The sequence below is a fragment of the Diospyros lotus genome, chromosome 10 (assembly GCF_014633365.1).
Source record: "Diospyros lotus cultivar Yz01 chromosome 10, ASM1463336v1, whole genome shotgun sequence".
Taxonomy (NCBI): domain Eukaryota; kingdom Viridiplantae; phylum Streptophyta; class Magnoliopsida; order Ericales; family Ebenaceae; genus Diospyros; species Diospyros lotus.
The window spans coordinates 5733715-5805803 of record NC_068347.1 but is presented as its reverse complement, the minus strand read 5'-3'; the positions used below and the strand labels follow the sequence as shown (position 1 = coordinate 5805803).

At 34.4% G+C, this 72089-nt stretch overlaps 2 protein-coding genes across 5 annotated transcripts; one reads left to right on the top strand and one right to left on the bottom strand.

Annotated features, from left to right (window-relative positions):
- The first annotated feature begins 41727 nt into the window (after nt 1-41727).
- On the top strand, nt 41728-52542 carry LOC127811879 (protein DETOXIFICATION 40-like). Its single transcript, XM_052352072.1, has 7 exons — nt 41728-42123; nt 47544-47995; nt 48742-48921; nt 49603-49659; nt 49748-49986; nt 51112-51317; nt 52377-52542. Exons 1-7 carry the CDS (start codon nt 41809-41811, stop codon nt 52419-52421), a joined length of 1494 nt encoding a protein of 497 aa, XP_052208032.1. The 5' UTR covers nt 41728-41808; the 3' UTR covers nt 52422-52542.
- A 1853-nt stretch (nt 52543-54395) lies between these two features.
- Nucleotides 54396-59981, bottom strand: LOC127812310 (GPN-loop GTPase QQT2-like). Of its 4 annotated transcripts, XM_052352735.1 has the most exons (8): nt 59798-59981; nt 58861-58943; nt 57819-57886; nt 57232-57355; nt 56861-57087; nt 56186-56476; nt 55037-55242; nt 54396-54900 (listed from the first exon to the last, which is right to left on the bottom strand). In XM_052352735.1, exons 3-8 carry the CDS (start codon nt 57870-57872, stop codon nt 54621-54623), a joined length of 1182 nt encoding a protein of 393 aa, XP_052208695.1. In that variant the 5' UTR covers nt 57873-57886; nt 58861-58943; nt 59798-59981; the 3' UTR covers nt 54396-54620. The 4 variants fall into 4 exon arrangements, with proteins under 4 accessions (XP_052208695.1, XP_052208692.1, XP_052208694.1 ...); XM_052352732.1 differs by lacking the exon at nt 58861-58943; XM_052352734.1 differs by lacking the exon at nt 58861-58943 and having other exon boundaries at nt 55043-55242.
- Between the last annotated feature and the right edge of the window lie 12108 nt (nt 59982-72089).

The following is a 72089-nucleotide window of genomic DNA, read 5'->3' as shown; positions in this document are numbered from 1 at the left end:
TTGGTGAATAAAATTTTGGATGATATTAAAAATATTTTCAAGATAATAAGCAAGATATGATTTTATCCTAAAAGAGTTTTTCAATGGAAGTGTTATGCAATGCTTGAAAAGAGTAAATGCATAAGAAACACAAAAGATTTATAGTTGTTTGGACCTTCATAGCCTATATCCATTACTCTAGCACCCAACTAGAGATTTTCAAATCCACTAAATAAAAAATGGAACTGCAAGCCATAGTTCAATACAATAGCTAGTTATCCTGCTAGATTGCTAACATTTCCTGCTAGGAAACTCTTACAAAGAAGAATAAGAAATACAATAGTAAACACAAAAATTTCAACATGAGATCTTGTTACAACAAGGCTAAAATAATTTTTCAGAATAAGAAACATCCTTGAATTATAAAAGATTCAAATTGTAACATCTGAGATTTTTAGATTCAGATACTTGATGAAATGTGACATTTCAAGGGATTGTGAAAGTTTGGAGACAAAAGTTCAGTTTATGAACTAGGGATAAAATCGTAATTATTGAGGTTCAGATAAAAGTATAATTTATCTAAAAATTAGGGGTATTAACGTAATTAATCATTTCTCTAGGGATTAAAATGCAATTAAAAATTAACCTGGGACCAAGTTGAACAGGGTCTAAGTGCAATTACCTGAAAAGTTGGGCTAAAGTGTAATTATTAGAACTTCATGACTGGGTCGTTAGGGTAACGAACTAGGCCAGCTAACCATTAGAAGTCATGATGAGACACAAATTAAAGCATGAGATGGCAGGGCAAAGGTGTAAATAGCTGAGAATGTGCATATATGAGTTTACATTTTAATTCAGCTTTGGATTTTAAACAACATTAAATCCACCTTTGAATCACTTTGGAATCCAAAATTTAGCCTCCAAGTTTTCTTAGTCTCCAAGTTTGGGACATGTGGCAAGCACTCATGATGACTTTAGAGATAGGATAAAAGCTCATGATAACGTCGCAAGGGGGTAACGCGTGATTGTCTATAGAAGTTTGCTTAGCCTCCAAGTCTCCAAACTCTTATCCTTAAGGACGTGTGGCAAGCAACCATTGGATTTCTTGGAAGCACAGATAAAGCCTCATGATGATGCATAATGACTCCCTTGAGGTAGCAGATAAGACTCATGATGACCCTTAAGGTGACAACATGTGATTGGTCAGAAAAGTTTATAAATAGGCCATGGGTGGATTTGAACTAAAGTATTCCAATTTGGTTTAGTTTAGAATTTCAAATCCATGGCTTTAAATACCCTTCTGCCTTCCATTTACTATTCCAACTTTCTTATTTTCTATAACCTAGACAACAAGGTGCGAGGGTTTTGTTATGAGAGAAAGCATTAAGATTTACTTTCTTATCCAATCAATTTTGAAGGTAAGTACACTATGAACTATCTACGATGTTAAAGCACGCTCATGAATCATGTTTATGTGGTCCTACATGTTATATTTCAAGCAGGTTTCATGTTCTCAAGCAAGTTAATGACTGGGGTTTAGTAGTGCTACGTACGGAGGTTCTTACCCCTACAAGTTGGTAGAACATTTTGTGTCCCCTTATATTATATGTTCATGTTTTAAGTTCATGTCATATCATGTCTAAATACGCCTTATGGTACTCTTGTACTTACTGAGATTCATGTAATCTCACCCCTTAAGTTCCCTCCCCCCCCCCCAGGTGATTATGAATGAGAAGATTGGGTCGTGAACGTGGAGCGTGGTGGCTTGATAAAAGGAATTTTCAAGAATTTAGAATATTGTTTTCTCTCTTTTGTTTTAGAAAGATTCTCAGTATTGAACTCTTATGTTATATATACACTATTGCTTTATTGTATGTCTTTAAAGCTTATACAAGTTTATGAAAATGCTAAGTCTTGTTTTAAGTTCCAGATTTATCTATATGGATGCTATTGCTACAAAGCATATTTGCTAAGTTTTTCTTTATATTGAAACTGTAACATTTCGCATCGAGTGATAGGAATGATCGGAACAACTTACCTTGATGGGCATACGCGAACTTCCCAGGGGGTCACCCATCCTTGAGCTTCCCTAGCTCAAGCACGCTTAACCTCGGAGTTCTTTGGCTACATTCAGCTCAAAAGATATCCAGCTGGTGTTGTTTCATTCCTTACACTATCTTCAATATACCGCGCTCAGAGGCTCGGGGGTTGGCTCTGATACCACCTGTAACATCCTGCATCGAGCGATAGGAAGGATCGGAACAACTTACCTTGATGAGCCTACGTGAACTTCCTAGGGGGTCACACATCCTTGAGCTTCCCTAGCTCAAGTACGCTTAACCCCGGAGTTCTTTGCCTACATTCAGTCCAAAAAGTATCAAGCTAGTGTTGTTTTATTCCTTACACTATCTTTGATATATACTAACTTCTCTGGGCTCTCGGGGTATTATAGAAACCATGGCTTCAGTGTTAACCTTTATATTGACATGAAACATGCTTTGACTTTTATTATGTTTGAAACTTTACTTAAGTTTATAAAAGTCTTGTTTTTCTCCTCTAAACCTTGAAGTTCATATGAATATTATTAATATTAAGCATGTTCGTAAGTTCTGGGTGTCACACAAACAATGAACTGCCAAAGTAATTTAAAGTTCTAATCTATAAAATATGCAAGTCCACTCTTTTAACAACTATTTTGATCTTCAAAATGGTTGAATTTATAGCCTTGAATGTCCCTTGTAGATTTCTAGTCATTGGAGATAAAAATGGAAATAAGATAGTCTACAAAAAAACTAGCCTTTAGTAATTTCTTGAACAATTCAAATAGGTAGTCAATATTTTATTTTAAAATTTGAAAAAACAGTTGACAATTTTTCCAAGTTTGAAAAGCAATTGACTATTTAATCTTGAAACATTGATCTAGAAAGTGTGAGTTAAAATTGGTCAATTTTCTTTGAGAAGCAACAGTTTATTTTAACTTTGAATCAACAAGTCGACAGTCTTAGAAAGTGTAGAATCTTTTCATCCATGCATGCCATTAGGTCTTCTAGTTGAGAGGCATTTAGTGAATAATTCTCATAAGGAATTGGGCCATGGTCTTTTCCCTTAAGTTTGTGGCTACTTAGCTTGAAGTGGCAAGCTAAGTAAAGGAATCAGGTGGATTGGAGGAAGCCTGTGAGGGACTTGCTTCTTCATTCTTGTCTTCCTAATCCTTTTTTTGAGGGATTTTCCAAATTCAATCAGTACATCTAAATTTCATTCTTGTGAGGGTTTGTTTGGAGAAAGTGTCAAAAAGAGAATAAGGTACAGATCTTCGACTTTAAAATGTACCTTCAGTTTTGCTAAGAATTTTGCAAATTGTCATGCCAAAGACAATTTTCCTTTTGACTTGTTGATAATTGATTGGTACATTCTATCAAAGATAAATGAAAAAGATTGAAATGAATGTTTTTTACTGCACACCACATGATGATGAGATCATCTGATGTGACAAAGTGAAAGGAACCACTCTTGATATTAACAGAGATGAAAATGAAATGATGGAGAATTTTGTGTTTAGGATCTTAGAATTCATGTGAACCAGGGTCATTTGTAGGTAAAAATGGTTCAGATTCACCAGTGAAATAGGTCCAAATTTCATCGAGGTCATAGTCAACATCATCTAATAAAGTTTCACATTTAGATAAGGAAAGTAGATAATAGAAGCTCGATGATGTATAGATGATGTATAGAGGTAGTTTTCTCCTTGAAATCTAAACCTAATATCATTTATTGAATATTCTTCTTGCTTATTTTTTGTAGGATTCTTAGGTAAACTATAATAGAATTCTACAATGAATTTAGATAACAAGATGTGCTTACATTTGATAGGGCAACCCATATATGTAATCCATTTCTTTAGGTTTGCACCAAAATTAATGGATTCCAATTCAGGCCAGTTAAAGTTTATTCCTGGAATGTATCCTCAAGATACAATAGGATATAGGTTTTGTGTCTTTCAACCCTAAATTTTTCGGGCTTAGATGTAGGAGGTGTAGAAGGTGTAGATTGATTTTCAGCTCTTTTCATTCTAGGTTTTGAGTTAGGAGGTTTAGAAGAAGAATGCTTTGAAGGTGAGGCAAGAACCTTAAGTTTAGGAGACATTTTAAATCTATGAGAAAGAATATGCAGAGTACCATACTCAAGTTTTTTTCTTTTTCGAGAAAAAAAAAAAAAACAAAAGAAGAAGGAGAATCTAAGTTCACAAACTAAAGTAGAAAATTGAAAGAAATACCTGAAGGAGATCGAGTTTTGAGTTTTAGACACTAGCGAAAACTCTAGTCAAGTAGATTCAAAGTAATTTTTTTTTTTTTATAACTATTGAACTACGTATTTATAGACAATCCCTAGCTAGTCAATTTATTCTAATATTGTTTTCTCACTTAAGTTTTTAAAGTAGTCGAGTAATAGCTATACTACTCAATTAATGAATAGATTACACATGGTTTTATGGATTAGTCAATTACTTTAGCTTGTTTTTTCGAGTAACAATTATAGATTACTTACGAAATGTTTATAAATTAGTTGATTACCTTAGTTCATTATGGGTTATCCACTATAGGGCCTTAAGGCAGGCCTAACCTTTTGGACCCTCTCTATCTAGAGGCCCAATTCTCAAATTTGGGCTTTCCTCGGGTTTTCAATAGTGCCCATCACCAAAACCTCTATAGAAATAGTAATGTTTTAGAGAATTTTTATCTTTTTTTTTTTTTTTTTGGCTACCAATGAGATTTAATTTTTGTTTAAAAAGAATGAAAATAAAATTGTGTCAAGTGAAATAAGAGCCAGGGTGGTAGGCAAGTTAGCTTATTAGAGTATTGAATGTTGGAGCTCACATAAGCGTCATTGCTGATCATCACCCATATGTTGCTGTTATACACTGTCTTTATCAGTTAATATTTAAGTGATGAGTTCCTTTCGTGCACATACATCAAATAGTACTTTTCAAAGGTGGTTTTAATTAAGTTAGTCAAATCAATATAAATAAATAGGAGTTAGAGTCTGATCTGATTAACCCATAAAAAAATTTTAATACCAAGTTACGATCTATTAAGAGAGAAAAAAACTTTTGAAATGGCATGTATTCTTTCGAGAATGGCTAATGAGTTTAAAGACCAAAGAGTTCATCACGTTATCCCAAAAGATTAAAAAAAATTGTTCAATCCCTTGAATAATCTCATTGAAGTCATGAAGAGTAGAGTTGGCAAATGAGTCGGGTGGCCCATGGACTAGCCCAACCAGCTCGCCCCAAGAATGCAGGGCCGTACCGAGCCAGTGCTTCATGGCCCATGCCCACCAAAAATAGGGGTGGTGATCAAAATAGGGGTAGCCCACCAAAATGGCCCGTTCTGCCTTGGTTCATTTATTAAGGGCCACAGGGTCGTGTTAGGCCCCCATTTTTCATTGCCCGACCTAACTCGCCTCCCTCGCAAGTCAAGCAGCTAGCTCGCCCATTTTCCAACTCTAATGAAGAGTAAGACAGACCCATATTAGGACACGAGGGGCCATCGCCCTTCCTAAATTTTTTTTTATTGTTAAAATATAGTAATAAATTTATTTATAGCGAGAAAGTGTATCAAGTGTAATCTTTAACACTGACCCTCTGATACTTAAATTAGATTCATGCTCGAAGTACGAAATACATAAATCAAGTAGAATTATAGTTTCAATTGAATTGTGAACTTACCATTACTAAATGAAGAATCCCATATTTATAGAAGAAGATGAGACTAATAGGTAGAAGATGATTCACAATCTTTGATGAGCATCTTAGGCTCTCTCCTGAATTTATGGGTGAGCCTCTCGAAGGAATGATTGATTCCGTCTTTCACAATCTCACATGACTAATGTCTAGAGATTAAGTTTCTTGGGGTTTGTAATCTCTCAAAAGAATCTCTCGTGCAATTGGGAAAGAGGCTTCCGAGTCTAAGTAGCCCCTGAGAATTTTTTAAATAGTAGTTATGCAGTTATTTATGAATTTTCAAGAGAATCTCTCCAAGACATCAAGTGAGGCTCTCGAATAAGATCACTCAAATCTCAGTCTTGATCATTCAATGATTTCACGCACTCGTAACTTATTTTTGTGAATTTCTTCATCTGACATGCCTTCGAATCTTTTTCTTTGACTTCGAACCTATGACACAACATTTTAAAAAACCCTTTTCAATAATTTTACCATTATTGAGTCCTCAATCTTCGAAAAGTTCCTTAACTAGGAACGATATTATTATTCATCTTCAAATAAAATCAAAATTCTATAAATTTAAGAAATGTATATATACTTAAAACATAAATAATTATCCTAATATTAAAATTTTAGTCCCTTAACCTTTCGTCCATCTCACTCCATATATGAAACTTCCTAAATAATGGTAAGTCGTTGCCGTGGCTTAATTGACAGGTTCTTTCGACCATCTATAAATAAATAAATAGATTAAGACAAAATGCCGGGTAGATCGAACCGACCTGTGAGGCGTATCTTGGCAGCACATGCACGGATTAGATAACAAGGGACAGTGCATATTTAAACATATATTACAGTCTTATTTATCTTATTATATAATTAGATATCATATCTTATTGTTACAAAGACTTCCCATTAAAGTATTTTTTTTTTTAAATTATTCTTCATGTATCTTATTTTAAAAAATAAAAATTAATAACTTATAAGCGGCCGAATTTATATTCTTGCCCCTATACTTTTACATTCTTTTCATGTGGTTATTCGAACTTTTCATTGTTTGAATTACACTTATGAACCTATATTTTTGAGTAAATTTAATTTTTGTATTTTTTATCACATGAAAATAATAAAAAATTTGGATTATTATACAAAAAAAAAGTCAAAATATAGTGATTAAATTGATTTGAAAATGTAAGTTTAAAAGTATAATTAAAATAACAAAAAAATTCGATTGGTCGGGACAAATATATGTGTTTGACCATATATGTATATAAAATATATGCTGTCATGTGTGGGCGTCTAGAAGATGACTTCCTTTAAGACATAGCACTTTCTCCTTAATGAATCTTAAATTCAATTTCTTATCTAAATTCAATTTTTAAGTTGATGTTAGTGTCAAGCAAATGCATCTTAAATTCAACTTTTTCATCCAAGCCGGCGGCGTAATAAACGGGCCTTCATGTGCTCTCTCCATCCCTTTCTCTTTATATTTCGGGTCCTTTTCCTCACCTTCTCATAGTTCACACAAACAATATTAATTCATCAGTTTCTTCGGTGATCTGGAAATGGGGAACTGTTTGGCAAGCAAGAAAATGTCCGAGAAAAACGAGGAACCATTAGTAGCAGAAGGAATTCCGAGGGGAGGGCCAATTGTCGGGTCGAAACCGGAACCGCGGAACCATGTCAATGGAGGCAAGAAGAAGACTGTGAGATTCAGAATACATGAAGGAGAGGATTATGGGTATTCAAATGCAAAATGTGGAGCTGTGAGGATTAGGGTTTTGGTGACACAAAGAGAGCTGATTCAGATTTTGACTAATGAGTCCAAGGATTCATCTATGGAGAAACTGTTAAGTGTTGTGAAGATGGAAAGGAGAAAGATTTGTGGGGTTGGACCAAGCGATGGGGGCTGGAGGCCAGGGCTTGAGAGCATCCTAGAAGAATAATATTGACTCATCTCCTTTTGTTATTTTTCATTGTCCCTAACTCTCTTAATCTCTTCTATAAAATCAATTGTTGATCACCATATATGGCTTATTCTTGTTAATTACTTTGAAGGCCAATTAATCACTCTCTTTAGTGTTTAAAATACCCTTCATTCTGTGTTTCGACTATAGTGAAACTATATTAGACAAATTGTTATATATATATCTCAATTTCCGACAATTAATTGCACCAAAAACTCAAGTTTCATTTGAATTTCCTTCGTGATTAATGACAACATTTGTATTGTCGTCATATTGTACATGTTATCATATCATTATCACATTTGAGTTGTTTACGGTATGATTCATGTTGTAAAAAAAGCATTAATTCTCGTGCTTGCATTAAGTAATTTCTAGGTAACTGTTTACAGAGATTGGTGCCAGCTCATTTGCGAAGCATACATTAGATTAAGAACTACAACAAAATAGGTTTTTCGACACAATTTTTTTGTCACAAGAGCATCATTGCTAGCTAAAGTCCAATAGATGATGATATGTATGTGGCCATGAGAGACAAATTTGTCGCTCATAAAGTATTGGCCACAAAATGAATGTTGACAAAAAAATAAAATTTGTCTATCAATAACTTGAACTAAGTAGATATAGGGATAGAGTCAATCCATTGGTAATGTAACTGATTGTCTATAAATAGTGGTAGCTTAGTAGAGTTAGATATAATTGGTAGGTGTCACACCTAGATAACAATCTTCAAGGTGTGAGTGACTAGTTATTCCAAGTCATGAGAATACGAAGGGTTATTCTATTGTCCCTACAAAAACTATTTCATGTTCTTTTGTTTGATTTAGTTTAGTGGATTTGTGACATAGAAATTGAAATCAAATCATGTTAAATTTTCCATTATTTCTCTCTTGATTTTTGTGTTTAATTTTTACAATTCAATCCTAATTACAAGTGATATCAAAATTTGGTTTTTGAGATCACGATATAGAAATTCACTTGATGTTTGATAGAAATTTTACACAAATTTACAAGAAAAAGAAAAAAAAAACAAATTAAAACTCTAAGGTCCTATTGAATGATTAAAACTTTCAATAGAAATTATAATTTTTCAATTTTATACTATAAATTAGGAACATCTTTTTTTATGTCTCCTAAATTCTCTAAAAATGAATGCTATGACTTTTTAAAACATAAAATGTCAAGACATATTTAGTCGTGAAACTAAAATTAAAACTAGAAAATGTTTTATGATACTGAAGGAGTTAATGTTCTAGAAAACTAAATTCTCTAAAAACATTCTAGTTTGTTTTGCATTTGTTGTCACAACCAAAGGAAGGAGTTAATGTTGCCAACACAAACCACTAACCAAAGAGGAAATTCACCATTGACCCAATTCCATAGAGATAGAGTTGAACGTGTATTGAAGAAACAATGTAATGCCCCTCCTTCCTAGCACATAATAATACACCAAGACTAGGGAAGGTTTAATTTTTCTTCCCAACATACCAATTCAATAAACCAAAACAATTGAATTTGACTCAATTAAATTTTCTCGTTTGCGCTCATCTAAAGGTTATCTACTTCATGGTTGGGTTATAGCCTCTAGTGAGGTTTATTCCTAATCTTTTTGAAAAGAATGTTAACTTAAGGGGGAAGGGGATCAAGATCATCCAAAGATTTTAAGTGTTAAACAGTGAGTAACTAAATGAAATGCAAGAGAGTGAAGAAGAGAGTACACAGGGATTTTAGAGTGATTGGGCACTAACTGCCTATATCCACTACCTTGACTTTCCTTCAAGAATTTGAACAATTACCATTGGGTGTCTGTTTACAGAGGTGAACACTATCCTCCATTACATGGTAGCTTTTACTAGGCTCAACTATAAACATAGATGGCTTTTTCTAAGGCCCAAGCTCTAACCCTTATAGTAAACAATTGGAGAATAAGAATGGTTTGGAGGCTAAGCTCACTATACAATCACTCTTCTCAAAGATATTAATGATAATATAATGTAACTTCGAACTTTTAGGATAACATAGAAAATAGTGAGGAAGATGAAGACAACCACTCTGTATGTTCTTTTCTTGCAGGAAATGTTTTGAACAAATAAGTTCTTCCCTTTTTGTGTTCACTCGGGATTTATTCTCTCTTTTTCTTATTCTCTTCTATGTATTTCGAGCCCCATACATTATATATAGGACTTGCCTTATGATGGAGACAATTAGCACTCAGTCCTTTTTCTGCACTTGCCAAACAGAGACATTCTATTTCTGCAATACATATTAGGTTAGAGCAAGTAATCACAGGTAAACATGTATATTTCCATGTAATGCCATGTATAAAGATGTTTTGTAGCATTTATTGTTGTTCATGTGCACTTTCAAATAGTATTAGTGGCAGAACAATGGCTAAAAATTTTGAATTTTAAGTTTTGTAGGCCGTCTTACTTGAGTATTGTGAGAGGGTAACTCAAGTAATGCATAAAACAAATTTGAATTTCTCATTTAGGGCCAAAATTACTCGAGTAGTATGTTGGAGTTATTAGAGTAAGATTTTAAGCATATTTTGGAAATTATACCTCTAGGAGCCAAGAAGGTTTCCTGGGGGTAATCAAGAAAGGCCCCCATAAGGGTCTCTTAGGGGTACCCAAGAGAGGATTCTAAGAGGGTTTCCTAGGGGTACTTGAGAAAGGCTTTCAAGAAGGTCTCCCAGGGACTACTCTATTGGGAAGGTATCTGTGGCCTTTCTCTTTGGACTTCTTCTTCTTGGGCTGATCTTGAGCTTAGGCCCACTTTCTTAGGCACATTATTGCTCCCCACTCTTTCCTCTATGTTTCCCAAAAGGAAAAGTAATTGTCAACTTGCCTTCTCCATAAGGCTTTCTCGAGGAATCTTTCTTGATGTACATCTTTTTTGTCCCATAGGTTTTCTATTTCTTATCTAATTGAAGTTCCATATTTTAGTGTTTTAGGTTCGTGGTATTATGATTTGAATTTTTAAGAGTCTAGAAGCTTATTGCCATCCTAGTTAATGACTTGGAGAACCTCCCTAGTCCTTTTGAAGCCTTGTTCAAGTGGGTGAGGGAACCCTAAGATGATTGATGAATTTGGATGTTGAGGATTTGGGTCAATTAATGAGAACTTGACCCCAATTACCTTTTGAGAGACGAAGCCATAATACTGATACAGTAATCTTGCTTTTATGTGGAGGTTGCTCCATCTTGTCTGAATAGACTTTAGGTCTTTTTGTTTTTTCTTTACTATATTTGTGTATTGTTTGTTTTGAATGCAATATAATGATTTTCTCTTTCAATGATTTTTGTGTTATTCCCTTCCTAAGCTTGGTTTGCTCCCTAATCTTTTGAGAGGACTTCACTCTGTTAAAAGATTCTTATACTTTGTAGTTTTGGTGGGCCATTGTTTTCTATATCTCATTGGTTTTCATGACCCTTGTTTGTCTTGGATGATGGTCCCTAGATCGTGTTCATATATTTTTTCACTTTTGATGTTAGGTTTGCCCTAGATCAATCTTTCACTTTTGTATTTTGTTTTTTTGTGTCATTATTATGCTTTTTGTGCTTTTGATTCTATGTTTGTGTTTGTTCTCTACATAACATGTTAGTAAATCACATAGCATATAAAATTTCACAAATTAGCTCTCGAATCATAAATCATTCAAAAATTTTAAGGTTTACATACCTAGACAGTTACACTTCACTTTTTCTTAGAAGAGGGGTAGTATGCTTGCTCCCAATCCTTTGTGGATGATGGACCCTAAATCATTCTTGTGCTTTTGCATTTTCAATTTTTAATCTAGTCTCATGCATTTTGTGCTTCTAATGTCAGGTTTTCCCTTTATCATTCTCATGATTTTTGTGTTTCTAATTCTAGTTTTATGATGGATAATGACTCCTTAATCAATTTGGTGCATTTTACGCTTCCATGCTACGTTTTAGATAACAAACCCTAGATCATTCTCGTGTACTCCACGTTTTAATGCTAGTGTAACACCCCAAGTTTAGAAGTCTTAAACTTAGATGTGTTAACGTTCACCTTACTTTAAATGCAGAAATTATTTTATTTTTAGGACTTTTTTTTAATAAAATTCTATAAAAGTTTTGACAGAATGTCCCCTGTAAATTAAACTTAGCCAACCTATAAAGGGATAACGCACCCACAACAATAGAAATATTAACCAACTAAACCCAAAACTATCTTATTCGAAACTTCAAGATTAAACAATTAAGGAAATGGGTAAATAAATGAATAATGAACAAGACAAGTCCAAAACTAAAACCCTATGCCATTGGTTACTGGGTGAGTCTACCTCCAAGCGATCTCCTCAAGTCATCTAGATCTCATCACCTGAAACGCGGGGAAAATAAAGGGATGAGCTAAAGCTCAGTAAGTAAACTCCATGCACATGATGGATGCTTGTGACATGCAAAGTTTGAATAAAGTTTGAAAAATGTATCCCCATTTATTTTAACTTTTCAAAACATTTTATTACTATCGTGAGCTCACAGGGTGTGTCATCTAGCTAATCAGAATGCAGTGGGCAATTCTTATTTGGAACCAGATTCATTATAGGGTGTGTCATCTAGCCAATCAAAATGCAGTGGGCAATTCTTATTTGGAACCATATTCATTCCACCGGTACGTAGTACTGCAAAACAGTTAAAAATTTCTTTCCACTTTCAACTTTCACATTCACATTTCTTCACAGGTCGGGTGCGTCGGTCCCCCACGCCTTATTTCCCACTCACATTATTCATGGCATAGACATTTACCAATTTCCTTTAAAACTTGAGTTACATATATTTGAAAGAAAATTTGCACCTTTACACATCTTTCATGTGAAAAACATTTAACCTTCTCTAATCAATGCCTATGCATGCTCATTGATGCAATGACATGTCATATATACATGCTTAATCATTTTCATTGTATGTAAGGAAATGACATAAAGTAACAAGAAAATTTAGCATTAAATATCTACAAGCCAACCATAAAGCACAATGTTTCCACATTAACCGTTCAACATGGAATGAAAATTAGAGAGAATTTACTTACCCGAAGTCTTTAAAGTTCACTTCTTGGATTTGCAAGTGGAGGAGTCTTAGTTGCCCACGACGTCAATGTGCCAAAAATCCTAATTCATTATCAATCATTTTAAAATTTTCAATAATCCTTAACTTCTAAACATGACTCCAATTCACTACTATTTTTCTTAAGTTAATTTATTATAATACTACATGTATAAATAACATTCAATGCAAAAAACCTAAAGAAGACATTTACAAAAAAGACCTACTAGTGAAACATTACCCATTTACGAATTCAAATTGTCGACCCTTACGAAGACAAGCATAAATTTAAATTCTTAGCACAAAATTACATGAATCCAATTTGGTGGGCTAAATATCTCATAGAGACACATTCTCAATTAAATTCACATCAAGATTCAGATTACAAGACCCTTAAAATATTTTTTCCAAATCCATAAACAGAATTATTATTATTTTTTCCTGGTAGCATGCAGTAAGATATTTCAAAAATCATTTAAAAATAGGAAATGATGTCGTAAAATTATAAAATTTTCACAAGATGTAGTAAACTCTTATGAGTTCATCATGTAAAAAAAATGAGCTCATTACAGCAACGTTTGGGGTTCCAAAATATTTTTCTATCCTCCAAAAATACTGTTCTCGTATGAATCTATCAATGTATACAAAAGATGTCATAAAAACTTATACAAGCCTCCAAATAAGGTCATTCCAAGTCCAGATGATAGAAAACTCATAGGGGGTCATTTTCCAATTTAAATCTCCCCAAAATTCAACATATACAATTTTTGACGAATTTTTAAAATAAGAGCAGAAAAACTGTTAGATCTGGGCAGCCTTGTTATTCCATTAGATCTATCAAAATTACATGCCTATAATAGCCAATCAATATAAAATCAAACCAATCATATGTATTCTGCCACATCTATGTATATATATTGTATGTAAAATACCCATCTTATTAAATGCTGTTTTGGGGAAAACTAAATAAAAGAAAAGTTACCTTCTTTTTCTTTTTCTTCTTCTTCTTCTTGAGGGGTGATGTGTGTGTTGAGAGAAAAGAGAAGTGAGATGTGTGAGGGAAATAGGGAGACGTGAGGTTTGGGAGGGGAAAAAGAGACGTATTATGGTTTTTTTTTATTAGGTCTTGAGTTAGGTGGGTTTTTGGGTTATTTATTTATTTATTTTTTCTCACCCATTGGGCCAATAATGAGTCTCTTAAAAATTAAACCTAACATTAAATTAATTTGTGTTTTAGATCCTATTGAGTGCTATTTAAAAATTTCAAACCCAAATAAATATATTTAGCCACTTGAATTGAATTTGATAAAATTATAATACACTTAGAAATTTTTAAATCAATAGTAACACATTGAACTACATAATAACAAATTATAATTTTTTTTTTCTAATTGGCACATTGAGCGCGATAGCGTCCATTTCCTTCCACTGTATAACAAGGCTCAATAATTGATAGTAATAATTATAATTAAATCATTTATATGGGCTTAAGCAATAAAATTACGCAAAATTTATAAATGTATGTAAAATGACACTTAATGTTACAACTAGGTTTTTGATAACAAACCCTAGATTGTTTTAGCGTATTCCACTCTTCAATGCCAGGTTCACTTGTTTACTAGAGTTTTGACATTTTTTCTTGCATTCATATCTTGAAAAACAAAATACACAAGAAGGAAACTACAACAAGGTAAAAGTCTTTTATTCAGGCATTATTGAATGATAGATATAATTGTTAACACTTTTAATCTTATCTATTATACTTCCTTAAAGCATATACAAGTGTTTTGAATTCTTCTATGGGATTTACCCATTCGAGCTGTAAAACATGCTTCTTAGACCCGTCTTTCATTAAATCAATAAGAACTTCTATTCTTTTGTTACTCTTCTTGCCTTGAGTTATACCCTTTACCTCTAGTGTAGTTGGTCTGTTCATCCCTCCCAGTTTCTGTTTCCATGAATTCTCCTAGTTTTTTTCCCCAGATTAGAGCCTCTATTTGCTTCATCAAGATGTGGCATTTGTTAGTGGAATAACCATGAGTATTGTGGAATTAGTAAAAGGCATCATTTTTTCTCTCCATAGGCTTATTAGTCTTATTGGGGAATTCAATAAGGCTCAATCCTTTAATAGTTGTCATAAAAGTAGAGTACGACTATGTTAGCAAGGTAAATTCCTTGAATTGGAGCCAGGGAGGGTCGTCAAACTTTTTGGCTTTCTTCTTTCTTTTGCTTGTCCTTTCGTCAAAGTTTCTTTTCTTTATGTTCTTATCTTTTTCTTCATTTCCTCCTACTATTTACATCAATTCAGCATACAAAATGTATTTGTTGACCCAAGCAAACAAGCCTGCTAATAACATAGGTTGATCTAAAGCTAGGGATTCTTGCAATGGTATCAATTTCATCCCTTGGAGTATTGCAGTTGTTGCCATACCCATTTGCAAGTCTTGTATTTTCAAGGTTATGTTCCTAAAACAATCAACATATTGTTTGAAGGTTTCTTTGCCACTTTGTCGGATGCTAAGCAAAATATATAATTTAGTATATATTATGTTTACATATATGTTTTATAATGTAAACAAAATATTTTAAAAAATTATTTACTATTATATATAATTTAGTATATATTATATTATAATATATTATAAATTATAACCATCAAAGATGCACAAATTAATTTTCTAACTTGAAAAAAGAAAACTAAAATAATTAAAGTTTTCCATAATTTGCAAGGAAACATTGCGATCACTAAAAGCAAAATTTTGTGATGGATTTAGAAACAAAATCAACTTCACACGCAACAAATAAATATTTCCCTTTGTATATGTTTTTCTGTTTTTGTAACAAATAGCTTCGTGTTAGAATACTCACTAAATTTCTCAGTATCACTTACCTAGCACTACATGTGATCTCTTTGTCTAAACACTTGTAAGGGTGAGATTTTTGGTTTTAGAGATAAATTTTCGTTGAGTCAACTTGCTCATATTAATTAAGTTTTGATGATCAATAAAAATATTTTTTTGATATAAATATTTTTTCTTATTCATGCAAAAAGTAAATTTATTTTGAATTAAAAGAGAATTATTTTTAGACATGTTTTCTTATTTTAATCGTTTATGTCTCAAAAACTTATATTTAAATTTTTAAATTTTAAATTAAAGGAGAATTATTTTTAGATATATTTTTTCTTACTCATACAAAAAGTAAATTTATTTTGAATTAAAGGAGATTACTTTTAGACATGTTTTCTTATTTTAATCATTTATGTCTCAAAAACTTATATTTGAATTTTCAAATCTTGATTTCTCATGCAAAAAGTAAATTTATTTTGAATTAAATGTGAGACATGTTTTCTTATTGTTTGAGAAAGTCTAAACATTTTTTGAATTTCAAACTTCATATTAGCCCTTTTTAGTAGCTAAAATGCTTATAAATACCCCCTCAAATTCATTTTTTGAGCATCCAAGTACTTCCATTGCATATCCAAAGCACCCGAAAGCTCTCCAATGCTCTCAAGCAAAGCATCCAAGCAATCTGAGACTTTTGAAATATTATTGCACATCCACCGAAAAGCCACAAGGCAAGAGGAGAAAAGTTCTTCAAGTCTTCTACAACAAATTCGAACTTCTCCATTTGAGGTTATAAATTTATTTATTTATTTAAATATTATTGCCTTGTATAATTTATTTTTAATTACTTATTTGTGTCCAAGTGTGGACAAATTATTTGTAACATTTAAATTACTATTATGGATTGTATAGGTTTCCTAAAACTGTTAAAATCAAGGTGAATCTAATTTCTAAGGTAAGCTAGGGAGAAAATCTTGGTGTTGGTGGTTGCCTAGAACCCATTATAATCTAGGAGTGTATCTAATTTTCAAGATGAGCTAGTATGAAAACCTTAGTGAGATTAGTGGAACTTCAATGGTGGTTGAGACCTTGGGAAAGTAGAGTAGGTGTGTGTGGAGATACCGAACCACTATAAATTATCTTGTGTCTCATTTATTTATTTTTATTATATCTTGTGACTTGTAATTTATTAATCTCAAACTTACATAGACATAGTTATAAAATTTTAATTTATTTAAAATTAAATAATAATAATTTAATTAAAAAAAATAATTTATATATATTCTTAGAGAAAATAATTAATCAATAATATTTATTAAAATGAAGAAAAAATTTAAACACTCAATTCACCCCCCCTCTTGAGTGGCCATACCTTAAAGGACCAACAATTTCGACGAATAACTTAGTGCCCAATATTAAGAGTAAGGGGTGAGTATTTGATCAATTTAGTTGTTGAACTGACTGAATATGTGTCAAAAATTAAATCAAACTGACCTAATAAATTCTCAAACCGAGCAACTTGAAAAATAAAAAAATAAACTAATTGAAAAAATCAAAAACCCAATAATTGAAAAACTAAAATAACAAAGTGCAAAAACAACATCCTTTTTGACATTTCAGTCAATTTGATTATTTCAATTTTTTTTTCCAATACAAAAATCCAACCAAATTGAAATAACCAAAATTGTCAAACTTAGAAACCAAACCGAATCAACCTATAACTTGAACTAAACCAAACTGGTAATTTCGACCAATTCGATTTGATTATATCGATTTAATCGAAATATTGCTCACCTCTAATTAAGAGGGCAAGCATTAAAGTAATAAAACTTGAGAGTGTGATTGTATGGATCTTATTTTAAAAAATAAAAATTAATAATAACTTATAACCAGCCGAATCTATATTCTTGCCCCTATACTTTTACATTCTTTTCTTGTGGTTATTCGAACTTTTTATTGTTTAGATTACACTTATGAATCTATATTTTCGAGTCAATTTAATTTTTGTATTTTTTACCACACGAAAATAATAAAAAGTTTGGATTATCATACGAAAAAAAGTCAAAGTATAGTGATTAAATTAATTTGAAAATGTAAGTTTAGAAATATAATTAAAATAACAAAAAAATTCGGAAAAAAAATGTGTTTGACCATATATGTATATAAAATATATGCTGTCATGTGTGGGCGTCTAGAAGATGACTTCCTTTAAGACATAGCACTTTCTCCTTAATGAATCTTAAATTCAATTTTTAAGTTGATGTTAGTGTCAAGCAAATGCATCCTAAATTCAACTTTTTCATCCAAGCCGGCGGCGTAATAAACGGGCCTTCATGTGCTCTCTCCATCCCTTTCTCTTTATATTTCGGGTCCTTTTCCTCACCTTCTCATAGTTCACACAAACAATATCAAGTCATCAGTTTCTTCGGTGATCTGGAAATGGGGAACTGTTTGGCAAGCAAGAAAATGTCCGAGAAAAACGAGGAACCATTAGTAGCAGAAGGAATTCCGAGGGGAGGGCCAATTGTCGGGTCGAAACCGGAACCGCGGAACCATGTCAATGGAGGCAAGAAGAAGACTGTGAGATTCAGAATACATGAAGGAGAGGATTATGGGTATTCAAATGCAAAATGTGGAGCTGTGAGGATTAGGGTTTTGGTGACACAAAGAGAGCTGATTCAGATTTTGACTAATGAGTCCAAGGATTCATCTATGGAGAAACTGTTAAGTGTTGTGAAGATGGAAAGGAGAAAGATTTGTGGGGTTGGACCAAGCGATGGGGGCTGGAGGCCAGGGCTTGAGAGCATCCTAGAAGAATAATATTGACTCATCTCCTTTTGTTATTTTTCATTGTCCCTAACTCTCTTAATCTCTTCTATAAAATCAATTGTTGATCACCATATATGGCTTATTCTTGTTAATTACTTTGAAGGCCAATTAATCACTATCTTTAGTGTTTAAAATGCCCTTCATTCTGTGTTTCGACTATAGTGAAACTATATTAGACAAATTGTTATATATATATCTCAATTTCCGACAATTAATTGCACCAAAAACTCAAGTTTCATTTGAATTTCCTTCGTGAACAATGACAACATTTGTATTGTCGTCATATTGTACATGTTATCATACCATTATCACATTTGAGTTGTTTACAGTATGATTCATGTTGTAAAAAAAACATTAATTCTCGTACTTGCATTAAGTAATTTCTAGGTAACTCTTTACAGAGATTGGTGCGAGCTCATTTGCGAAGCATACATTAGATTAAGAACTACAACAAAATAGGTTTTTCGACACAAATTTTTGTCACAAGAGCATCATTGCTAGCTAAAGTCCAATAGATGATGATATGTATGTGGCCATGAGAGACAAATTTGTCGCTCATAAAGTATTGGCCACAAAATGAATGTTGTCAAAAAAATAAAATTTGTCTATCAATAACTTGAGCTAAGTAGATATAGGGATAGAGTCAGTCCATTGGGATTGTAATTGATTGTCTATAAATAGTGGTAGCTTAGTAGAGTTAGATATAATTGGTAAGTGTCACATTTAGATAACAATCTTCAAGGTGTGAGTGACTAGTTATTCCAAGTCATGAGAATACGAAGGGTTATTCTATTGTCCCCACAAAAACTATTTCATGTTCTTTTGTTTGATTTAGTTTAGTGGCTTTGTGACATAGAAATTGAAATCAAATCATGTTAAATTTTCTATTATTTCTCTCTTGATTTTTGTGTTTAATTTTTACAATTCAATCCTAACAGGTGGTATCAATTTTTACAAATCATGTTAAATCAAGATCATCCAAAGATTTTAAGTGTTAAACAGTAAGTAACTAAATGAAATGCAAGAGAGCGAAGAAGAGAGTACACAGGGATTTTAGAGTGATTGGGCCCTAAGTGTCTATATCCACTGCCTTGACTTTCCTTCAAGAATTTGAACACTGACTATTGGGTACCTGTTTACAGAGGTGAACACTATCCTCCATTACATGGTAGCTTTTAATAGGCTATACTATAAACATAGATGGCTTTTTCTAAGACCCAAGCTCTAACCCTATACAAACATATTATATATATTATATATATAATATATGTATATTAAATATATTATATATATACATATATGTATATATATTTATATATTATATATTAAATATAAACATATATATTATATATATACACACACGCATATATACATATACATAATGTATACAAAATAACATTTTATTGGTTTTCTAAAGATGTTGTGGGTCCTAATATTTTATATAGTACAAGGAATTTATCATTTTTAAATAAAAAATCAAATAAGGGTAATTTTGAAAAAAGAACATGAATTTCCAAGAATGTTGCATTTAAACCAAATATAGGAATATAAGTTTCCTAAAAAAGAATACTCAACATTCTTGATGTTGCAGAAGAACACTTACCAAAATAGAGGGTTAGTACAAAATATAAGCAAAAATAAGAGATATCGAAACAACAAAGATTACAAAAGAGTAAACAAGAGAACTCCCTGTAAAAGATTTTGTCAAGGCTCAGATCTGGATTTGTCCAGTGTGTACCACCCAGGTAACTCCACGAAATAGGGACACCAAGCCTCATGGAAGCACACAAGCGACAAGCCACGAAAACCCCCAAATCGGAGCCCAAAACCCTCTCGGCCAGAACACCAAAACTTCTCCCAAAACAACTCAGGTTACGTTCACAATAAGATCCACCAAGAACAAGAACGATCACAAAGATATGGGGCGAAGATCAGTACAAGAAAGCTTACCTCAAACAGATCTGTCGAGCCAAATAAATAGAGGCTACTCACCGATCGACCAAGGGCTTCCAAAAGGAAAGGAAGACCACTGCCATGAAAATGAGATCTGGCCGAAAAAGGGAAGAACCAACTCACGAAGATCACCCATCAAAAGGAAGAATATTGGGAGAGTAAATAGAGAAAGAGAGAGAGAGACTAGAGAGAGAGAGAGAAAGAGAGAGTTTGGTCGTCAAATAGGGTAAAGAAGGCAGAAAAGAGGCCTTAAATATGATGGTGCTAGGGCACGGCTAATGGGCCATTTGGCTTGGGCTTGGGCTTCCTTAAGCCTTGAGCAAATGGGCTTAGCCCATTTCTCCTCCAAAGGCTTAATTAAGGGCTTATGGCCTGACTTTTTAATGGGCTGCCAATGGATGGTATATTTGGATGGTACTTCAATCTCGAGCCGAAGCCTATGAAGATAAACCCGAATATTCGTCATAGCCTTGGGCCTCTTTGGGAAACAAGAAACAACACTTGAGAATGTTTAAACCTAACCAAACATAGAATTGCACAAATTCTGGAAATCAAAGATTTCCAAGAGCATTCTCAAGAATTATGAATCTTAGGAATTTAAAAACTTCTCTCGTACCAAACATCCCCTTATTGTAAACAATTGGAAAATAAGAATGGTTTGGAGGCTAAGCTCACAATACAATCACTCCTCTCAAAGATATAAATGATAATATAATGTAACTTGGAACTTTTAGGATAACATAGAAAATAGTGAGGAAGATGAAGATAACCACTCTATATGTTCTTTTCTTGTAGGAAATGTTTTGAACAAATAAGTTCTTCCCTTTTTGTATTCAATCAGGCTCTATTCTCTCCTTTTCTTGTTCTCTTCTATGTATTTCGAGCCCCATACATTATATATAGGACTTTCCTTGTGATGGAGACAATTAGCACTCAGTCCTTTCTCTGCACTTGCCAAACAGACAAATTCTATTTTTGCAATACAGATTAGGTTAGAGCAACTAATCACAGGTAAACATGTATATTTCTTACCCAAGAAAGGCTTCTAAGAAGGTTTCCTAGGGGTACTTGAGAAAGGCTTTCAAGAAGGTCTCCTAAGGACTACTCTATTGGGAAGGTATCCATGGCCTTTCTCTTTGGACTTCTTCCTCTTGGGTTGATCTTGAGCTTAGGCCCACTTTCTTGGGTACATTATTGCTCCCCACTCTTTCCTCTATGTTTCCCAAAAGGAAAAGTAATTGTCAACTTGCCTTATCCAGGAGGTTTTCTCGAGGGATCTTTCTTGATATACATCTTTTTTGTCCCATAGGTTTTCTATTTCTTATCTAATTGAAGTTTCATATTTTAGTGTTTTAGGTTGGTAACATTATGATTTGGATTTTTAAGAGTCTAGAAGCTTATTGCCATCCTAGTTAATGACTTGGAGAACCTCCCTAGTCCTTTTGAAGCCTTGTTCAAGTGGGTGAGGGAACCCTGAGATGATTGATGAATTTGGATGTTGAAGATTTGGGTCAGTTAATGAGAACTTGACCCCGATTACCTTTTGAGAGACAAAACCATAATACTGATACAGTAATCTTGCTTTTATGTGGAGGTTCCTCTAGCTCGTCTGAATAGACTTTAGGCTTTTTTGTTTTTTCTTTACTATATTTGTGTATTATTTGTTTTGAATGCAATATAATGATTTTCTCTTTCAATGCTTTTTGTGTTATTCCCTTCCTAAGCTTGGTTTGCTCCCTAATCTTTTGAGAGGACTTCACTCTATTGAAGGATTCTTATACTTCGTACTTTTGGTGGGCCATTGTTTTCTATATCTCATTGGTTTTCATGACCCCCGTTTGTCTTGGATGATGGTCCCTGGATCGTGTTCATGTATTTTTTCACTTTTGATGTTAGGTTTACCCTAGATCAATCTTTCACTTTTGTATTTTTGTTTTTTGTGTCATTATTATGCTTTTGTGCTTTTGATTCTAGGTTTGTGTTTGTTCTCTACATAACATGTTAGTAAATCACATAGCATAAAATTTCACAAATTAGCTCTTGAATCATAAATCATTCAAAACTTTTAAGGTTTACATGCCTTGACACTTACACTTAACTTTTTCTCAGATGAGGGGTATTATGCTTGCTCCCAATCTGTTGTAAATGATGGACCCTAAATCATTCCTGTACTTTTGCATTTTCAATTTTTAATCTAGTCTTCTACTATTAGGTTTTCCCTTTATCATTCTCATGATTTTTGTGTTTCTGATTCTAGTTTTATGATGGATAATGACTCCTTAATCATTTTGGTGCATTTTACGCTTCCATGCTACGTTTTAGATAACAAACCCTAGATCATTCCCGTGCATTCCACTTTTCAATGCTAGGTTTTAGATAACAAACCCTAGATTGTTTTAACGTATTCCACTCATCAATGCCAGGTTCACTTGTTTACTAGAGTTTTGACATTTTTTCTTGCATTCATTGTCTTGAAAAACAAAATATACAAGAAGGAAACTACAACAAGGTAAAAGTCATTTATTCAAGCATTATTGAATGATAGATATAATTGTTATCACTTTTAATCTTGTCTATTATACTTCCTTAAAGCATATACAAGTGTTTTGAATTCTTCTATGGGATTTACCCATTCGAGCGATAAAACATGCTTCTTAGACCCGTCTTTCATTAAATCAATAAGAACTTCTATTCTTTTGTTACTCTTATTGCCTTGAGTTATACCCTTTACCTCTAGTGTAGTTGGTCTGTTCCTCCTTCCCAGTTTTTGTTTCCATGAATTCTCCTAGTTTCCTTTCCCTGTTAAAGCCTTTATTTGATTAATCAAGATGTGCCATTTGTTAGTGGAATAACTATGAGTATTGTGGAATTGGTAGAAGGCATCATTTTTTCTCTCTATAAGCTTATCAGTCTTATTGGGGAATTCAATAAGGCTTAATCCTTTAACAGCTGTCATAATAGTAGAGTACGACTATGTTAGCAAGGTAAATTCCTTGAATTGGAGCCAGGGAGGGCCGTCAAACTTTTTAGCTTTCTTCTTCCTTTTGGTTGTCCTTTCGTCAAAGCTTCTTTTCTTTCTGTTTTTATCTTTTTCTTCATTTCCTCCTACTATTTACATCAATTCAACATACAAAATGTATTTGTTGACCCGAGCAAACAAGTCTACTAATAATGTAGGCTAATCTAAAGCTAGGGATTCTTGCAATGGTATCAATTTCGTCCCTTGGAGTATTGCAACTATTGCCATACCCATTTGCAAGTCTTGTATTTTCAAAGTTGTGCTCCTAAAACGATCAACATATTGTTTGAGGGTTTCTTTGCCACTTTGTCGGATGCTAAGAAAAATATATAATTTAGTATATATTATGTTTACATATATGTTTTATAATGTAAACAAAATATTTTAAAAAATTATTTATTATTATATATATTTTAGTATATATTATATTATAATATATTATAAATTATAACCATCAAAGATGCAAAAATTAATTTTCTAACTTGAAAAAAGAAAACTAAATCTAACTAAAGTTTTCCATAATTTGCAAGGAAACATTGCGATCACTAAATGCAAAAATTTTTGCTGGATTTAGAAACAAAATCAACTTCACACGCAAAAAATTAATATTTCCCTTTGTATATGTTTTTTTGTTTTTGTAATAAATAGCTTCGTGTTAGAATGCTCACTAAATTTTTCTGTCACTTATCTATCACTACCTGTGATCTCTTTGTCGAAACAAAGTGAGATAAATCATGATGTTGCTAGGAACAAGTATTCAACACACAAAAAACTAAACACTTGCAAGGGTGAGATTTTTGTTTTTAGAGATAAATTTCAACGATTAACTTAGTACCCAATATTAAGAGTAAGGGGTGAGTATTTGATTAATTTAGTTGTCGAACTGACTGAATTTGTGTCAAAAATCGAATCAAATTGACCTAATAGATTCTCAAACTGAGCAAACTAAAAAATAAAAAATAAAAAAAAAATGAAATGATCAAAAAAATCAGAAACCCAAAAATTGAAAAACTGAAATAACAAAGTGCAAAAATGACATTTTTTTGACGTTTCGGTCAATTTGATTATTTTAGTTTTTTTTTCCAATACGAAAATCAAACCAAATTGAAATAACCAAAATTGTCAAACTTGGAAACCAAACCGAATCAACCTATAGCTTGAACTAAACTGAATTGGTAATTTTGATCAATTCGATTTGATTATTTCAATTTAATCGAAATGCTGCTCACCTCTAATTAAAAAGGCAAGCACTAAAGTAATAAAACTTGAGAGTGTGATTGTATGTACCTTTCAAGAATTATAACACTTATATAGTCCAACCTCTCAACTGACAAGTGACATTTTTGGTGAAATTATCTTCCAAGATTACTAGTTGAGATATATAGCAATGATCAAGTCAAGATTTTTGAATCGAATACAGGAGCATCTAGGATGTGAATAACTTCTTTGATGGAATAAGGAGAAACGTGACACGTAACGCCCTACACAGCAAGAAAAATGAGTTTTAACGATGAAAAAAATCAATGGTTGAAAGTTGATTTTTCGTCGTTAAAAAATAATGACGACGGGAATTTTCCTGTTGTCGCTCGTCATTATTGCCTTTGCAAATAAAAACATTTAACGACTGGAATGATAAACCTATCGTTAATTGTATTAGTGACCATACGATTCTTGTCGTTAAAAATAATTATCAAAGATCAAATTATAACCCAATAATGATAATATTTCCTGTCATTAATAGTGAATAATTAACAACTGTATGATTCTTGTCATTAGAAATAACTTTTTAGTTACCAAAACACAAAATAATAACAATAGTATTTCCTATCGTTAATAGTGTAAACAATTAGCGACTGAATGATTCTTGTCATTAAAAATTGCTATTTAGCTACCAAAATATAAATCAATAATGACAGTATTTCTCATCGTTAATAATGTAAAAACGGCGATTAGTCATCAATGACAACGACATCCTATTTTGATGTAAACCACCAAACTTATATATCATTATCCATATCAAATTGGAATAAACTTGTCATTCAACTAACTTCAAAGTAATATATGTTCAACCAAAATAAGAAGTATCATTATCCATTAGCATTTACACACCAAGAGTAGTATCTATATAAGTGTTAATTGCCAACAAACTACACCAAAAAAGATGTTCAACTAAAACCAACACTTTGACAATCGTATATCCTATACAAAAATGTACACCAAAACACTATAGTCAAAGAGTTACTTGAAATTATAGTCATAGAACTATTCATGTAGTCCAAGACAGAAGTTGCTTCCTTTAGAGTTCTGTTGTCTCATTGACCTACAAAAAAAAATAAAACATGAAATTAGAGTCAAAGATGTGTTCATGTTTTCTTTATAAAAGATTAGAAATAGAATTAATAAAGCACAAAATGTCTCCATCACAAGCTACATAACATACAACCACTAAAATGCACCAAAACACAACAAAATTTGACAAACACACTCTAAATTTTGTAATTGATGCTATATGTACAAGACTTAAATACTCATAAGCTTCTAAGGAAAAAAAATTACACTTACAAGGATAACAATTATTGTAATATAATTTGTAAAAAAACAAAATCTACAACATTTTCACTGTGTTCATAAGTCCTTTGTTATATAAATAACTTTGTCATAATTGGAACAATATATATCAATAACTTTCACATTAATATCTTGTTGAAGGTTTATGTAAAATAATGTTGCTATACAAATTTCCCAAGAATTGGTCCACAATAAAACCATTGCATAATTTCATAAATATTTAACAAAAAATAAACTATCATAATTAACATCTATACTTATTACACTTCTTTCCTTATTTAGCAACCAATTTTCTCCCCATGTGCTCTTTATCTCAAGAAGAACCATCTCTCTTACTTCTTTCTCTCCCATGTTCTCTTGACTAGTGTTCATTGCAAACCCAATAGGGCTTGCTAGAATTTCATAGCATCTCTCTTCAATAAACTATTGTCTATGATCAAGAAACTATAGCTAATATTAATATTCACCAAATTAGGTCCAAAAGAAGCCATGAAGCTGGATGTAATAAAGAAATATAGGTTGAGATGTAGAAGGCTGATCTTGACTCCTAGATTGCATGAATTCCTTAAATACAACTTCCAGAGCTTCCACACGGTCTTTAAGCCTCATATTCTTTTCTTCCAATGCATTCTTGCTTGAAGTCATGGGTTTTAGTTCTTTAGGTCTCACCCTACCACCATACAAAAGAACACGATTCTTCAATTGGGGGCCAAAACAAGTCTCAATGATTTCAAGATTAGATATTTCTAAATTCGATTGGATAATTTGAACTAATTGATCCTACAAAATATGTTCATGGTATAATTTAATACACATTAAATATACTTGGATGAGAAAAATTGAACAAGGAAATTAAAGAAAGTGTCATTAACTATTTATGTAATACCCAGAATTTTATATTAAAAGTGTTTTAGAAATCTTTTGGGTTAAAATGCAATTTGTCGTACTTTTGGGCCAAGGTGTAAATTCCAAAACATGAACGAAAAGGTAAGTGACCAAACCAAGATGAAGCTTGGAGGGTAAAAATGTCCAAAGAGTCATGTGTAGTCAAAAACAAGAGATTCACAAAGGTTTGGGGTTGAAATTACGCGATTAGGGGCATTTGAGCCAAAGTGCAGAATCTAGAAACTAACGAAGGGTGGTCAAAATGAGAGTATTTCTAGAATTTTGAGGGTGTAATAATACATCCTAAACTTTTGGGGTCTAGTGGGATAAGCGAAAAATCCAGGGTTTGAAAGATAAGGGCAGAAACAAGAAATAACAAAAGTTGAAGGGTGAAAGTGCAAATAATAAAAAATAGGTGGGAAACCAGCAAATCACCGGCCAACTTTGAGGCGGCCATCGGCAGGACTCTCAAGGGGTACCAGGATGCTCTCCAGGCCATGATCGTTCGAATGGGCATGGTCATTGGCCAGGATCGACGGTATGTTGACGAGAATCAATTTTTAAAGAAAATAAAAAATTTGCCAAAAATTTTGATGGAATTTCATCTCCATTTAGCTTGATTCGAGGCTTGAAATAATGAGGATTTGATGCTTGGGGACCAGGAAAGCTTATGAATGGTCGAAAATACGGTGAAAATCGGGTATAAATAGGGTTCAAATGGCCGAGGGTTTCAAAACAAAATCAAAGGAAATAGGCCATGTTTTAGCTTGAATCGAGCCTCAAGGATAGAGGGCTTTTCTTCTTTGTGTTCTAGGAAGGATTTATAGAGAATTTGGAGGCATTTGGTGTAGGTTTCATAGCGTTTCCATAGGTTGGCCAGAAAATCAGGGCTACCAGAATAGAGACCCGCAACCTGCCATTAAGGGCCCTTTTGGCCAGTGTTTCAGCCACCTAGGGGTACCCTTGGATTTGCCTTGACGAATACTACAAGGGGGTGGAGGAAAAAAGACCATCGAAGACTGTTGCAGACTGCCAAAGCCGGAAAAGAAGGCCGAAAAAAATGATGCGCGTGGGTTTCACGCACTAGTGCATGTGTGAGGCGCGTGAGGTACTATTTTCTTCCAAAATTAATTTTATTATTTTTGTAAAAATATTTTAGGAATATTTGTGCAAAAATATTTGGAGAAATTAGGTGTTAGATATTTATTATGAATTTTTGAAGGAAATAAAGGTTTTGAAAAATAGAGAAAAGTAGGAAAAATTATGGAAAAAATAGAAATATTGATTTCTATAGCCACGACGATAAATAAGAGATGCTTTGACTATTAGAGGAAAGGATTGCACGACTATCAAGGCTTATCACGCTTTACGAGGTAAAAATCACTTTTCCCAAAATAAGGTGAGTGAGCAAACTTTTCAAAACCTAGTATGATTTATGTGAGCGGTTCGGCCTGAGGTTCACTTTATGGTTTCACTTCGAGGTGGTTGATTTATACGTGGTTATGCTGCCTATTTGTTTTTAAGCATACTATCTGTATCAAGTTATCTTTCACATTTTGCATCTACTGGATATGATTTGTGAAATTACATGGCAAGTTGTTGCAAAAATCGAGATATCGGGAAGGCAAACACCAAAACTTTTTGCACAAACCCCCATAACTTATTTCTCTCTTTTTTTTAGATTTTTCTCACATTTTTCTAGGCATGCACACGTCCCCACGCGTTGGAGCGTGGCTCTACCCATGAAGGTAGTTCGTGAAGGCCACTTGTCGGCCTTCTTCTCTGGCGCCAGTTAACCGGCGATGCTGGTTTTCGATGCCACTTTGTTCTCCTTTCTTAGTTGATCTGGATGGGCCATCTTGAGGCCTGAACGGAGCATCGAAGGGCCTCCGATATGCCGACCAAAAGCTCGGCCATGCAGACTGCCTCTAACTTCTGGCGAGCTTTGAAACCAGTTCGATCTTGCTCCTTTGACCACCAAAATCTCCAGAATTGATCTACCACTCATGGGCAACAAAATCCCCCTATTGGAACCTCTCAATTCATTCAAAAACCTTGCTGATTTGAAGCCAAAAACTCCTCCCAATTCGACCATCGCAGAACCTCTATTTATAGGCCATTTCGATGCTTTAAATGCCTTTTTCGGGAAAACCCAAGTCCCCTGGAGCCTCTACCTCCCTCAGATCACCCCAAAACCCACCAAAAGCAACTCCATCCTTGCTATCTTAGTGGCCAAACATTCGGGCACTTTCGGCCGAAAGTTGGCCCGATTTCGACGCGATTTTGGCCACTTCTTGTCCAAGAGGCTTGTTTGGCCTTTCCTCGAGGTCCCCCAACCACTTCCTCAAGTCTCCCATAGCCGTTTTTGGCGCTTGGATGGGCTGGTCGGCCATGGTTGTTTGGACGTTTCTTGAAATTGTACTTTAGCCTTAAACTTTGGCTTTCTCACTTTGGCCCATTTTCACAAAGCCCCTCAACTTTACATAATTGCATTTAAGACTCTCAAGTCCTACAACATCCATTTCATTCTTGAAGATTCGAAAAAAAAAATGATATCGATCTCCTGGTAATTTTGAAAAACTACACTTAAGCCTGAATCTTCATTTTGGTCATAAACCCCTTTCGTTTCTTCCTGAAACCGCTGAAGGGTTGTCCTACATACCGAATATGAACCCCCTCAAGGTTCTGTTGACTTCTCGGAAGCCCCCTATGATAATTCAATTTTGTAGCCTAAATCGCAGTTGCATTTTAGCTATACCGAAAATTATTCCTGATTTAGTTTCTTTCAATGTCATAAATCACGCCTTGAAATACTCATCACTGCCATATCATTTTCCTTTGGCATCTCTACTTCAGGGCACTCCCTGCAGTTGATTCGGTCATTCATGGCGGTAAGAAATTATCCTATCTCTTCCATTTGTCTGCAAATTTCACTTTTGCCCATAAGAAAATTTACTCTTGAGTCCTTTTGAAATTCTCGGGTATTACAGGGGTTCTGGGGTTTTGTTAGCATGTGAAGATTGTTCTTTGAAAACACTACACATGTAAGGATCTTATGTATGGAAAAAATCCCGGTAACTCCTTATAGTGGCACGCCCGACGAGGCGGGGTGTTACAATTTAACTTATATATGTTTCTTTTTCTTTCAGCTCCACCAACTTCTCACCTTTCTTTCTAGTTGCAAACCACATATCTGCTAAATTGGGTTCATGACCATTTTTGCCTCCCTAAATAAAATGAAAAGTTTAGAGTAACCACTATCTAACAACACTATTGATTTGTATAAAGGAAATTTGTTGAAGATATATGTTATAGTACCATTTGGTATGCAATTTCTTGCATCAGCTTGCTTCTAGTCCTATGGGCCATGCGTAGGTTCTCTCTATTTTTTGAAGTTCTTTAACTTTTTTCCTATTTAGAGAATTTAATAACAACATAAAGTATATCAATGAGATAAAAATGCTACTCATTAAAAAACTAGAAGTAGAATTACAAAAACATTTGAGATTGTTTACCTTGAAGGATGAAGCTTGAAAATGGTTTTTGACAAGCCATTCCCAATCTTCTTGATCAATCTTCTCAGGCTTTTTTTAGAATGTCTTAGTGCACTATTGTACGGCTTGATACATTTTCTATTCAAAGGGGACCTCCAATTATTCCACAAGGAACGCATGTGGCAAAGTGCATCTTCACGGTGATCCTCCATATTATCATTTTTAAACTTCTCCTACAAAGAAAATTTTAATAAATTAGTAACCAAAATTGAAAGTATATATATCAACTAGTTTTTATTTACCTTAATTGCAGCCCATATGTGGCTCTTCTCTTGTTCTCCAATTTCCTTCCAACTATGAACTCTAATAGGGAAAATATTAAAATCACGAACAATCCATCCCAAGTGTCTTGAAAAATCCTCGTGATTAGGTCCAATAGCTCGATTTTTATAGAAAGTTACTTCTAGTCAGTCATCATTTTTTAGAGTTGCAACTCTTTTGTTCTTGTTCATTTCTCGAACTCTTTTCTCTTTGTCTAACATAAATTTGTTTAAGTTACATATACAATTATGTATTAATGTGTATAAATACCCAAATTATGATAAATAAATACCATCATTTTCCACTCAGGCTTTCCTTTTTCTTAGTGGTTGATGTTGATGTGGTTTGACTTTATTAGGTTGTGATGCAGTTTCATCAATCAGTGGATTGTCTAGGAGACATTGGGAATCAGTTAAATAAACTTATTAAGTTCAAAATAAATACCTCAGGAAATATAGAATCATTCAATTAAGAATAACATTAAAAACTTAAGATGAAAATAATATCAAACCAGTGCACCCAATACGGACTGAACCATCATGACTTTGATTTTCTATTTCTTTCTCTATGAAGCAACAAAAAATAAAAATTAAAAACTTAATAGACCTAGAATCATTTAATTAAAAAATAATTTTAAAACTTTATAAGAAACCAATTTCAAACCTATGCATCCAATATGGACTGAATCATCATGACCATGATCTCTTATTTCTTTCCCTGTGAAGCAACAACAAACAAAATGAAAAAACCTAATGGATTCCAAATAAATATCTTAAATGGCTTATAATCATTCAATTAAGAAATAAAATTAAATACTTAAGAAGAAAGCAATTTCAAACCTGTGCATCCAATACAGATTGAATCATCATGATCTTGATTTCCTATTTATTTTTGTGTGAAACAAAAAAAAAAAAATTTAAGGACCTAATAATATCTTAAAAGATCTAAATCATTCAACTAAGAAGTAATAATATCTCCAAACCTTGTCCTTCAACATTTTTGGGTAACTTGAAAGGAACTGGGTGTGTTGAATTATACTCATACACAAAGATATGAATGTTTTTTTCTTTATGACTTTCTTGAAACATTTGAAGCAAATCAGCATCACATGTAACCCGCATCTCATCTCCATACATGATATTCATCCCAACAGTATATATATGTCTAAATGTTTTCAACATGTCTCTAGCATGTTCGTGTAAGTATACTTGTCTAGGTCAACTTCTAATTCTAATTCTATTTTGTTGTTCTTAAAGTAGAAAAGCAAATTGTGTAGCATCATTTTACCTATCACAAAACTCTTTGCTTAGATCATAAGAAGATGCTATTAATTGAACAAATTCAAGGGCCAAAAAGCATACAGTAATACAAACCTGGGTTCCCCAACACCAACCCTTTTATTGCCTCAGAAACAGAAGGATGTGAACTTTTACTAGCTCTTTTTTTTTTATTTTTCTCTTTAATCAAGACTTTTGATCCTATATTAGAAGAACATGTTGACCTTGAAGTTGAAAAACCCCTTCTCCTTCCTCTAAGTAAAGTACCTGGAGGTATGAAGACATGTCTACCAGTCTTTGAGCCTTCCTTGTCTTTTGTCTCTTTCATATTGCTATAAAGCACAACCAAAATAAATTAGTAACATATACCAAAATAAACATGCATGCACAATAAAACTTGGTATGCGCAATATAAAACATGCATGCACATATAAAAGTAAATGCAAAAGAGTTAAAATTCATAACCTTAGTTTATTTCCTTTCTTTTCTTTGAATTAATAGTTGTGTTAACGACCATTGGGTCCATGTCTTCCCTTGTCCAATGCACACAATCACCTATATCCATTGAGTTAGTAGCTTGAAATTTGGGTGGGATTGATGCATTTTGAGTGCTGATTTCAAATGTTTGATTTACATCATCAATGTCATCATCATTTTGGAATAAGAAATCATATGAATCACGAGGCTATGTTTTTGTAACTACATGCCATCCTTTGATGCAGTTGCCATCCATATAAAATACTTGGGATGCTTGATTGGCTAATACAAAGTGATCATTAGATTTCAAAAAATGGCATGGGTTAGTGGATATGAATCCATATTTATCGACCTTGATGCCTTTCTCTGTGTCATGAACATCAAACCATTTGCATCGAAATAGTACTACTCTATTGTTACAAAAATATTGTAACTCAATTACTTCGGTCAAAATGCCATAGTAGTCTATTTCATCCATCCCATTTCCGATATCACCAAGTACAACTACTCCACTATTTTGTGTTGTTAATTTTTTATCATAATCTTCCATATGAAACCTATACCCATTGACAATGTAACCATTGTAAAATGTCACATTTTTTAATGGCCCATGGGACAATGACAACATGTTCTCATCTATGCTGCTCCAATCTTGACTATGTAATCTTGCAACCTACAAATCAATAATTTTTATTGAATTCACATATACTAAAATAAAGCATAAAAAGAATCATGATACACTTACTCTGAACTTAAACCATCTAATAAAATTTATATTCCACTCTTGTTTAGATAGTTGTAAGGCTATGGCTGATTGAATTCTAGAATACTCCATGTAGATGTGAAATAGTTATTTATATCCAGTATAACAAAATCAAAAGCAAGTGTAATTAAGATTAAAGTTGGATCTTACTCGATAAATGGATGAACTTCGCTACAATTCCTTAGAATGTATATATATATGTGTTTCATTCTACTCATTGTTTTCTAGATCACGGGTAATTCCACTCCCAAAGGTCTCTCACGTTGGTTGAACACAAGTAAACCTCCACCGTGCACATCACCCTCGTAATTTCTATCAAGCCGGTTAAACTTTGTCTCTATGCTATGCAAGTACCTTGAACAAAGCATCATGCACTCACTAGTAATGTATCCTTCAGCAATGGAGCCTTCCAAGTGCGTTTTGTTATGAACAAACTATTGACGTAAGTTGTTAGAATAAAGAAATTATAGGAATCCATTTTAATGTAAAATCCCATACTTCAAGGATTAACCTCAATTTCAGCCATAAACTTTGTATAGCCTAGAATACCTCCCTAAAATTACTCTATGTACCTATATATCATTGTATTCAGTTTTGAAGGAAAATCTATGAAAAAAGAAGGGGGAAAACCAACCTTCCAATTTAACATGGTATCAGAGCGTGGTGTGTTCCTATGCCCTACCTCTCATTCCTAATCTCCATCGCAGTTGTAGCCACCACTTCAGACCGCTAGAATTCATGGCAAAATCCACTGATCTGATGCAACAACTCAAGCCCCAGACCGAATCAATTCTTACCAACCTAACAACCAAGATGATAGAAGTCTTGACCAGATCCCAGACCTCATAACCCACCGCATGTTGAATCTTCGACTACTCTAATCAGCATTAAGTTAGATGGCTCTAATTATGCTTTATGGTCCCAAGTTGTTGAGATGTATATCTCTAGCAAAGACAAGTTGGGATATATCAATGGAGACTCTCCCCAACCTCCAAAAACTGATCATCTTTTAGGAGATGGCGAACTGAAAATGCCATTATAAAGGGATGGTTGATCAATTCAATGGACTTGTCCTTAATGGCTAATTTCATTCGCTTCCCAACTGCAAAATAGGTTTGGGATTCTGCTACTACAACCTATTTTGATGGGACAGATACGTCTCAAGTTTATGATCTCCGGTATCGTGTGACTCACATGAAACAAGCTGGCGAATCCATTGAAAAATACTATAATGATCTTCAAGGCTTATGGCGAGAAATTAATTTTCGTCATCCTAACCCAATGGAATGCACTAGAGACATTCAAAAATACAATTCAATTCTATAGGAAGATCGAGTTTACCTCTTCCTCAATGGATTAGATGACCCTCGGAGTGATATGCTCTAGTTAAAACCATTCCCTACGATTGAGTAGGCCTACGCTTATGTTTGACTGGAAGATGTCAAGCAAATGGTAATGACACCAGGTGCAAATACTGCTTCTGGAGTGGTTATGGCATCCAAAGGAATCAAGGCAGGCTACTATCATACACCACTAAAGATAGGGGTTCTTTCTCTAAATAGTGGAAAGTCAAATCTTTCATCCAAATCTAAGGCTCCATCTGATGGCATGAAATGCACTCACTATGGCAATGCCAAACATACCCGTGAAACTTACTTCAAGTTACATGGATATACATATTGGAGGCATGATCTTCAACCACGAAAAAAACGTGAAGCTTCTGCTATTGATGAAAGCACAGGGAAAGCTATCATGGTCACCGGTTAATCCTCACTATCCCTCACCTCCCAAGTAGAATCTTCACATAATCCAGGTAACTGTAGTACCACACTTCATGGCTCTACTCGCAATGATGATGACAAATGGATTCTCAAGTCTGGGGCTACAGACCACATGACGTTCGATTCTAATGATTTCTCCCATACAACTCCGCCAAGGCGAAGTCATGTTACTTATGCTAATTGGGTCACTTATCCAGTTACAGGGGCTGGAAATATGACCCTATCTCCTTCTCTTTCATTATCTCATACTTTACTTGTTCCATCTCTTTCCAATAAACTAATGTCTATAAGCTAAGTTACTGCTGATCTCAATTGTGTGGTATTAATGTATTCTACCTTTTGTCTCTTTCAGGATATTCTCACCAAGGAGATAATTGGGTGTGGTACTAAGAGGGAGGGATTATACTACGTGGATGACTTCAGTCCGAGCAGAGTCAATCACATGCACCATACAGTTAACAATAAAGAACGACAGATTTGGCTATGGCACCATTGCTTGGGACATCCATCGTTTAGGCATTCGAAACACTTATTTCCAGATTTATTTTCAAATATAAAGCACTCAAACTTTTAATGCACTACTTGCATTTTAGCCAAGAGTAATAGAGTTTCTTATCCTGTGAGCATGAATAAAAGTATAATTCCTTTTGCTTTAATACATTCTGATGTCTGGAGACCTTCCCCTATAATTATGTATTCTGGTCATCGATGGTTTGTGATTTTTGTTGATGATTTCACCCGAATGACATGGCTTTACTTACTAAAACACAAAGATGAAGTATTTGGTGTTTTCAAATCCTTTCATATCATGGTTTAAACACAATTTTCAGCTAAGATCCAGATCCCTCATTCTAACAATGTAGGGGAATATGCTAATCAACAATTTCAAGCATACTTTCATAATCATGGTCTTCTCCATGAGACCTCATGTTCTCAGAGCCCACAACAAAATGGTATTGCCAAAAGGAAGAACCGGCATATCGTAGAAACTGCACGTTCTTTATTGATCGGGGCACATGTGCCTAGTCACTACTTGAATGATGTTGTTGCTACAGTCGTGCATTTACTGAACTGTATGCCTACAAAAGTCTTAACATTTCAAACTCCATTGAAGGTTCTTTCTAATCGTGTCCCATTATCTGCTGTTTTGATGATTCCTCCCCAAATTTTTAGCTATGTTGCTTTTGTTCACCTTCATAAGAATCAACGAACTAAGTTGGATCCATGAGCAGTCCAATGCCTATTCTTGGGGTATGGCTTACATAAAAAAGGGTATCTGTGCTTCGATCCCACCACCAAATGTACCTACATCACCATGAATGTTACTTTTCTAGAGTCCAACACCTTCTTTCCATCATCGGCATCCAATTCTACTCTTCAGGGAGAGCTTTGAGATGAAGAACAACAGAATTGGTTGAGCAGTGAAGGGCTAGATGTTAAAGACAATCCAACACATATGAATGATGGAAATGACATAACTGAATCGGATGTTCAGATTTGTTCAGGAGTTGATATGTATCTAAGAGCTGAGCCTGTATCATCGGCAAATGCGGAATTTAAAGATGAATCCCCCCACTCCTCAGTACCCGATCCTGATGACCCTCTTTTTGAGAATATTCCTGAGGTAAGCTCTCCTACCACGCCTTTACATACTAATGCCATGGATACATCTACAAGTAATATTCTACCTTTTAGACACAATCGTGGCAAGCCACCAAATCGATACTCTCCGGGCATAGACGACAGACGATCTAAGTATCCGATAACCAACTATGTGTCTACTCAAAGGTTATCCAAACCTCTCAGAGCATTTGCACATACACTTTCCTCGTGTAATATTCTCAGTAGCATTGAAGAAGCCTTATCAAATCCAAAATGGGCTCAAGCTATAAAGGAAGAATTGGAGGCTCTACAGAAAAATAAAACATAAGCATTAGTCGTACTCCCGAAAAGAAAGAAGACAATGGGGTGCAAGTAGATTTTCTCCATTAAATACAAAGGGGATGGGTCCATTGATAGATATAAGGCGAGACTAGTGGCAAAGGGGTATACACAGGCATATAGCATAGATTATTAGGAAACTTTCTCACGTGTAACCAAACTAAATACTGTTAGAGTTCTGTTATCTCTTGCAGCATATTTAGATTGGCCATTGCACCAACTTGACATAAAAAATGCCTTCCTCCATAGAGATCTTGAGGAGGAAGTTTACATGGACATTCCACCAAGATACACTGCTTCCCTAGAGGCAAAGATTGCATGTAAGCTACAACGAGCATTGTAAGGATTGAAACAATCACCTCAGGTATGGTTTGGTCAGTTTAGTTCAGTTATGAGAAAATATGGCTTTCAACAAAGCAATTTGGATCATACACTCTTCCTAAAACATCGATTGGGAAAGGTGACAGCTCTAATAGTCTATGTAAATGACATGATTACTACAGGGAATGATGCAGAAGAAATCTCTAGACTCCAAGAGCAATTGTTAACCGAATTTGAAATGAAGAACCTGGGAGGACTTAAGTATTTTCTTGGGATTTAAGTAGTTAGGTCAAGACAAGGTATATTTCTTTCTCAAAGAAAATATTTACTAGACTTGCTATCAGAAGTAGGATTGTTGGAGTGTAAACCAGTTGATACTCCAATTGTTCCAAATCATAAACTTGGAGAATATACAGATCAAGTGCCAACGGACAAAGAGAGGTATCAACGGTTAGTAGGTAAGCTTATCTATTTATCTCATACTCTCCCATATATTGCTTACATTGTAAGTGTAGTGAGTCAGTTCATGCACTGTCCTAGTGAAGACCATATGGATGTTGTAATTCAAATCCTTCGTTATTTGAAGTCCTCTCCTGGAAAAGGACTTAAGTTCTCAAAAATAATCATTTGAATGTTAATGGCTACACGGACGTTGATTGGGCAGGAAATATTTCTGATAGGAAATCCACATCGGGCTACTTTTCATTTGTAGGAGGCAATCTTGTTACATGGAGAAGCAAAAAGTAGTGGCATTATCTAGCGCTAAAGCTGAATTTTGAGAAATGGCTAAGGGTCTTTGCGAACTTCTTTGGCTTAGAAGGTTACTAATTGAGATTGGCTTTGCTCCAAGCTCTAAGATGAACCTGTTTTGTGATAACAAGGTAACCATTGACATCTCCCACAATCCTGTCTAGCATTATCGCACCAAACACTTTGAGATGGATCGGCATTTTATCAAACAGAACCTTAAAGAAAAAATTATTATGTTCCCATTTGTCAAATCAGAAGACCAGTTGGCGGATATACTCACAAAGGCAGTGTCTACAAGGAACTTCTATGAATCACTTGACAAGTTGGGCATAAGAGATATCTATGCACCAACTTGAGGAGGAGTGTTGGTGTGAGCTGTTAGAATAGAGAAATTATAGGAATCCATTTTAATGTAAAATCCCATACTTCAAGGATTAACCTCAATTTCAGCCATAGACTTTGTATATCCTAGAATAGCTCCCTAAAATTACTCTCTGTACCTATATATCATTGTACTCAGTTCTGAAGGAAAATGTATGAAAAAAGAAGGGAAAAAACCAACCTTCCAATTAAACACAAACGATTTCAAATTGTACAAATATCTCTCCATAGGGTACATCCATTGATATTGTACGAGCCCACCGACCTTAACCTTATTTTCCAAATGTAACAACAAGTGCTCCATTACATTTAAAAAAGATGGAGGAAAGATCATCTCCAACTTGCAAAGAGTGACAAAAATTTGAGAATCAATTTGCTCTATTTCTTTCACCCTTAATGCCTTACCACTCAATTATCTTGAAAAACAAAGATAATTCAATGAGTGCCTCACATACATCATTAGGAACAATGCCACGTAATGCACTAAGAAGTATGTGATGAATAAGAACATGACAATGATGGCTCTTCAAATCGATAATTTTGTGGTCTTTGAGGCTAACACATTGAGATATGTTGGATGAAAATCCATTAGGAACCCTTAATTTTTTCAAAAATAAAAGGAATGCATCCTTTTCCTTTGGAGACAAAACATAACTTGCAGGTGGTAACAAAACTTTGTCCCCCTGTACAATTGGGTGTAGCTCTGGTTGTATGTCCATTGATTTTAAGTCAAGCCGAGACTTTAAATTGTCTTTAGTCTTTGCCTTAGCATTCATGATAGTTCCAAGGATGTTATCACATATATTCTTCTCAATGTGCATCACATCCAAATTATGTCATAATAAAAGTGTACCCCAATATGGAAGCTTGAAGAATATACTATTTTTGTTCCAATTAGCTCCCTTATTTCATGATTTATCTTGGTCTTGAAGTGATGAGATTTAGTTAAAGTAATCCATTCAAGGTCTTGCACTTGTTTCAAAACATCTTCACCAAAAAGTAAGTTTGGAGCTACCCCTCTTTCCTTTGTACCATCAAATGAAACCCTATTATTCCTCCATTTATGATTCATAGGCAAATAACATCGATGACCATATAACATTGTTTCCCACTGGTAGTAAGCCTAGTCGAAAAAGTATTCTTTTTTCAACAAGGATATGCCAATTTTCCTTTTGTACTCTATCCAGATAAAATCCCATAAGCAGGGAAGTCATTAATCATCCACATCAAAGCTGCATGCATTGTAAAATTTTGACATGTTAACACATCAAAGGTTTCGACACCCAATTCCCATAGCTCATTTAATTCATCTATCAAAGGTCGGAGGTAAGTATCATTTGCATCCCCTAGTCCATCTGATCCTGGGATAAGCATTGACAGAAGGAAATTATACGGCTTCATGCAAACCCAAGGCTCCATATTATATGGAATAAGCACTACTGGCTATATACTATACGGTGTTCTTGAATTAGAAAAAGGTTGAAAGTCATCGCTAGCAAGACCAAGTCTAACATTACAAGGTTCTGAGGTAAAATTTGGATAGACTTTATCAAAATCCTTCCATGCCATTGAATTGGCTGGGTGTCTTATCACTCCATCATCTATTCTTTTATCAAAATGCCATCTCATAGAAGAGCATATCTTGGAAGACATAAACAACCTCTGAAGTCGTGGATTTAATGGAAAGTAACGTAGAGTTTTTACTGGTATTTTCTTGCCATTTGTTTTCATCTTAAATTCTCCACTACGATAATCTTTCTTCCATCAAGAAGCACCACATACCTTGCAACAGACACATCCATTGTATGTCTTCCAGTACAACATGCAATCGTTCACACAAGAGTCATACTTTTCATAAGATAAACCAATGTCATGCAATACCTTTTTCGCATTATAATATGAGTCTGGTAAGAAAGACCCTTCAAGTAAGAGTTGTTTCAACAATTGCAACAACATAATGAATGACTTATTACTCCAGCGACAAAGACTTTATATGCAACAATTTAAGAATTACAGATAATCTTGAAACTAGTGAACTAGGATATATTAGTTGCTCAATGTCATCTTGTAGAACTGCTTAGCTCCATCATTCGGTTCCATTTCAAGAAAATTTTGGGTACCTAAAAATTCAACATCTCCACTATTTTTATCTAATCCTTTAAACTGAGTATACAAAATCATTTATGAATTATTGGATCTCATCATCACTATCATTTGGAGCACTAGTATCATCTTGTAAGATCTCAATTTCTTCATCCTCAAACTCAGATTGAGGCTCATTGCTCATTTCACCATGATGATATCAAAATGTATACCCTTCAGATATTCCATATATCATTAGATGTGCCCTAATAGACTCATGAGTTCCAAAATTAGCGTTGCAACATTTCATGCATGGGCACCGAATCTTATTTTTAGCACCCAACTTCTTTAAAGCACAATCTAGAAACTTTTGTACCCCTATTGGATAAGTTTCATTAAGCCGATTATTGACAAGATTCATCCACTCCTTACTAGGTGCCATTATTTCGTAAAAGAATAACAAAATCTTGTACTTCACCTAAATAATATAACAATAATATCGTTTAGCTAAGCCTTAAGAAATAGAGTTGGCTATTCATAACAAAATTTAGCTTCTTATTATTAGAGTTAGACTTTAAACTTGTATGAACTTTTAAAAAACTAAACTTTAAAAGCAAGTAAACAAAAGTTTAGGCCAACTTATTACTTAAACTATTAAAAGCTTATTGGATCAAACACCATGAATTCTAGACAAAAGTTGAAATTATTAAACTAAAAGAAAATTAAGAGAAAAAGGTAAAGAATATAAATTTAAAGCTATCGTTGACTAAAAAGAGTAAAATGGGACTTCTAGATCACAATTAGATATTTAACTGTTCAAGAAAATAATTCTTATATAACAAGAATATTAAAGAAATCAACTACATTATTATTAACTTTAGTTTTTATATAACAACCAAGGCCCAAAAGTTGTTTGGCCAATAAATTGTAAATAAATATATAAATGGTCAAGCATGAAGTTGTCCTATTGTTAATAACTCTCTTTTTTTTTTAGTGCTAATAGATTAAACACATGTTGCACTATGATTAGCTCCCACAAAAGAAAACATAATAATGTCTTTATAATTAAATACAGGATTCCTCACCCATAAAGATCCATTTTCTTATTGTTAAAACAGACATAAAAAGAAGCATCAGTAATACTTTATTTTCTGAGTTGTTGGGCTGAATTATGAAAATTCGGTCCAGTTTTATTCTGGGGAATCAATCCTTTAATTAGGTTCCCCCACCACACCAGTAAAGAAAAGTTCCTACACAATTTGGCTGGCTACATATGACGTATAGTTATTTATATACACACACGTACACACTTCCTGATCATCCCACCACCAGTACTATACGTGCACCGGCAAAGCTGCCTCCTCCGCCACCGCAGGCAACTCCGGCGATGGAATCTCCACCATCTTCATTACCAATTATTCATGACGATCATCCACCGCCGGACCCACAGAAACAGTTGAGCAGTGAGCTGGAAGACATACTGTCCAGCAAAGAAGCACCGGTCTTTCGCCGCCTTCGAGCCGCCGTCGGGGTAGAAGTGAAGCTGCTATGTCGGCTCGCGGCGCCGGCGGTGGGCGTTCACCTGATTAACTTCGCCATGTCGGCCTCCACACAGATCTTCTGCGGCCACCTGGGCAATCTTCAGTTTGCTGCTGCTTCTCTTGGAAACAATGGCATCCAAATCTTCGCTTTTGCCCTCATGGTATTACGTCTCTTTCCTCATGTGATATATATATATATATATATAGAGTAGATATATGTGTGGAAAGATTTAGTTTAATGATTAGATGAGTATGGCACTTACCTATGATGCAAAAAATGCCTTCGAGATGCGGTTTTGGTATTTTTGAAATATTTTCTCTATTAAAATGTCAAAAAATATTAAAATATATTTTTATGTTGTTTCTGTAATTTTAAAAATATTTTGAGACTATTTCGTATTATTAAGAAAATATTTAGGATGTGTTTCTGTTCATGAAGAGATTAAAGATAAAAACAATTCGTCTCTAAAGCTTTTCCATAATTTGTTTTCAAAATTTGTTTAAATGCATTATAGAATTTATATTTATTTTAGATTGAATAATTATTTTTTATATTTATAAAAATATTTTTCTTTTATTTATGTATTTTTTTTGCATTTCTATTTCTTAATTTATTTATTTTTTATTTTTATTTCTGTGCAACCTAAGTTATTACCTTAGTTATGGGAGATTAATCCTCTTTACGAATATAAATTTATTAATTTTAAATTAAGTTATTTAAAAATTATAATCAATGTTTAGACAGGATCAAGCCATCAACTTCCCATTTTAGAATTGGGTGTGTGTATTATGCATGTGATATTAAGTAATGAACTAATACAATATTATACTTTTTGACCTTTTGGTTCTTTTCTAAAGTGATTCAAAGAACTGAATCTTTTGTGGGTAGCATCAGTACCAACAAACCATGTAATGGGGAATATATATATATATATATATATACACTAATTTTTTAATTTCTTTTTATCTTTTGTTCTTTTAAACTGTTATTGAAGAAACAATCTTATCAGAGTTCTTTCTACTTTGAGCTTGTCGTTTCTAAGTTATTTAGTTTTGAAACTATATACATACAATAAAAAAAGATATTTGGTGAATTAATTAATTGATCTATCTCATCTTTGATAGTTTTTATTTAGAAATTTTTTATTTTTAATTATTAGGGTTGTGACTTAGTGATATAGGATAATACAAGTTGTATTCAAAAAAATAGGTCTACGATTAGCTTAAGTTTAAGGAAAAAGGCCCACGGAACAAATACATCGTGAAACCTAGTCGAGAGACTTGTAAGAGACCTGGGCGAGAGGATAGTTGACTAACTGAGAGTTTAGTCGAGTAATCAAGCCATCGCGAAACCTGGTCGATAGGCATGAGAGGGACTTGGCCTTGTAACTTGTGAGTTACCACCGAAAACAAGTGACCCTTAGCCCAAGTGATTGAAACCGACACCAAGTAACCTCGCCCGAGAGCCTCTTAATTCGATGCCTTCGAGATACCCTCTTGACAATTCATAAGTCACTTGGCAACTTTTATTCGAAAGACTCTCGAGGGCTAGTTATTCCGATATCCTTACCAACAAATCTAGAATAGAGCCCAAAATGCCCACTGAAGATTGTGGGTCTCCCTCCACTTGTTAGTCTTCCCCTATAAATAGGATAACTCTCCTCCAAGCCAACATATGTTTATTACTCTACAGAGACTACAATTGTACTTGCTTTCTAAATTTCAAGCATAAGATTAACTTAAGCGTCGAAGGGTCCGCGAGTGATCTCACCTGCACCCTTAACCAATTTTCAAGCACTAACTAACATCTCGAACGAGTGAGAATCATTAAACTCACAAGACTCAGTAACTACGCCAAGATTCAGTATAGTGTGATCAAGATGACACGTTGGAACTCCAAAACTCTTTTCCAATCATACACACCCTAGCTAGAGTCTTTCAAACCACAACCAACTGAAGCCATATAAGATGTTCACCTCACGCACGGAGGTCAATGGATACCATCAATAAACATCTGTTTTCATACACTATTTCATAGAGACCATACGGAAAGCATACCAACCTCTCACACCAGATGATTCTACTTAATAGCAAACTGCGGACACAAGTACACAACAAGTCTATTGCCTCTGATTTAAGGGAGCAAATATATAATAAAAAACTAGTAACAGATCATTAATCCTCTCAATTATATGATATGTTACGAGCGTCAAATTCAATAGATATTCAATTAACACGTACCCACATGTCTATTATTTGTATCTCATACTAATAAAAAAATAGTAACTCATGTGCTACTCCATAATCGATTAATCATAATTGTCATCTAAGAAATCTTAGGACTAGAAATATCTTTAAAAATCATTGTATTATAAATTTTTGTCATATATTCTTAGTATTTTAAGAATAAAATAATTAATAAATCTAAAAACCTATTCATACACAATTAGAAAGCAATAAATGAAGATATGATTATTCTATTGATTATAAAATTATCATATAAATATCTCTATTATATATTAGATATTATCTAAATTTAACATTAAAACATACAACAACAAAAGAATCCTCTCTTTTTTTCCTTAAATAAGAAAAAGTTAGAGAGGAAGTGACAGTTGGTTTTGTAAGCAATATGAGAGGAGGGAACACGTAGCTTGAACATGAGTGGTAAGACACGTCGTAGAAAAGTGGTACACTTATTACTTTAAAAACAGAACCACGTGCACAATGAATTAACTTTCCTAGCCCAAAATTTTAAACTAATAAAGTGGAGGACTCTTGATAACAACGTGACACGTGGACATACCCCCCCCCCCCCGGGGAACAATCCCTCTCAAGAAAGTTCAAAAGACAGGGTTCTATCAGGAGTAAGTAAAAGTTCAAATAAATTGAATTTAATTGAATCGAATTGATAAATTTAATTGATTTGATTTGATTTTTTAAAAATAATGATTCGATTTAATTGTTTTTTCTTAAAAATTGATTATTCGATTCGATTCATTTATTTTAATAAAAATAATCAAAAAATCAAACCAAACCATATAACCCCCCTCTCATATGGGCACGACACCCCATAGTATCTGTCTACTATCTATTGTCTTCTCATCATCCTTTTCTCTCTCTCTCTCTCTTTCTAGCCATTTTGTCCCCTTTCTCTCTCGCCATTTTTGTCCTCTCTTCTCTTCAAGTTTTCAGGCACTGGTCGACGACACTACCTCATCTCTTCGTCTCTCTCTTCTTTCTCCCTCTACCATCTCTCGCCGTCATCGATAATGAAGACAAAGATGAAGGCTCTTCGAGGCTTCATAGATCAGGCACTGGCCGACGGCATTGCCTCATCTCTTCGTCCCTTCTCTCTCCCTTCACCATCCCTCGCTATCGTCGATAGAGAAGCCAGAGATGAAGATGATGTCAATGGGTTTTTAGTAAGTTTTCTGGGTACTTCTCTTTTACATGTTGAAATCTAGATCTACTAAAATTCAACCATTAGATACTTTTGATTTTTGGGTATGTGGGTCATCGTGGTTGGGAGAATCCGATGATCGATCTTGATCATAAGAATCATCGATCGGTGACAACAGCAAGGCCGAACTAATGTTTGATCTCTTGGTTATTGTGTGTTACAGTTCAGTTTTCGATTCGATTTGGTTATCACAGTTTAGGTTTTAGTTAGTTCGTTTTCGAATAATTTAGTTTGATGGGTTAGTTGGTTAGTTCGGTTCATGATTTTTGGTTCGATGTGGTTCATGATTTTCGATCGATTTGGTTCGATTATAACCGATTGCACACCCTTAATTCCATTAACCCTCTTAGAAAGGCTTAAGGCCATTCACCTCCCCTAACACTGAAGGAAACTTGGAGCTTTAAATTGGCATAACAAAATGAATTAGCCATTAATGCCCAGCTCGCTTAGCTCAAAGGTTAGAGCATCACATTTGTAATGTAATGGCCATCAGTTCGATTCTGAGGGTCGATTTTTTTTATTTATTTAATTTTTTCATAATTGAGAATATCCTTTTAAAATTAAAGAATATTAAAAGTGTTTCCCATGGTGCAAGTAATGGAGTTTCTAAGTTCTCTTCGAGTGGCCAGGGATAACTTTTGGTGGAGATAGAAATGTCTCATTTAGTGGATTCTGACTATGTGTCCGTTTAGGAATATATAAGCTTGCGATTGCATGCGATTTATTCAAAGGCAGAACTAGAGAAAAAAACTAGTCTTCTTTAAGGTTAGGTGGGCGAACTCGAACGCCTAGGTCACAAAAAAAAAAATTATTGATTTATCACTTGACCATTAACGTGAATAATAAATGCACGTCACATCACCATAAATATTCCACTCATAGATAAGCCTATTAGGGTGACAATTACATAGAAAAGTAATCATTTCCTCCTATGGTACTCAACCCTCACTCCCACAAGAAAAAAAAAAAGGGACAAGTGGCTAAGTCCCAAAAGACCTCTCATAATGAGGTGTTTGAAATCATTGCACACTAGGAAAACAAAAAAAATCTCTAGAACACCACATATTGAACACAAGGTTAAAGAAGAAAGGGATTATTTCCTCGAGTTAAGTTTTGAGCTCAAATTTTCTATCTAGGATTCTCTTCAAGTTCAATTCTCAAAAGAAGAGAAAGGTAAAGAAAAAGCTTCACCTTGCTTCTTGTTGCTAAATTGATCATTGAAGGGGCTTCCCTAGGTCATCCTAGGCAATTTGATCAATGTTTCCTTATGCAAACCTCAAGTGTGGATCTATCTGAGCATCCATTTTAGGGGCTCTAGTCTACAACACAAATATATCGGTGGTCGCTTTAGATGTCATCACTAACATATATAATTGATATATTATTTGAGTTAGGCACCACACACCCTTTTGTTGTCCACCTCACCCCATCCGCCTTGCACCCCACCCCCACTTTAGGGGCACTAGTCTAGTTCAACACAAATATATCGATGGTCGACACTCTAGATCTAGATGTCATCATTAACATATATATATATATATATATATATGTACAGAAGAGTTAGGCATCCCCCATCTATAATACTCCAAGAACCCAAATAAGAGTAGTATATATCGAGAATAAGTAAGAAATGAAATAGTATCAGCTGGATAACTTTTGGATTGAATATAGGCAAAGAACTCCTAGGTTAAGTATGCTTGACCCGAGGAAACTCAAGGATTGGTGATCCCTTAGAAAGTTTGCGTATGCCCATTAAGGTAAGTTATTCTGATCCTTCCTATCATTCGATATAGAATGTTACACCCCCTCCCCCCCCCCCTCTTCCACCCCTTTTGTTGTCCTCGTCACCCCACCCCACCCTCACTTGGGATTCGTGTCAGGTAACATATCATATCTATATATATATATATATGCTAATGTTATTTGTACATAGAGGAGTTTGTTCACTTTTTTGTGCACTAAAAAATTGATGGTAAATTCATACCAAAAAAATTGTGAAAATTATTTATAAAATTATCAATTATTTTCAAAAATTAGGTAATTATTTGGTTTATAATTTTTGGGTGCAGAAGAATGTTACTAACATTAATATATATGTGTATATATCTACACGGCCAGCTTGGGATGGGAAGCGCCGTGGAAACACTCTGCGGACAGGCATATGGCGCCGGGAAATTCGAAATGCTCGGAATTTACCTCCAAAGATCGACTCTTCTTCTCACTGCCGTCGCAGTAGTCCCCACCATAATTTACATCTTCGCCAAGCCGATCCTCACATCAATGGGCCAATCCAAGGAGATCGCATCGGCGGCGGCTTCGTTCGTGCTCGGCCTCATCCCGCAAATCTACGCCTACGCCGCCAACTTCCCCATCCAGAAGTTCCTGCAATCGCAGAGCATCGTGACGCCCAGTTTGGCAATGTCGGCGGCGGCCATGGGGCTCCACCTTGTGCTGAGCTGGGCGGCAGTGTACAGGATGGGGCTCGGCTTGTTTGGCGCCGCGGCGGCGCTGAGCTTGTCGTGGTGGCTGATGGTGGTAGCGCAGTTTGTTTATATAGTGGTGAGCCCGAGGTGAGTTAGAAATCTTAAATAATCTTTTGTTTCGTTTTCATCCTTATGAAATCGCTACTTAGATATTGATTTATAAGTAAAATAATATAAATGTTGACTGAATTTTACATTAACTTATAAAAAGGTCATTAAATTTTAATTAAATATAAAATTTCATAATTATCGTCGATTGTTATTAAAAAAATTATCAAAATGATGATGTTTTTGTATTTTAAAATTGTATACTAAATTAAAATTTAATAACATTTTGGATACAAATTAAAATTAGTAAGTTTTTTATCTCTTAATGTAATAATCATTTGTGCTATTTAGCCGTCTACATTATTAGACATATCAATATCTCATTAGACTCTTTTAATTGTATTTAATAATAGTTATAGAATTATATACTTAAATTAAAATTTAGTGACGTTTTGAATATAAATTAAAATTTAATAAATTTTTTACATCTTAATGCAAAATTCAATTACTATTTATACTATTGGGCAATGTTATGTTGTCTATTGTCGGGCAACATAACATTTACCCGACAGTGAGGCGTGGGGCCAGCGCCTCCCTCAGTGTCGGGCAAATGTTATGTTGTCCGACAATGAGTAACATGACAAAGCCCTTATACTATTTAGTCATATTTGTATGAATGCACAACCCTTACCCTTAATTGTTGAGTGTCACTCACACAAAGTGTTGTAGTTTCTTTTGAAATAGCATTCCCACAATATATATATATTGTTATTTGTCTTGACAAGGTGCAAGCACACTTGGGCGGGTTTTAGCCGGCAGGCATTCTCTGGATTGCCGGCGTTTTTCAGGCTATCGGCTGCTTCGGCTGTGATGCTGTGCTTGGAGGGCTGGTACTATCAAATCCTTCTGTTGTTGGCTGGCCTGCTGCATGACCCTAAGTTGGCTTTGGATTCTCTATCAGTCTGGTACTAATATATATATACACACCCTTTATTTTATTATTGTCAAAAAAAAAAAAGGAACAAATTGTCACTCTCCCTTACTTTTAAACCTTCGAATAATCGATCAAATTTATTTTTTAACTCTTTAATTTCGTCTCGTATAAGCTTTTAATTTTTTTTTTTTTTTACCTAACATCACACTTAACTTTTAAAATTATCCACCGTATCTAAGAAATACTAGTTTTTTGGACACGAGACACCCTTGAGTTAAATCGACTGAAATTAAAAATTTCTTTAAGCCAAAATTAGCCCTTTTCTCCTAAATTTTAAAGATAAATAAAAATAAAATTATAATTTCATCTCTCGATACAAATATGATATGCTTTTCAATATAATTATTACTATCTTATATGATCTCCTCTCTTATTCTTTATGAGTTTTTTTTTTTTTTCCTTCTTTGAGTAAGGTTTGAGGTTGAGGTTTAAAACTTTAGAAATGTTAGTTTAACACTCAAGAGTGACATTTCGTGTAACACTTCGATATTAATGTATTATATACTTATAGTAATTAGAGATAATCAGAGACGTAATACAAAATATCAATATAAGAGTGTCACACAATGTATCAATCTTAAATATCCAAGTGGTATTTCGATTAAAGTTTTAGTCCTTTTTATTGTTTCCTTTTTGGGTTTGGCAATTGCAGCATGACAATCTCTGGCTTTACCATCACACTCTCATTTGGGCTTAATGCAGCTGCAAGGTTTGTCCTTTTGATTTTGTTCTTACTCTATTCTCTAAAAATTTCAATTATTGTGTCATGGAGAATTTGATGATATATATATAAGCAGTGTGAGAGTGGGCAATGAATTGGGAGCAAGACATCCAAAATCAGCGGCATTTTCAGTGGTAGTAGTGAACACTGTATCTTTGCTCATCTCAGTGGCTGAAGCAATCACTGTGATTGCACTCCGAGATGTGATCAGCTATGCCTTCACAGAGGGTGAAGTTGTAGCCAAAGCTGTATCACACCTCTGTCCACTCCTTGCCATCACTGTCCTCCTCAATGGTGTCCAGCCCGTTTTATCAGGTCAGTCCTCCAAAACCCTACATATATCCATACATATATATATATATATATCATTTGGGTTCTTTGTTTGATGGCCACTAAGGTGGTAGGTTGAAATGCCGGCGAGGTCAAAGATCTTGAGTTCAAGTCTCTTAATTTCTAAATGTTATTTCTTAGAACTCACATCACCCCTATGATAGTGATTCGGGTTGAGGGGGTGAAGGAGCCAATTCCTACCACTAAAACCTAGTGAGATATTGTTGTGCCCCTAAGCCCTAGTAATCATAAGTCCATATGGTGGTGGTAGATTGAAATGCCGGCAAGGTCAAAGATCTTGAGTTCAAGTCTCTTAATCTCTAAATGTTATTTCTTAGAATTCACGTCACCCCTACGATAGTGATTCGGGTTGAGATGGTGAAAGAGCCAATGATCCTACCACTAAAACCTAGTGAGATATTGTTGTGACCCTAAACCCTAGTAATCGTAAGTCCATATAATGGTGAATTCGTTGCTAGGTCTTATACACACCGCTTGCCACACTAATGAAAATTTTTTCTCTCATTACATAAATCTATTTTTCATTTCATCCAAGAAAAGCCATATTTTCTCAACAATATCTTTGTCATTTGATCCAATAAACTTCTATTAAATATGAAGAGATTTAATAAATATTAATAACTCCCTGACACAATATTAAAGCAAATAAATCTATTAAATAATGAACTATTAGATAGACTCTAAAATAAGAATGAATGTTAAAATGTCAACAGGTGTCTATTATTGAATTCACCCCACTCGATAATATCCATTCACTCACACAATATATACTTAATAAGATGAGTGAAGGTGCAACCCATTGAGATTAAACCCTAAACCCTAAACCCCTAGCTAGAGCCTCTAAAACTCCTTACTTAATTAACATATAAGTAATATGGGCACTATTATGTTGCCCACCGTTGAACAATATAGTAGTTGCCCGACAGAGAGAGGGGGGGTGGGGCTCATGTATGTGGCGTGAGTTTCACATATATGGGACCCACCTCTTCTCTCTCAGTCGAACAATTGTTATGTTGCCAGACGGTGAGCAATAGTTGCCTAAGCAATATATGTATGTATGTATGACTGACATGAAAAGCATGCATGTAGGTGTGGCTGTTGGGTGTGGATGGCAAGCTTTTGTGGCATATGTGAACATAGGGTGTTACTATCTGGTTGGAATCCCATTGGGCTGTTTACTTGGTTTCTACTTCAAATTGGGAGTGAAAGGCATATGGACAGGGATGATAGGCGGCACCCTCATGCAGACCATCATCTTGATTTGGGTCACTTGTCGAACTAATTGGACAACTGAGGTAATTAATTAATTAAGCATATTATTTCCTTTATTTTCAATTTCAAGTTTTTAATTTTTAAGGACGATGAGTGCACGCAACAGCGTGATTCATGTGACAATAATTGTGATTCGAAATTTAAATTTGATTATAGTCGAAATAAATTTTCAATTAAAGATTTTTTTCTTTTGTAACTTATTTTTTTGTCAAACTATAAATTTATATAAATTATTTTATATATATATATCTATAAATGAGTGTTAAGTTTATAAATAAATACCCAATACAGTAGAATTATTGTAAAAATATGATCATAGTGATATTTTGTTCTTTATGATCATAATTTTTTCTAATTTAAATTTTTCATAAAAAAAAATCATCCGTTTGTATGTTTGATGGTTTGATTATGATTTGTTTTCGATACTAAATTCGTACTGTTCAAATAGAATTTCCATCTCATTTGAACGTCTATTTAGTCCAACTACTCAAACCAAATAGTATTATTTAAATTTTAAACTTTTATCTTTAGTGGGGGTGTCAAAGGTTCGGATTGGTCCGATTCTATTAGAATCTAGTTATTGAACCATTTTTAACGGTTTCAAAAAAATAAGAACCATAACCGAACCATTACATATAAAAAATCAAACTATAACCAATTCGTCACATCAGACCGATTTCGGTTCAGTTTCGATTCTATCCAATTAACATTTAGCTTCTAAACATTTTCGCAAAATATGAAATTACAAACAAATTTGTTAACTAAAATAAACTCATAACTTCATTAATGCTTCAAAAGGCATTAATGAACCATAGAACTAGAACCTAACAGTTGAACCATAGAACAAAAGGCACGGTTCGTTTTGGTTTGGTCTGATTTACAGATTTTCGGATATTTTTTAACACACCTAATCTTTAGATTTTACTTCAAGGCTCTGTTTGTTTGAGCGTAAAAAAATTCTTAAGAAAAAATTATAAAAAAGAGAGCAAAACATGAAATTTGTTCTAAGTAGTCTAATTTATTTTTTTAAGCTATTTTATTAAACTCCCGTTTACTATTCTAATAATTTAATCTGAATGCAGGTGGAAAAGGCAGTGAAAAGGGTGGAGAAGTGGGAGAAAAAGTAACCGTTACCCTCAATCTGTTGAAGGGCTTTCAAAATTTTTAACCATTTTTGATGTATTGGTTGGATTAATCACAAATCCTCCACCCTCAGAATAAAATAAAATAAAATAAAATAAACCTAATTTCAACATTATAAGTATTTTTTAACTATATGCGATACAGTTATAATATTATTATCACTTAAAGATGATAATTATGAACTTGTCTAGATAAATACTTATATTAAAAAATCTCGAGTTTAGAGACAAGTTCAAAATCCTTATTAGACAGCGAGTCGAGATAAGTATAAGTTAAGTTGGACAGAAATAAAAATAGGAAACAGATACGATAAGAAATGAAAATGAAAAAATAATATTGTATTTTTTTTTAAAAAGTACAAAATAGAAAAAAAATAAAAGAAAAAAATATAGGGATATTTTTGTAAATATAAGTTTTAATATAAAAAAAAATATAAAAAAATAGTTATTCAATTTAAAAATAAACATAAATTTCTTAATACATTCAAGCAAATTCCGAAAAAAATTAAAAATTTTGAGTTAGAGACAAAGAACATTATGCCTTTAATCTCTTTATGGACAGAAATATATTTTTAAATTAAAAATAATATTTTCTTAATATTATGAAATAGTCCTAAAATGTTTTCAAAATTGCATAAATTATCCTTTTTTTTTTTTTTGACATTTTAGAAATATAAACGTTTCGGAAGCATCAAAATGATGCCCCTAAAACATTTTCGTGCACCATAAGGTACAAACTCTCTAACCATCATCTTCGACCTAATTTTTGTAATATAATGAATTTTTTCTATTTTATAGTTATGGTTCACAAATTATGAAAGGGGAAAAACTGAAAAGTGAAAACTAATTTCTACATCTGATATCCCCTTAGCAAATTAGCATCGCTCCTCAAAAGCCACAAGCCATTAGCAAATCGAATGAAGGAATAAATCTCGATAGCCTGATTCTAAGCTTTGTTTGTCCAATTGATCAATTTGATTAGTAATAGAGCGATATGGTTTGGATCTAGAGAAGCAAAATTGTCTTTTCAATAGCTTGACACATTCTCGACCCACCTCTAATTTCGTGACATGTAACGAAACCAAAATAGGCTGAATAACATTTTTTAAGATAGAATTTGTTAAAATGAGTAAAATAAGATTGTATCAAGATAATATTACAATATTTTTTAAATCTAAATATGAAATGATCAAGATAAGTCTGTGAAGCATTCAATAATCTCTATCGGACTATTTGTTAAAAATTTTGAAATATACTAAGAATTACACTTTTATGAGATGAGAAACATATAGGTCATTTTTTTATTTGTAAAATCCTAGATAAATTTATCTTTTCCTTACCCTTTAAATAAATTTATTTATAAAATTTTAAATAAAAAATCACATGACTTTTAAGTTGTCAAATAAATTTAACAAACATAATAAAAAACACTTTTATCCGCAATACATTCCCTATTTTATTTTTTTCAACTCATATTTGGAATAATAAATATTGCCTAAATAAATAATGATAAATGTTAGGGAAATTGCTTGATGCAAAATTTCGACCTCCAATTTTGGAACCAATATCACCATACTCGTGATTGTTTTACAATTTTGCAAATTAAGGCCACGTTTGGTTCACAGACAGATGCTGATTGCTTATTCTGGAAATAATAAGCAATTTTTAGTCTTAGATTTCAAACGATTGATTAGCAAAACTACACTACAAAATATCATGTATGTATTTAATCATATCTTATGTTTGGTTAATAAAAAAATAGACACTATATATATAATGCAAAAACAACAATATATTAGAAAAATTTTAAAATTTTAAATATTAATACTTGGGGGGACAAAATGATCATTTTGTCCATTATCCTATCCTTTGGATAATGTATCCCAATTCCCCTGAGATTATGTTATCCTGCATTCAGATGATTACCAAACTCTTCTAATTTACCATCCCACATGTTCATAAACACAAACCAAACACCAAGTAAATTTTATCCACCAATTTATCTTGTCCTATCCCACGAACCCTAAAGAGGGAAGTTTAAGACAAAAACCATCCAAGCTTTACAGACAGGCATTCACTCGCAGGATACACAGACACAGAGACAGACAGCAAGCCCTGTACAAAGTTTTGGGTCCAGAAAACTTTACATGAAGATTTGAACTAGAATGAAAAATTATCAACCGCTTAATCTCCATCCTCGTCGACAAAATCCTCCTCCTCCTCCTCCTGCTCATCCTGCTCATCCTCTTCCTCATCCTCCTCAAAGTTGTCAAAATCCAGATCATCCATCACTTCATCTTCTCCCATCATGTCCTTATCGACTTCTCTATCCTTCAAACCAGTGCTCAGGATCGCAGCTTCTCCCCCAGTCTTCTCCATGTCTTTCCTCAGGTTTTCCATGTCCAACCGCCAACCCTCTTCCTCCATATTCTGCTCATCTGCCCGCCTCTCATTGAGATCAGCCCTAAAAATAGGCAAGCAAATGGTGCAACAATAAAAGTTTGTCAGCGTTCGCAAGAATAAGCCACAACAAGCCCATAAGAGATTCATACTGCACAAAAAAGACATTAAAAAGGGAACCGGGAGAGGGCAGTACATACTCGTACATCTCAATGAACTCTTCAGCACTATCATCAATGGCCTTGAAGAAAGCCTCCATTCCTGCACCAGAAACTGCAGACACTCCAGCAGATCTTAGATTCTTGTAGAAGTCGTCGAGAGCAAAAGAGAGGCTACGGGTCAGCGTTGATGCGTATGAATGATCTGAATCAATCACTTCATGAAATGCCTTAAAGTCTTCCATCCACTGCCCCAGAGAAGTAGTAGCATTGCATTACTCAAACCAAGTTAAACGAAAACAGAAGGCCTGAATCTCTATAATTGTAAGAGACCAGAAAAATTGAGAATGAAGGAACAGATGGGAGTCCAGACAAAACTGAGGGGCATCAGCCATATGAGAGGGTGCAAAGATACATTAAAATAATGTCATTTTATATTAATAAAAATACTAAATAAATAACATTTAAAAACATGAGAAAATAAAGCAAGAGTTTTGAACAACAAAATGTTTCAGTGAAACAGAAAAATCTAAGTCTCACCTACAAACTCCACTACAACACCACAATTCAGAAATGACATAATTATAACATATTTCACACACGTATTAATCTTGATACTCTACATTGATTTGACTTCTTTGAACAGCAACGGCATTTATTAACAGCTTAGTGTGTACAACCACCTCATAAAAATGACACTTTTGAAGCAACAAATTTACTAGTGTTTTTTAGTGAATGGTTAAATTTTGAAACTGTAAATATCAATCTATCTATATTCAAATCATGTATTGGTTTTCAACAACATCCAGCAACCCATCGCCGACAACTTAAAAAAAAAAAACCAAAAAGATAAAACAGACAAAACAAAAGACAAAACTTCCAAGTTGCTTTCAAGCATAACGAATTTTATAAATTACAAAAGCATAAAACAACGATATTTTGATCCATCAATGTCCCGACCACAAAAAAATCCCATAAAAGTCAGTACAGATGATATTTCTTCTGAAAATAAGACCATAAAATGCAAACATTATATTTTCAGCAATTACACTCTTGAAGTCAACTTTGCAAATTTAAAAATGTGAAGAGTAGTCAAGCTTCTAGCACAAGGAAAACAGTATGGTATGTGAAAAAACAATTGTTCAACAATAAAACAGACAAGTAGTCATGTCAATAAGAAATAAATTTTACCTCCAAAGCAAATTGATGCTGGGCCACATCAATCTTGTTAAATGCCAACACTAAAGGCAACTGAGTCTTGTAGAGGATGCTGCAAGCAAAAAGCATATTGCTCATGAAAGTTGGTGGATGGGCCGAACCAGGTGTATCTACCACATAAGCGATCACAGTAGGAAAGGTTGATGCAAAAGCTTCAGTTATTATTGCACCAGAAGCAGACCAGGTCAATGTCTCAATCTGACCAGGTGTGTCCACAAGAACATAATCTAGCTGATCTGCTCGATTTTCTATAATAGAAATAACCTGGATTGACATGTCTACTGCTTAGTATACAGTCAAAAAGTAGTCAAAACTGGACAAACATACATGTAAAAGTACATGATTAGTAGAAAACATAAAATTGTTTTGATGAAAATTTGGCATAAACTAGAACTGTCTAAACTCTAAACCGATCACTGTCATAAATAACCCAGCTTCATAACCATTCAATAAGGACTCTTGCAGAAGTTCACAGTAGGTGTTACAATAAATTGGTTTGATAAAATAAATGGCATGCAAATATGACCAATTCCACTTATCATAAACCACAATGTATCTGCATCAGTTCTTAATACATGCAGAAATGCAAACCAAACATTTTAAACGGCAATTTAATAATATTTAAACATCCTGAAGAAGTAATTTTACCTCATCAAACCTGGTGGAGAATAAGTTGAGCGATGTTAAGATTCCACCATTAGGACCAACATTGAACTGCTTCATGACTTCCTTGTATTTGACTGTATCTCTGATATCAATATTTGAACCAAATGGAAGTGTCGTGATAGCAGGGTCAAGATTCATTACGTAGCCCCGAATATTTGAAGCTTGTGTGTGACAAACCAGGCGATGAAGAAGAGATGTTTTTCCACTCCCTAATGGAGAACAAAAACAAAAAACAAAAGAAAAAATAAATCAAGACCCATCTAGTAAAACAAGAAAAAAAACATAGTAGCAAATCACTTCAAAATCCTACTATATCTCCACAGTTAAATACAAACACAGATCACTAAATATACCAGCCATTCCTACAACAATGATTACAACTGGTTTTCTTTTGAAATTGTTTGATGAAGTCCCTGCCCCTGCAGACTTGATGCACAACTGCTCCATGGACTTAAAAACTTCATCTTTCTCTATACCCTAACACAAAAAATGAAACAATAATCAATTGACAAATATAGCCTGGTAACATGGAGGGGGGGGAAAAGGCAAGAATAAAGGATTTTTTTTTTTGTAAAAATACTACAATTTTAAAACTTATTTTAAGAAAATACTACAGTTTTCAAACAATTTATAAAATTATGACAATGGAAATTTTAACCAGACAGAACTCGCTCCCTGTGAGGAGGGAGTTACTGTGGCACCAAGGCTGATTTGCACTTGGTGAATAATCGAGTTTTCCACAATAACTCGCTCCTCTAATAGAGTGAAACTCGCTCCTATGAGGAGCGAGTTTCACTCTATTAAATTTTCCATGCTAGCATCCAAAGTTGACTTAGAAAAAATTGTAGTATTTTTATAAATAGTTGAAAGTTGTAGAAATTTTTAAATAAGTTTTAAAATTGTAGTATTTTTATATAAAAAAAATCAGAATAAAGCGTACCCCCTCAGCTTCCTTTTCTGTAGTCTGTTTGTTTGGTGAGCCAACAAATGACATTTGCTCAACTGCACCTATAATGGGAACACGTCAGAAAGGAAGAAATCATATTTGCATCAAATAGAAGGCAATAAACAACTAACAAAACCATACATAATTCATACAACAATTGGAAAACCAATAAGTCTTAATCACAAAGTTTCTTTTTTCACCACCTTCTCCTCAGCATAGTGATTTTCCATATTTGTATGCTTCAATGAATTACTAAACAGTGTTCGATATTTCCATATAAGAATCAATGCCAGTTGAACCCCACTAAAACTGTAATTTGACAATCTCCATTGTCCATTGAGGTTGCATGGAGGGATGAATGGTGATGACCACTAATATAATTTCAAACCCACACATTTGAGCTCCACTTTTACCACTCACCAAGTAGTGGTTGGGATGAACACTATTATTTAATGATTAAATACATTAAAAACCTAGGTAAAATACTCTGGAACCAATTCCCTAAACTAACCAGCCTAACCATCAGATTTTATGTACTGAAACCAGATCTAAGTAAAATAAAAACACATAAAATTGAAATAGCTCATTGAAAGTACAATAGCTCAAAATAACTAGATAATCTGTCTCCAATATGCACAGGAGCACATAACAGCTAAGCAATATGAGATCTCCATGACTGAGTTCCTAATCAAATAACTGCCTTACTCCTAAATAAAAGACTATTGCTAGTTTTATCCTTTTAATTAAAGGTTGGAGAGATTGGGCTTTGTTCGTGTGAACTGATTTGGGCCACTCTGATCTCTCCCAATCAAAGCAATCAATCAAAGTTGGTTGGGCACCATAATCAGACTCCATTTGATGTGAAGCACAACCTACTCATCCCTAGCTCGTAAAAATGTAGACTCAATATTATACATGAACATGACATAAATGATTATTAACTTTGTTACTGATTGAAAACAACAAATGACATTTAGATGAATAAGCATGTGCTTAGAATTGCATTACCTATCAAAGATCTGCATTGAAACCTTACCTCTTTACTCTTGTAATGGATGAACTCACAATGCACATCTGATAAGAAGTGTCTTGGTGTATATTATTTGAAGACAGTATTGTCTAGGTGGATGAGACAAAAGAAAGAGTGAATAATAAACTCGAATTGTCTGAAAAACACCATAGAATCCAAAGTCTTAAGTTCAGTAGCATCATATCACGAGGCTGATCAAGATATTCTTAATGAGATGTTCAAATGCTGGCATCAATGGACTTCAAAGATAAGCCTTATGATATTTTGATCAGGTGGTCAACAAAAAGGTGGAGATTCCTGGGTGCTCTCGTATACGTGGGGTTGAAACCATGGCTATACTTGGCAGGTAATTATGACAGTAACCAGTATACATGGGGACTTAATTAATTTGATAATGACTCTGCTCTGCAGAGATGGTTGCAGGACTATGAGGGCATGCCAAAAAGGAATCGAATTGTGAGCGAAACATACGAGAAGTTCTACACACCGCAAGGATAAAAACATGGAAAGGGTGCTACGTGGATGGTATCTTCTTTCAGAGGCATTGGAAAATCAAGGGGGTTTTCAGTAGTGGAAAATGTTTTTCTAGTTTCCGATCTCCAATTTTCTATAAAATCTTTGGTCTTGTTTACTTGCAGAGAAAACTCAATTTTCTCATTTTTCAACTTTATATGTCTCATTTCCAGAAAATCCGCTATGGCAAACAATCTAGAAGTTGTTTGGTTACCAAGAAACTCATAGAAATTGAAAGCAAAACAGGGAAAAACGAAAGCGGCAAACTCAACAATCATGCAACCACCACCTACTGAATTGGCACCACACGACACACTAACACAGAAACAGCACAAATTGGAAGCAAAATAGCACAAGGAAATCAGAAATCACAGAGGCATACGCACAGTTTCGGTGCCCGGAGAAATTACATACGGCGGTTCAGACGTACCTTTTTCTCCGTCCATCGCCTCCCACGATTACAGAGTACTCTTCCTCCTCCTGGGCCTGTGAGAATTCAGAATGTCGAATCGAACGATTTAAGGAAAAGATTTCTAGGGCTTCGATTATAAACGAAAGGCACGCCGACTCAGTGCTCTGGAGAGTGAAGGCCTTCTGTTGGTAGACAGCTGGTACTTGTTGGATCCATTTATTACAACAAACATATTTTATTTTCTATATTTGGAAATAATGAAAAATATTTTAAATGTCAATTAATTCCAAATATGGACTTCAATTAATTTCCTAGATAAATTTAAATTTAAAATTAAAATATAAATTTTATTTTATTTTTTTAAATTATTCTCAATGTAATAAGTGAGAAGAAGATGGGAAAATAAATATTATTGGTATTTTTTTATAAACTTTATTTATTTAAATTCATAAAATTTATTTTTATATTCCACGTGTGTTTAGTGAAATTTGATTCAGTTAATTTGAAACCAATTCGATTAAAATTTTAATTTTATAATTTTAATAATTCGAATTGAATTATTATCTGGTTTGAAACAAATTATTAAAAAATAAAAATGGGTTATAGGGACATTTTGGGAAACCCACCATAGGAGATTGCTGACAGCCGGCAAGTATTGTTGCGTGGCGTGTGCAAATGGTTTTGATTGAAATTTATTAACTAATTAAATTAAATTAAGAAATAAAATAAAATTGAATGGTTAACTTAAAAATTTAAATTAATTGATAATCGAAAAAATCAAACTCAAGCCGTATAAATCAAATTAAATGGATTAAATCAAAGAAATCTAAAAAAAATCAAAGAAAATCGAAATAATCAATAGAAAACACACAAAATTAAAGAAAATAACGTCATTTTATAAATATCAAAATAATATTGTTTTAAAGTTCAATTGGTTCGATTAGTTTGATTTTTTTAACCAAAAAACTGAACCAAAAATTGAACTTTTGAAAAAAATTAATCGAATCGAACAGATGCAAGAAAAAAATCGAACTAAACTTATGACGACTCCACCCTTGGACACCTTGGTTGAGGCATTAAGAGAAAGGTGTCAAAAAGAAATGGTACCTACTGAGGTTATGGGGGAACACATACACACAAGACTGAAAAAGATAACAAGACTTTATAAATAACTAGGCAACATGCTGCTGTGTACAATGGGTCATACTTCTGTAAAGTCACAGAAAAAGACAAAATAAGACCCACAAAACTATATATCTACAATCCAAGCACACGCCAAAACTCCCAAAGATCTTTCGGTCGTGGACGACTCTGTATACAACTAGACGTCGGACCCTACTTGGTTAGGCTCCCCGTTAGCCAAAGTCTTGCCCCTACCTGGAATAATGCAAAAACAAATGAGCCACAAAAGCTCAACAAGTAACATAGAATAAAAGGCAAGAAGAGTGAGGAGAACCATCCATAGATGACCATAAATATCCCACTGACGCACGGAATAAGGAGGGAAGTCATGTAAATGCAAGTTCCAAGCCACTATAATGTATACATAGACAAAATGTGTGCTTCTACATTACCATCACAACACATATAACAAATGTAGCAAGAAAATCTAGGTCCCACACGAGTCCTGCCTTACGACCCACTCAAGCTTACATGAGTTCGACACTCAAGCCACCTAAGCTTGATGGTGCGTAGGGGACATTTACACACACATAACATGTTTTATGCTCATAACCATGCTCAATAGGAAAAACAACATACACATGGTACATGCATAGGATCTCTTCACTTTAGATGTATAAAGCTAGCTCACTCATTTAATCATGGACAATATGTATGGGATGTGTTTATAGACAAGGAAACTCGAGCCAAGAGAAAGAAAAAGGGAATAAAAAATTGCATGAGGCTTTTAAGCCAAAACAGGGGCTGTCAGTTGACAGATTGCTTCCAATCTGTTGACAGACAGAACCCCAAAACCCCTGATTCCTCTGCTTTTCTAATACGAATCCTAGGCAAGATGGCTCAAACTCTTGCCAAATCTTTAACCCAACAAAAGCGCATCATTCCCAAGTCAAATTGGGGAGAGCAAATCCCCTTGGAAGCGTTAAAGAAGAGATTAGACAAAGAAAAACAAGTATGTTACAAGCACATAGAGATTTATTCCAAAAACAGAGGGTTTAGGTAGAAATCCTTTCTAACAACTGAAAATCCAAGTTAAAAACCATAAGTAGGGATTAGAACTTGCCTTAGATTGCTTTTCTAACACCTTCTAGCATTTCTTGCCCCTTAACTCCTCACGTAACTTTCCATACATAGGGATTTCCAACTTTTCTTAGCTACAAAACAGGGGACAAATTGGATTCTAAGCTAGAGAAGGGCTAATAGATAGGTTCCATACCTTGAATTCTTCCCTTGAGACCTCTAGCAACCCCTAGAAGAAGAGATTGAAAAAGAAGGAGAACCCTAGTAGCTAGAAGCTCTCTCTCTCCCGAAGCTCTTTACCGCCTCATGCTTCTCTCCCTCTTAAACCAATCCCTATTTATACTTCCCTAATTTTATTTTAATGTAGTTGCTAAATATCCAGCCCACTTAAGTCCCTTAATCCTTTCTTCTTACCCCTTAATCCTCTTTTAATTAGAAGCCCTCTTATCTGACTTTAACATTCCAAACTTACCCTTTATGTTGACTTGCTTCCTTCCCCCCTTGACTTTGAATTTTCGACCTCTCTTGCTTACTCCCTTGACTTGTCATCTCTTCCACTTGGCTTCTTGTTCTTCTTTAGCTTTACCTTCTTACACCTACCAAATTAAATTCCAAGTTAATACCATTTCACATAAGAGGAAATTTCCCAAAATAATAGTATAACCATCCCATAATAACGGGGTGTTATAAGTTCTCCCCTCTTATTAGAATTAAGTCCCCCAAATTCATACCTGGTCATTCAAATAGCTGAGGGTAGGCTTGTTTCATTTTGTCTTCCAACTCCCATGTAGCCTCTTCTGGACTATGGCGTTGCCACTGCACCCTTACATAGAGAATACTTCGGGTCCTCAACACTTTTTCTTTACGATCCAAGATGCAAACATGAACTTCTTCATAAGATGCATCCTTCCCCACCTCAAGAGTCTGGTAGTCAATGATATGATTAGGATCAGGCACATATTTACGTAGCATGGATACATGGAACACATTATGCACATGTGACAACTGTGGGGGTTACGCTAGGCGGTAGGCCACAGATCCCACTTGCTCTAATATCTCAAAAGGCCCAATGTACTAGGGAAAGAGTTTCTCGGTTATTCCAAACCTCCACACGCCTTTCAAAGGCATAACTTTCAACATCACATAATCACCAGTGGCAAATTCCAATCCTCGTCGCTGCTTATCTGCGTAACTCTTCTATCTGTCCTGGGCAGCCTTCATACAGTCTCGAATCATTCGAATTTTCTTTGTCATCCGCTCTACTATTTTCGGTTCCAATGTTGCCCTGTCTCTTAGTTCCTCCCAACATAAGGGTGATCTACACAGTCGACCATACAAAGCTTCATATGGCTGTATTCCAATGCTAAAGTGATAGCTATTATTATAGGCAAATTCTACCAAAGGTAGATGAGTGTCCCAGCTACCTTGAAAGTCTATCACACAAGCTCGCAACATATTCTCTAATGTTTGTATGGTCCGTTCTAACTGCCCGTATGTCTATGGATGGAATGCCATGCTAAATCGTAATTGAGTCCCTAGCATATCTTGCAAAGCTTTCCAAAAATGAGAGGTGAAGCGCAAGTCACGATCGGATACAATCGTAGATGGCACTTCGTGCAACCTTACAATCTCCTTAAGGTACAATTTTGCCAACTAACTCAGGGAATAAGTCTTTTTCATTGAAAGGAAGCGCGTTGTCTTTGCCAGTCTATCAATAATCACCCATGTGGCATTGTATCCTTTCACCGTCCGAGACAAGCCAATAACAAAATCCATGGCCACATCCTCCCATTTCCACTCTGGTATGGGTAGGGACTGTAAGGTATATGCTGGTCTCTAATGTTCTGCTTTCACTTATTAACACATAAGACACCGAGATACAAACTTGGCCTCATCTCTCTTCATGCCATCCCACCAAAACTGACGTCGTAATGTCTGATACATCTTAGTCATCCTTGGGTGTACAGTGTACCGCGCTCCATGAGCCTCAGTAAGAATTCCTCGTCTCAAGTCCTCATCGTCAGGCACACATATTCGACCTCTATATAACAATAGCCTATCCTCGCACTGGTTGTATCCCAAAAGAGTGAATCTCTCCATATCCCCTGTGATCTTGGCTAATAGTCTATCACCTCCTTGACCTGCCCGAATCCGATCAGTCAACTCTGGTTGCACCTTCACATAAGCACAATATAACAGAAGCTTCTTGTCCGTAGGGGTGATAGTCAACTCATTCATATGCTCCAAGAGTTCTCATTCATACACCACCATTGCCGCTGTAACTGCCCCACAACGGCCTTGTAACACCCCACTTCTCAGGGAGTATTATAACTTAGGAGATTTGGGACTTATTATTTTTTTTTTCCATGCTGAATTACTCTAATTATTCTCGAAATTCTCCTAGACCTATCTAGTGCTCGGCGAAATAATTCATACACTAGAATATAAATAAAATCTTATAAAGCGGAAGTTGAAATCGAACCTGATCATAGCATCTCATGTATCAATAACCGAGCATAGTACTTATTACAAAGTTCTCATGATACATTAGCTTTCAAAACATACATTCTTGCTATACATAATACTTGAAATATTCACGTTATAACAAAACATGGTACACCTGCTCATTCCTCGATAACTCGTGTCGTTACACATCTTCGATTTTCGTATCATCACTGCAAGTCCCGACTGGAACATTTGAATATTCCAGGGACAAAGCCAAAGTTAGATGATGAATCATCTAATTAAGGGTACATAAAACATATTTTGTGTATGAATGCAATGTCTTACTCATCGTAAGGGTCAACTGCACCCTTCATGCTACTCACCATTTTTGCGGCCACCTCTTTCGAAGCCGGGGTGTATAGGGGCACCCTTGGTAAAGCAACAGTACTAGTTTGTACTCCTTACGACCACAATGCACGTGATCAATGATATCAACATGTACATATGCATTTCATAATATGTCATGTATGTAGTCTACGTGATGGATATATATCAAAACATGTCAATATGATGAAAGCATCCTCGGAAGACTGGAGTTTGAAACATAAATCACGTACAACCAATCATTTTCCATAAAACTAAATCCAGTTGGGAAGTACCACTTACCTCGATATTCGTGCCTTGCCTCAAAATACGTGCATCACCTCGATTTACTTGCCAACCTCAAAATTCGCACAAGTGTCTTCAACTTTAGCCTCAAAGCATCCTAATCACTATATTTATTTAAATAAGTATTAAAACTTATTTTTTCATAATTTCTTGTATTTTCTTTATTTTTCTTTCTATTTCTTCCTATTTTTCCTCAATAAATCCAAACTAAATATTTCTAAAATATTTTTCTCAAATATCTCACTACAAAAATTCATAAAATAATATTTCTAAATTTTTAGAATTTTCTAGAAAATTTTACTTACCTTGATTTAGCTCATCAGGCTTCCTCGGTATACGTGCCCTAACCTTTAGACGAGTGGCCGAACCATTTTATTGCCCAAAATTTTCAAAATATTAATAAATATTCACTTCTTATTTTTCGAGATCTTTCTGGAATTTTTTGACATTTTTTATTTTTTTTTCCTTTTTTTTCTTTCTTCTTCTTCCTCCCGCCTCTGCTCTTGCAACTCCCTCATTTTCTTTTCTTCTTCTTTCTTTTTTCTTTCTTTTCTTTCTTCTTTTTCTTTTCTTCTTATTCTTCTTCTTCTTCCTCATTCTCTTCTCTTCTCTTCTTCTTCCTCCCCTGCCTGTGCTCGAACCAGCCCCAGCCCCAACCTCAGCCCGCCGCCGCTCGCCCTGCTTCCGGCCTGCCTCCACCCTCGTCGCCTGTCATCGGCTTCCCCGACCGCCGCACTGCTGCTAGCAGCCGTTGATGGGCGCGGCTAGTTGCAGCCTTGCTGCAACTAGTTGCGGCCATGCCATGACCGCGCTCGCTCGTTCGGCCGCTTCCCAGGCCTCCACCGAGCTGCCTCAACTCCGTCGTGGTGTTACTCCGCCCGTTGGCCGCCATCCGCTCGCTGCGGTACTGCCATGGCCGCGCCTCCATTTCCCTTCCAGTTCTCTCTCTTTCTCACTGCTTCTCAATCGGCCAGCTCCTTGCTTATTTATAAGCAACCCACCCATCTTCTTATTGACTTACCCATACTTCTTGGCATGTAACACACTCCAATTACACCCATATTGATTTACAGGGCATGGTTTCGGGTTGCAGAGGCGTGGCTTGAAGCTGCAGGGCATGGCAAGTTGCAGGGGATGGCTGCCATCTACGCACACACACTCACACAATCTATATATATATATATATATAATTATATATTACACTTTTAAATTAAGAAAATTACACATTAAATCCCAAATTTCATCCCTATTACACTTGAGCAATTCCTTAATTACAATTATACCCTTAAACACTGAATTAATTTGCATTTCGATATAAAAAACGCAAAATTAATAACTTCAAAGTTACTCAATAATGACAATTTTGCCCCAGTGTACTCATCGGGCTATTGTTTCATCCTGAAACTAGTGAAGGGTTGCTCATTACGAAAAATTGAAGCCCCCTAAGGCTTCCGTTGACTTCCCAGAAGTCCCCTACAACAATTCAGTTTTACAGCCTAAATGGCAGCCGTATTTTAGCTGTATCGAAAATCGTTCCCGATCCGATTTCTTTCCATACCATAAATCATATCTTAGAACGCTCATTGAGACCATATCATTTTCCTTAGACAATTTCACCCTGAGACATTCCTTACAGCCGATTCGGTACTTATAACTACTATCAAACCAATTTTTCAGTATTCTAAACCTATCGAAATTACGTGGCAACCTTATGCCGAGATGGGGTCTTACAGGCCCAAAGCATCTGCCACCACATTAGCCTTACCAAGGTGGTACAAGATCTCGCAATCATAATCCTTAAGTAACTCTATCCAACGCCATTGCCTCATATTTAATTCCTTTGAGAAAATAAATACTTAAGGATTTTATGATCAGTGTAGATCTCCATTTTCTCTCCATAAAGATAATGTCTCCAGATCTTCAAAGCAAAGACCACTACCGCTAACTCTAGGTCAGGGGTAGAGTAATTCATCTCATGCTTCTTTAATTGCCTAGAGGCATAAGCATTTACGCGCCTTTCCCACATCAGGACACAACCCAACCCTGAGTAAGAGGCATCATTATATACAGTAAACCCTATTCCACTCTTAAGGATGGTCAAGATCAATGGGGTAGTCAGTCGTTGCTTCAATGATCATTTGTATTATTTAGCCATTCATATTGTTAGCCATATCAACATCCTGTTAGCCTTTTTTAATGATAATTGATGATAGTTAACGAATTGTATACTAAATTGAAGTTAAGTGACATTTTGGATACAAATTGAAGTTTAGTAATTTTTTTTATATCCCAGTACAAAGTTTAGTGATCATTTATGCTATTTAACTTACTAAATCTAAGGTAAGGCCAACCTTGTCCTGTGATTGGTGCCAATCACGAATCCTACTTCTTGGGTCATGACAAGAAGGCAATAAACGTAATAAAAATGATATAAAAATATCAATGGGAGGGAATATTAATGTTTGACATACCACCCCTATTAATTATTGATCTACTATTTGTAGAATAAGGCATTTTTTTTTTCAAAATAAACCCTTAATTTTCTCTTGGTAAAGCCTAATAGAATTGTAACCTAGGGGCCAATTATAAGAGTTGTGAATTGGTTGTATCTCTTATAAATCTCGGACATATTTTGATCAATAAAAGTATCTTTCTTTTAATACTTGGCAATGCATTCATCTTTATGTTTTCCTGTTTAAATGAAGTCCAAAGAGTGTAGCGACATCAATCGGATTATGATGAGATCATACAAATGAGACCGAATGATTTATGCTTTATTCTTAAACTATTCCTACTCGTAGGACTATAGAGTGGGGCCTCTGTTGTATTGACAAGACCGATACACACTATGCATGCTCGAAAGAGGATAGTTGATCTCTTTGACTACTTATGTGGTGACACTAATGCAAGTGTGTAGATGCTCATTGTTGAATGAGTTCACTGAATGACCTAACTCGAGAACACCCAAATGCTAATTCTTATTAAATGTCAATTGGGAGTTCTCTGTGACGATAGGTGCTAGTAGGCCCTTGACCTAAGGTACCACAATTATCTTACATGAGAAATGTCATGCTTTGATGGCATTGTACGAGGTCCAGGATGATGGATCTCTAAAAGGGTGATTATTGGGTATGATCCAAATCATATGAAGATAGGTGAGCACGCAAAATGGGATCTATTGACCTTTGTAAGAATCTCAAAAGGTATATGCCTGATGTGAATGATGAAGTCACAACTTAAGAAGTCATTGGCCAACGCGGATAGTTGAGAATTAATAAGAGTTATTAATTCAACTATAGGAGTTGTAGACTTACCATTCGTGTACATAGTGGTAGTTATTGGAGGTTTGACATTTCACCTTACTTCTAGACCATACCGAGGTATTATGATAGAATGATCGAATAACATTGGAACTCATCATGGAAATGTTCATCAAAAGTGTCATTTTCATTTCATTATGATATAGGGGCCATGATATGTTGCTAGACGTCAATTTTGGTTTAAGAGCAAGATGATAATTTTTGGTCATCTGATGACATAAATTATGAATCTTAATTAAATAGTTTGATCTAGAGCAGGATTCTTTAATTTCCCTTTACCATCTTCATAGTGAACCTGTAAGATCACATACAAACAAAGAGAAGTTTTATGAAAAATTCAATGGGACCAAAAAATGTTTTGATTTGGATGAATTCGTGAATTTTTTGGGCAAGTAACATTCCCGAAAAAGTCCATGAGATGTAAAAAATGAGTAAGAAAGAAAACTGGATGGAAATTGGTAAGGGGCGACATATGACGTGGCTCGGGATAGGCTTAGGCATGGCTTAAGGCCTGCGTGCGCACAGCCTAGCACAGTCTGTGTGCCCAACCCAGTAACAAGCTAACCACAGCCCAACATGTTCAAAATGTGCCGGGACTTGGTTTCCAACCCTAGTTTGACTAGGGTTTGGTTTTCTCCCTTATTTAAGGTCCTGAATAGCCTTTGCCTTAGGGGAACAACTTTGGGAAAATTAGGAAAAGTTGAAATTGCCTCCAAGGAAGTAGAAAAAAGTTTTCAAGTGACTGAATGCAGAGGATCTTGAGTTCTTGGTGCAAGAAGACCCGTGGGGCGTGCTCCTTGACATTGATAGAGCTTTTTCTTTGGTGTAGATCATTTATAGAAAGTGAGAGACATCTTGAGGCACAAAGATTCAATTTTTCACACGTTGGATAACCAAAAGTTGGTTCATCGTTCATTAATTTATATTCATAAAAAATTATATACATGCAAACTAGATCTGGTCTTTTTGGATTTTATGATTGGTCAAAGAGTTTGGTTAATCCAAAAATTTTAAATTTTTGCTGCATGCATTTTGTTCTATGAACTGATTGAACTTAATTGTATGTATATTTTATTTAATTTTCATCTTAATCTTGTGCTATTTTTTCTATATAAAATGTATATTTATATGGATTTTACATTATTTGAATCTTTTTTTTTTGTAAGAATTCAGTAAAAGATATTATTTTAAAGATTTGGACGTAAAAAGATAAGAAAAAAATAATATTTTAAAATTAATATTATAAAATAAATAAAAATAAATAAATATTTTATATAATTAATATTATAATATAATTAATAGTATATTAAATATTATATATTATATTATATTATTTAGATATATATTATATTATTTATATATTTATTATTAAGTGAAGTGAATGTGTGAACTAGGGTGGCTTTGCATATGCCTATATATAATAATCAAAGTGGGATTTTGGGAGAAGGAGCTGGGCTGCACAAATGAATTAATAAGCGGAGAAGGCAACGGCAGAGTAAACAAGAATTAAGGAGATTGACGTGGAAGCCGCACATCAATCAGCCATAGCAGCCCCTCGTGCACGTATAACAAGCCGCAAGGCTTGGCCAACGGAAGCAACAGCAAGAAACGGATGCAAGCGGGGCAGATACGTTGGATCCGCTCCAAACCAGATCTGGTTTCAGATCTTGGCAAGGGGCTTCTTTCATTCTTTTCAGTTTTTGCTTCTTTTTTTTTGTCAATAATTGTTTAGGAGTTCAACCCTGCCAAATCTTGATTGATTTTGAGAATATTTTATTCATTATGAATGGCTAAATAATTGTGTAAAGTTTCTAAAGCGTCCTATACATTGAGACTTTATTAATTTACTCAATTTTTGATTATGATTATTATATCAACTATGTTTTTTTTATTCTAAACTTAAAACTTGTAATTGCTTGAACGCCAATTATATGATTTTAGATTTCTTATGAAACTAAATATTGATAAATAAGGAATAGACTTTGGACAAAATAACATGTATTAATTGAAGAAGACATTCATTTGATTACATGTGTAATTTTTTATTATAATTGTAATGAATATTTTCATATAATGAATACCTATACTTAATGTGTTCTTTAATTCTAATTCATATAGATATATAGTAAGTAAACTTAGTTGAATAAACTTGTTAGATCTAAATATAGACTAACAAATAAATTAGAGTGCTCCGTTGACATAGTTCGTAATCTAATCAACAAAAAAATGAGGTAATTTGATAAATTGGATTTGTTAGGTAAATTTAGAAAACCCTAAATCTTAATCAATTGATTTTTAAATTTAGGTAATTGTTAGTTATATATTAATTAATTTTCTTAATTAATCAATTATCTAAATATAATTAATTGTAAATAATTTTAGTATTTAAAAGATTAGTAACCAATATCTTATTCATCACTTTACTTGTCTTGGCCACGTATACTTGCGTGCTATTCATGGGTTATATAAAATCACAAACATCTAGCATTGAATATGCATTGCTTTCGGTTCAATAATTCTAACAATATTAGGGTGTGTTTGATTGAGGGGTGGAAAGTGAAACAGAATTCTAATTTCATGGAATTCCAATTCTCACCCCACTACTTAGGAATTCCAATTTCTTGATTTCAAGAAAAATCTTCATTTTTTGAACTAAGATGGAATTCAAATTCCATGAAAAAAAAAAAAACTATTTGATAGAATTTCTTGAAATTTGGATGGAAAATGAATTCCACCCCATTTTTTATTTCTATCAAACGCACCCTTTGTGAATTTCTGTAGAATCATTTGAACTCTTAGCTTTAAGCCTAACTTTTCTCAAGCAGAAAGAAAAATTTGCTTCATGTTTGATTCATTTTCTTGATCTCATGGATGGTTTTGCTTTCTATGAGAGCTAGCATTTTCAACATAGAAACAAGAAGGAATTGCTTCTCCAAGAACTCGAAAATTAACGCAAAGCACAGCATCTTTTTCTTATATTTATGACAATGGAATCCGAAGCACAATTATTATATATGATAAGACTTCTTCCATAGCATATACCAAATCCATATAATTATATATGCTGCTAAAAGTACTGTCAATCCAAGCCTATAATTTATGACCCGAAGATCTGCTATAAACTTCAGCCAACCCTAGAAATCATACAAACAAGGTATCATGTTAGATGCACTCTGCTTCATAAACATATAAATATATATACTGAGAAGATCTAGAGAGAGAGAGATTACTTGCTACAGTCATTTGCGGGGCTAAGGGTGAAGCTTGTGGTAAGCTGGCACAGTTTGGGAAGTTGATTAGCTGTTTCACCGTTGATAGGTAAGTCTTTTGCAACTTTTGTAAAATACTCACACAAATCCTTCTTTTCTGAAGGGGAAATAGGAGCGATTAACTTATCAAACTCTTTACAAGAGGAGCAACAGTTAGGGCTTGGGGTGGTGGCACCCCGGCCTTCCAAGAAAGGCATACACGGTTCAAACAGCCACACCTTATTTTCAAAATTAATCGCACCAATTGGTGTTGGATTTGTTGTAATCACAACCAAGACCATCAGACTTGTCAACATCCTTACCCAACAAGCCATCTTCTACCTTATTCCTCGCTAACTCACGCACAAGCAAAGGAGAAAGAGAGAGAGACTGATAACCCCTGGAAAAATTGGTGATGAACAATGG

Coding starts and splice junctions, on each gene's coding strand:
- LOC127811879 (XM_052352072.1), top strand. CDS start 41,809: ATGGAATCTCCACCATCTTCATTACCAATTATTCATGACGATCATCCA. Junction 47,996..48,741: donor TATATAGTGGTGAGCCCGAG/GTGAGTTAGAAA, acceptor TGTCTTGACAAG/GTGCAAGCACACTTGGGCGG. Junction 49,660..49,747: donor GGGCTTAATGCAGCTGCAAG/GTTTGTCCTTTT, acceptor ATATATAAGCAG/TGTGAGAGTGGGCAATGAAT.
- LOC127812310 (XM_052352732.1), bottom strand. Junction 55,243..56,185: donor AGCATCAATTTGCTTTGGAG/GTAAAATTTATT, acceptor TCTCTGGGGCAG/TGGATGGAAGACTTTAAGGC. Junction 54,901..55,036: donor GAGTTCATTGAGATGTACGA/GTATGTACTGCC, acceptor GCCTATTTTTAG/GGCTGATCTCAATGAGAGGC.